We start from the raw sequence: 69,561 nt of genomic DNA on the forward strand, positions 1-69,561 counted from the left end.
GCCCCCTCTTGTAACTTGGAAGGGAATGACCCCTGTCCCTCAAGCTCTAGAAAGCAGCCGGAGACCCCCAAATACGGGAAGACTCAGTAGACTGGAGGAAAGGAGCTGAGGGAGTCACGGGTTCTCAACCCTCGCCAACTGAAATCTGTTCCTTTGCCTTAAAGGTCACCTCCTCTGGGAAGCTTTCTTTGACCTTCCACTGCCACTCTTCAAGGTCAGGGCCCTGGGGTTTGCTCTCCATTGGGCGCAGGGGGCAACTCCTTGGTGAGAGATGTTTGCATTGCACTGACTCCCACTTGCACCTAGAAGTTGATAAGCAATAAATCAGCGACACTTCTTGGGCCATTGACAGGTGATCTACATCCTGGAAATACTCATGGAGAAAGCAAACATGGTAATATTACAGAGTGGAGCAAGAGCTAGAAACCCTCACTAAGATCCTCTCGTGTGCATCTCAACTCTCCAGATTCTTTAGTATACGAACCCTTCCTGCACATTTTACTTTTCTCGCTGTTTCTCTTAGAACTGAAAACTTTACATGTAAAAAAGGTTGTGCAAAGAGAAAAGGTCTGATTATCGTGGCCTAGACAGTGGTCACTGGATCTGGGGCCTGGTTGCATGCTTGGCAGTGCACTCGGGTCCTCTAAGCGACCAGGGGTCTGCCCTCAGTCCCCAGGGCTCTCTGGGCTCTGCTTGCCAGACTCTTGGGAGGCCGGCAGGAGCAGCAGAGTGAAGTCTCCAGTTTCAAGGTCATTAAGCACATTCTGCAGTTAGTTCCTCGGGCCATTCTGGGGCATGAGGCCGCCTGCCCCCCACCTCTGAACTTTGTCTTCTCAGTTCCCGCCTTAGTGCCTTACTGGCCAGGGTGTGGAGAGTGGGCTAGCATGTCCTGCCTGGGGAATGGGTGAGGGCAGGTGGCAGACGGCCTGGTGCCAAGGACTGAACGCACATGAAACAGCTACCCTCCCCCACATGAGTGCAAATAGCAGAGGTGGGTGTGTGCGCAAAGCACCTCCTTTCCAAATATCCAGATGAATCAAGTTTTCAGCTTGCCTGGGTGGGGGAAGGAGTGGTCATTGAAGGTGCCAGGGAAGATAGGAGGGACAGGCGCAAGTGAGCCGGCACAGAGGCATCTCAAGTTAGACCAGTGGCCACACACATCCTGGAGGGAATGTTGCATAATACCTGGCATTGAGTTAGTACTGAATATGTGCTAGTGCTTAAAAGTGCTAGTTGAAGCTAGTCTAACTTGAGAGTCGGAGGACTCTCTGAATGGCCTGCTACAGTGTCCCGCTCGGAAGCAGAACTCCACTGGCAGTGGCCCTACAGGCGGGCACTCAGTCGCACCTTCAGCCGCCCGGGCTTGGAGTCAGAGAGAGAGGTCTGCGAGGTCCAGGAACAACAGAGGCCCCTCCTCCTCTCCAGAATGGGGAGAGTAATTGAGAAAATGTAGACAGAGTGTAACGCAGGGGCTCATACACCAGGTTCTCAATAAATAATTCTCCTCCTCCTTCCTGACAGCACAATCTGCTTTTCTGCTTTTGTGCACTAGAACAGCGGCTAGTGACGCGTAGTCCTAGACCAGCAGCATCGGCATGTCCTGGGGGCTTGTCAGAAATGCAGACTCTCCGTCCTGCCCCAGACCTGCTGAATCGGAAATGCTGGGCATGTGGCTCAGTAATCTGTGTTAATAAACCCTCCAGTGGACCCGGATGCAGCCATAGATTGAGAATCACTGCTCTAGAGCCACAAAGGAAAATGTCTGGCTCCCATTCTATAGAAAGCCAGCCACTGATTATCTGAAGACATTCTTCTTATTCTTCCTAAGTTTTATTGTTCCCACCAGCATCCTCTCCGTTCAGCCATTCCACATTTACCGTGTGTTCCAGACCCTTTGCCACCCTGAAGTCACCATCATGTTGTACTCTGTCAGTGACCCTCTTTAAAAGGGGGCTCCTCACACGACGCTAGGGCTCCCCAGCCGTCTGAGCATCCCATAGTGCAACGGGTTTGCCACCACCTCCTTTCTAGAAACATTAGCAGCTACTTACTGAGTGCCCACTCTGAGTCAAGCACGTGACATACAAACACATTTTGTTCACTTTTTAGTGAGGTCGAACTTACATGTATTAAAGCACAAGTCTTAAGTGAACATGTTGAAGTGTTACATGCGTATGCATCTAGATGAAGATAGATATCTGCAGCACCCACACCAAAACCAGCAGTATGCTTTCTCATGTTAATCTATGAGAGCAGCAGCTTGTTGTTTTTCATCGCTGTATAGTATTCCACAACATGCACGCACCACAGTTCACAGTTTATTTATCCCACTGACTGTTGATGAACGTTCAGGCTGTTTCCAGTTTGGAGCTATTAAAATAAAGCTGCTGTGAACGTTCATCTACTTGTCCTTTGGTGGACTTGTCATTCTCATTCTATTGAGTATACTCCCAGAAGTGAAACTGCTAGGGCATAAGATTGGTTGAGCTTTAGTAGACGCTTCCAAATAGTTATCCAAAGTGGTCGTACCAGCATATACTCCTGCTAGTGTTCCAGTTGTTCCACCTCCTCGCCAATATTTGGCATTGCCAGTTATGTTCATTTTAATCACTGCTGTCATACACTAGTATCAGTGGTTTTAATTTGCGTTTTTCTTGTAACACACACTGTTCAGTATCTTATCATATGCTCACTGGCCACTTGCACATTCTCTTTTGTGAAACGCCCTTCAGGTCTTCTATCTACTTTTAAAATTGGTTTGTCTCTCTTTTTAAATTTTACTTAGGAGCTCTTGATATATTCTGGATATGAGTCCTCTTCAGTTACATTTATTCTAAATACCTTCTCGTCTGCACCTTAATTGTCTTTAATCTTCACAATGATCCTGTGAGATAAGCATCATTAGCCCCATTTTATGAACAAGGAAACTGAGGCTCAGGAAGACAGAGTAACTTGCCCAAAGTCTCACAGCTAGTAAGTATTGAAGCTGAATTCTGAGCCTAGGTCTCCTGATTCCAAAGTCTAGATCCTCCCCTCATGGCTCATGAGGGAATCATCTTAGATGCCCTCCCCTGGTCCCGAGTCTCATTTAATTTTGGTTTGCCCTTCTTGTCCCTGCCAGCTCTATTGGGGGTCCCAGTTCAGCCACACAGCAGAAGGGCTATTCCTACGGCTGTTCCAGAGTAAAGAGGGCACCTTGCATTTATGATGTATGGTTACTAATAGTCATGCAAACCATGCTCTGCCTTCTGTTCCCTGGCTTTGGGGGTTAGGATGAGCTAGTCACTCCACTGGGAGCTCCCCGCCTGCCCAGGGCTGCCCCAGGTACCTGACTTGTGTTCCCTCCATCTCCTCATTACTGCCCCTCTCGTGGCCACCAGCCAGGTGTCTGCAACACAGATCAACTGTCAGCTCCTTGAGGATGAAGGTTGGGTCCCACATTAATCCTTACATCTCAGGGGCATGGCGCAGCCCCTGCCTAGCACCTAGCAGGCATTCAAAAATATCAGCTACACAAGCTACACAGCTATAGTGTGTTTAATTACTATAAGCTTGAACCAACGAAAACTTCTGAGGCAAGAAATAATATTCATAGAGGACTTCACGAGGTACATATAATTTATCTATTTAATCAGTGGTTCTCAGACTTGGCGATACGTTAGAATCATCTCTGAGTTCAGAACAGTCTGATGGTCCGGTGGATGGAGTCCTGCCTGGGTATTTTGCAAAAGCTCCCCAAGGGCCCTGTATGTGCAGCCAAGTTTGGAAACCGTGGCTGCCGAGAGCCTACATTTCGCCATCAGAGACTCACTCATGCAGTCCGCAGCACTTAGGCCCATCATTGACTCGCCTTTATGGAATTATGGGCTTTATGTCTAGTTTGCACACCCCCAGGGTAAGTTGCTGGAGTTACGGTGGGGATGTTGTGGCCACTGGGACCCCTGCACGAGGACACGTAGGAACGATTTGCATTGGGCATCAGCATCAGGAAAAGTTGTGATTCTCCTGAGCAATCAGTTCGTGTTTATCTTAAGGACGCTGGGAATCAGGTAACAACACTGTTTTCCAAGCTCATAGTAGCTGCTGGAAAGCTCATGGCCATGGTCACGGTCCATCTTTTTATCACCTGTGTAGAATTTCATGGTATTCCCATTGTGTACTGACTTGGTTCCTCTTTATTTTCTGTCCTTTTCTTCTCACCCTCCTTTCCTTGTTTTTTAATCTTAATAATGCTTTTTAATTGAGACATAATTTACATACTATAAAATTCACTCTTTAAAAAGATTTTATTATTTACTTTTAGAGAGAGGAGAAGGGAGGGAGGAAGACAGGGAGAGGAATATCAATGTGTGGTTGCCTCCTGTGCACCCCCACCGGGCACCCGGCCTGCAACCCAGGCATGTGCCCTGACAGGGAGTTGAACCAGTGACCCTTTGGTTTGTAGGCCCGAACTCAATCCACTGAGCTGCACCAGCTGGGCCAAAATTCACTCTTTTGAAGAGTATGATTCAGTGGTTTTTAGTAGTCACAAGGTGTGATCATCGCCAACTACCTGACTTCAGAACACTTTCATCCCCCCAAGAGGAAACTCTATACCCATTAGCAGTCACTGTCATTCCCGCCTCCCTCCTGGGGTCTGGTCTGCTCCCTGAGCCTGTGGGTGTGCCTGTTCTGGACTTTTCATATAAACTGGATCACATAGTAAGTAGCCCTTTGTGTCTGGGTTCACTCACTTAGCATAATGTTTTCAAGGTTCATCTGTGTGGTAGCAGGTACCTGTACTTCCTTTTTATGGCTGAATAACATTCTGTGGTATCGATGAACTGCCTTTCGTTTACCCGTTCATCTGTCAATGCACCTCCGGGTCCCCACTTTTCAGCTGTCATGAGTAACGCCCCTCGGAACCGTCCTGTGCGTCTGTGTGAGCACGTTTCCGTTCTCTTGGGTATTGTACCTAACGGGTGGGTTTGTTGGGTTAGGTGGTACCTCTATTTCAGTTTTTGGTAATATTTTCTCATTAAATTTTTTAAAATCTTACTGTAGTGTATGTATGTATCTCTGTAAGCCACTGCAAATCCTTCTTTTTGAAATGAAGCAAAGTATAAATATATAAATAAATCACAAAGCACTCCCAAGCCATCTGTTTAATAATCTGCGCTAGAATTTTGCCAGGATTCTATATCAAGCTGCTTGGTCTATAGTTTCCAAAAATACCTTCTGTCTCTGTGAAAATCAGAACGTCTTCTCTTGTCCAGTGTCCTCATCATTCATCCGGGTTGTTTTCGGTCCCGCCTGCAGGTAGTTGAGGACTCTGGTGCCTTGTTCATTTGCATCCGACCCCCAGAACTCATCAGCTGTCATACAGGCTCTCGCCCTCTACCTTCTTCTCTATCAGGTGACGCACTTCGATTTTTACACCCAAGTAACTTGCCCACATGGTTAAAAATGAAGCCAAACAGAAGCGCCTGCAGTGAACTGTCCTGCCTCCCGCCCCGCCCGCCGCCCCATCTAGTCCTGCTCCCGGGAGACCAGTACCTAGCTCCTTCAGCATCTCATTCTGGGAGGATACTCCTATCTCTCCAAATACTATACTTCTGCTGCTCTTTCTAAATGTCACCACTTCAAACATCCTCTATGGATCTATAACTATGAAAAATGAGGATTTAATGCACATGTCACCCAAACAGCCCTCCCTCCCCTACTCCCAGCAGGGTCGCACAGCTGTCTTCATCTAGTTTCCCCCAAATGGAACAAATCTGCTGACTGCCTGTGTTGCTTTAAGTGACACATGTGTGTCTTTATTCCTCAGCCCTCCAGCTCCCGACCTCTGTTCGACTCACTGTCCTGAAGGGTAAGGATGTCTCGACGCCTCCCCAGCTTCCGGCTCCTGAACACCTACTTTAAATGCTCAGTGTCAATAGTATTTACATTCTCATTTTCTAATCATAGTTAAGTGTCCTGTGTTTCACCTGTGGGTTGGTCCTAAAGGTTTAAATCCGGTCAACAATGTTTACATCTGTGACAGTGTAAACATTGTTTATGGCAGAGCAGCAAAGTCTGATGACATTTCCTTCTTTTATGTTTTAGTTTCTGTAGTTTCAAAGTGCGTCCTTCGTCCCCTCCTTCTCTCTCTTCTCCTTACTTGCCGTGACCATTCCCCCAAGTGTGTTCCCAGCATATCGGAGTACTCTGCCTACGAGGTGTCCCCAGGGACCCCTCGCACAGGGTCTTCTCCCTTGTGCGTTCATCGGAACGTGGCTTTTCTACCAGGTTGTCGTCAGCCTAGGATTTCTTCTTTCGCTGGCGCCCTGGGCTGGTCCCATAGAGTACTCTGTGTTTCCTCCTCCCTCCCTCTTTCTTCTTTGTTTACACTACGATTTTGCTGATCACATGGTCAAGCAATTTCTTAAGAAGGAGTGTGTGGCATGCAGATTTTCTGAGTCCCTCCGTTCAGAAAGTGTCATAGCTCTGTCCTCATACTCGAATGGTGATTCGGGTGGGTATAGACTTCTTAGTTGAAAATCGCTCTTTTTCACAACATGTGGAAGGCATCGTGAAAATCCTGAGGCCGGTCTGACTACTGATTGATTGTGGTATTGTTTTATTTTTTCAAATGAGTTGGTTTAACTGCAGGAGGCACAGAGCTTGGGCCAGAACAGAGACTGAAGGACACACTGGAACAGGAGGCTGGGCTGGGCTCACTCTGACCTCCCCGAGTGAAGACTGAAAGGGCCGAGTGAGAAGAACTAAAGAGATGAGCCACTGCATGATGATGACAGTGATGATGGTGATTTTACAAAAGTTTGTTCTTAAGTGTACGATAGGCTCCAAGACAACACTGCTTTGTAGCTACAGATGACATAAGATGTTGTCACAGGAACCTGGATGTTCAAACAGGGATGGAGTTAAGGATCACCATTGCCCTGGGCACATGCAACAGCTCACTTTTTGCCAGGTTCTTAATTCCATCTGTGGCCGGGGGGCCTTTTGCCTGGCCTTCCAGTCGCCTCTGCTTGCATGCCTCATCTCATCCGTCTCCTTGGCCTGCTGCTGGGGCTGCTTCAGGGGTGCCTTCATGCCACCTTTGCAGCCGGACAAGCCCCTGTGATTATTATATTTTTAGAAGTAAACATTTCTTCCCTCTGAGGATATTTTTGGGGTCTTGTCTTTATCATTGCTGTTCTGAAGTTTCACCCTCGTGGTGCTTTTATTCATTCCTGGTGTTGGATTCTTGGTGTCCCTTTTTCACTTGAAAATTCTGCCCTTCAGCATTGCAAAATTATGTTGTCATTTCATTTGAGAATGTCTTCCCATCCGTTTTTTTTTTGTACTCCCCTCACCCCCACCCCAGACACACTGCTGTCCATGTATCAGAACTGTTCTCTGATTCGCCTGCCTTCTAACACCTTTCACTGACGCTGCAGTTCTGTGGCCCGCCTCCTTCAGCAGCAACCACCCTCTTCTTTGGCTCCCAGCTCCCGTATACTTGCCGGAAATGGTTCTCTGTTGTGGCTCCGGCCTGCTCTCCTTCCCCTTAGGCAAATGTACTTTTCGTTATTGCTTAACTGTCATTTTAGTGGGATCACAGATGGAGAAATGGCAAACACATGTGGCCGATAGTCTCGTCTTTAAAAGGAAATCTTCCATTTCCTCTTCATGTGACTCTGACCTTTTTCAGAATGAAGGTCACTCTCCTTGGTGTAGGAGGATTAACCCAACTAAGAGTTTCAGCCTTATAACCAGCGCCTACAGGTTGGAGAGTGGAGGCCCTGAAGTCCACGGGCTCCTTCCTCTCCAGCTGCTTTCGCTTCGCCCATCCCTCCACTTCAGACACAGCCCCCTCGTCTACGCAGTCGCCCCGCGGGAGACCTTGGCCCTCTCCCGCCCGAGCGCCCGTCGGTGCCTCTGTCCTGTTGGTTCTGCGTCCAGCACTTTCCTGACTGTACGGCCGCAGCCCGCGCACTGCCTCTGTGCGGAGTTCTGACCCGCCGCCTCGTTCTGAGCGGTTTCCTCTGTGCGAGCACAGCGGCCGCCTCACTCCCTGCCCGCCCAACTCTGATCCAGTCTCCTTACACTCCGAATTCAGACCCGAACTTAACCCTCATTTCTGTCGAGAGGGATAATTAAAGCAATTAGTGTCACTCTGGCCAGTGTGGCTCAGTTGGGTTGGGTATTTTCCTGCGAAGCAAAAGGCTGCCAGTTTAATTCCCAATCAGGACATGTGCCTGGGTTGTGGGCCTGGACCCCCCAGTCGGGGTGTGTGCGAGAGGCAGCTGATCAGTGCTTCTCTCCCTCTCTTTCTCTCTCTCTTTCTTTCTCCCTTCCTTCCCCTCTCTCTAAGAATAAATGAATAAAATCTTTTTTAAAATTACTATTATCTCTAGAGAAGGCTGTTTGGCAATGTCCATCAAAACTATAGCCACATCTGCCCTTTGACCTGCAGTTGCGCTTCTAGGAAGTTATCCTGCAGCTGGACTTGAACTTGCACATGATGACGTGTACACAGTGATTTACTACAGCACTTGTACCAGGCAACAGTGTAGAAACCCAACAATCAGAAGAGACTTGCTACGTAAGTCACAATACATACATATAATGAGATGTTATTTAGCCATAAAAAGAGAAAACTATATATTGATAGGACATAGTATGTAAGATATACTAAGTAAAAACTGAAGGATGTAGAATGAGTGGCTACCACTTGTGTAGCACTTGAGTAAAGGGGGAGAAACTAACGTGTTTCTTGTCTGTGCATAAAACTGCCAGAAGGTCGCAGCAACACTCCCTGGGCCCGAGGAGGGAACTGGATGGTAGGGGACGTTTTCGTAATATACACTCTTGTGCCTTCTGAACATGGAGCACATGAATGTGTTGTCTATTAAAAATACATAAATAAATAAAATGTTAACCTCTCCCTTTGTATTATCTCAATTTAGTTTTTTAAAAAAGCACACATATTATGCTAAGTAATTATACAGGGCCAGGCCAAAGTAGGTTTACAGTTGTAATACAAATAAATAATATAGTAATTAATAAATAACACAAGAGTAAACTCTTTCACATACTCACAACTGTAAGCCTACTTTTGCTCATCCCTGTAAAATAACTCGCATAAATGTTAATCTATATATTCTCTGAATGCATAAGTTCTAATATAATATGATCTTTAAATGTGAAAGATGAATTTGCTATGTTAATATGCCTGTACATTACATATTGTATTTGTCATATGCAATCTTTATAAAGGTCTCTTTATAAAAAAGGATCTGAAAGGAAAACAGTGTTCACCGTGGTCATTTCTGGGTAGCTGGCATATGAGTGATTTTGAGTTTCTTTTCTATCCCTCTTTGGTTTCTCCCTCAACTATTTATGATAGGGATTTACGGCTTCTAAAAATCAGGAGAGAGTCCTGTCTGCTGCCTCCTCCGTCTGTCCGTGGGATGTGGCCCAGTCCCTTCAATGTAAGGACTCTGTCTGCGTCCCCTCCTCTCCCATCTTCCCTGCCGCCCCCCACGGGAGGATTTGTGACTCCTGAACAGGACCTCTTGGCTGTTCTTTCCTGGCCTGCAGAAATGGGACCCGGCCTGCACTGTCCGGCTCAAATGTCCCCTCCCAGATAGAATCGATGGCTCCCTCCTTTGTGCCCAGGTAACAGCTTTCTCCCCAGGACTGGATTCCCTTGTGTGTGGCCCTAGTCTTACGAATCACTGAGTTTCCAGGTGTAGCCCAGCCCTGACTCAAGGTGAATGTCGAGACACGTGGGCCCCTCTGTGCTCTGGCTGCTTCCTCCCGCCTCTACGAGTTGGAGCTGCTGACAGTTACTGCTGGCCGAGGTCCTCACTTCACTTGGGTGTCCCCTTTCTGCTTGCGTGAGTTTCTGGGGTGTGACCTCTGTGCTCTGCCTGACCTGGCTGCAGTCCTGTGCCCCTCCTGGCAAGGCCCTCTACCTAGCAGTATTCTGCAGAGCATTACACCTTCCAAACCAGTAAACAGTCCTGGACCAAACCTAATGGTCTAACCTGAGAGGAAAGGGCTCTCCCAGGATGGCCGGTCTGCCTGAGGGAGAAGGGGGGGAGAGGAGGTTCTTTCTTCACGTTGACTGGAGCAAGTGGAGCTGGGAGATGAGGTGACATTTGCCCCAGAGGCTTCCACATCCCCCTCAAGCCCCGCACCCCAGGAGTCTTCAGTCTTCCTGCCTGTTGCATCCAGGGGGCGGGTAGCTGGGAGGGGAGGAGATGGGGCAGGAGGAGTGACTAAAGCAAATCCCACCCTCTGTCTCCCTTGCCTGGAGGGTTCGAGTCTGTTCCTCGCCTTTTCTCAGATTCCTGCAGGAGAGCGGAGCTATCAGAGAATCCCACTCTTCCCTGGGCCTCAGTGGAGACCCAGTGGTTCACGAGCTGCCCTCCGTTCATGTGGAAGCTGCACTTAAAGGAAGTGGCAGAGTGGAGCAGATGCCACAATCTTACCACGTCCATCTAAGTCCTGGCTTAAGAGATACTCGTGCTGTCCCCTCCCTAATCTGGCCTCTGAGGCTCTCATCCTCATCCTTATTCTCAAGGAGATTTACCAGGAGAATAAATCCCTGCCTGGGAACTGGGACACAGCTCCATCCACAGCATCAGGTCTAAGGGAGGGCAGCCAGAGCTGACTCTGAATGTGGTGGGCACACGGCCCTGGACACACACAGGGAGACCTAGGAAGTCAGACGATAAAAAATCTCCCCATGTTCAAAATCCTTGCATCAATAAGCAACGTGGCTAACATTTACTGAGCGTTTAATATGTGCCAGGCGTTTTCGAGGGCTTTCCTCATGTGAAGGAAGTGGGCGTGTTTATTGCATCTGTGTTTCACACATCAGGAAATGGAGGCACAGACAGGTGACACAGGTGGCCCAAGGTTGCTCATCCAGTGAACAGCCTGGCCGAGACTTGAGCCTTCTGGCTCCAAAGCCTGAGCTCTCGACCTTCAGGCTATCCTGCCAGAGGAGAGGCCCGCTCCCAGTCCCACTGCACCTCTCTCTGGTGCCTCGCTGTGAAGTGTGCACGTTCCCGGGGAGGTCCACCTGCTGGGTGTAAGTTGGTTTATCCCCATGAGTGAGCTGGCGATTGGCCTGAGGGTGCCTGTGGGCTTCTTAAGGTGTGGGGTGAAAAGGAGCCTATAAAGAGGGCATGCGGGTCAAGGAAGGAGAGGTCCTCGGGGCCGTCGGGGTGGAGGAAGGAAAGGAGGAAAGCAGGGCTGGTTAGATGCCCCAGCTCAACAGAGGCAACTCCAGGGAACAGGGTGGGAAACAGCGAGGGCAGGTTGGGGGAGGCCCCAGAGCTGACCCAGCAGAGCCCCTGCTTTGGTGTGGCCTTCTGGAGTGAAGTCGAGGGTCTTGGGTGTGGATGGACAGGGGGGTAACGAGGGAGAAGCAGCCCTCCAGACCTGAGCCTCAGGCCTCAGCCTGACCCCTGGCCCTCAGAGGGGGTCCCAGGCCACTCCATCTAGTCCAGAGTCCTGATTCTGAGCTGTCACCCCCATGCCCAACCAGCCTTTGGATTCCCAGCACAGCAACGTGGGTCAGCGCTCGCTGGGGGTTGCTGGGAGCCCTCTGTTGGTGTCACCTCAAGACACTGAATAAGCTCCTTTCACCACATACCTGGCGCTGGCTGAGCAGTGCCTACTGCGCGCTCACTCGGTCTTCCCTGCCACGTGGTAGTATGGACCAGATTATCCTCTTTAGGCCCTGTAAGGAATTGAGCTCAGGGAGGTGGTCGTGTGCCCAGGACCACAGAGTGGCCAAGCAAGGCTTTAAGCTCAGAATCCCACACACCAAGAGTGGCACACCTCCCACTGACCCACAGCTGCACCCCGGTTCTCCTGCCAACGACGCAGCTCTAGTGCTTGGGCCTCAGGAGTTCCTTCTCTTCCAGAACTGAAAACCTCTACTTGCCTCCGAATTGCCTGGGGAGGGCACTTAATGCAGATTCCCCGTAGAGTTTTTGACCATGGAGGTGGGGCCCAGGACTCTGCCGTCTTAGCAACCCCCAAGTAATTCTGAAGCAAGAGGTTCCGACGCACCCAGCTCGGAGAAGCCCGCTCCACTCAGCACCTCCAGATCTCAGAGGTGTCGCCCAAGCCTCTTCCCATGGCGGCGGTCCATAAACACCTGAGGGGTGAAATGAGGGCTCCTTGATCCCCGATTTGTTTGCTCAGGTTCCCCTCTTGTGGGTTAAAAATGCTAAGAGGACAATGGGAGACTTTTCCAGGCTGTGGACTGGTTCTTTGTCTTCAGAGGTTCCAGGCTGCTTCTCCTGGGTTCCACTCACTGATCCATTCCAAGGGATGGATGAGGGGACAGGGCCACCTCTTGAGATCTTGGTAGGGGCCTGAAGCTCCCCCTGTGTTTTCAGACCTGGATACTGCTCTTTGGGCTTAAGTCATAGAACAGAGCCAGCCCCCAAGACAGTGTTCCTCAACCATGGCCCACTGCTTCTGAGTCAGCTGTTATTTGTCCCCACCCTGATTTACTGAACTAAAATAGAACAGAGGGGACATGGCCCAGAGATCTGCATTCTCAGCCAGCACCCCAACCAATGCTGATGCAGGAGAACATCTGAGGAATCCTGCAGGACGGCAGGGACTTTGCAGTGTCACAGACCCGGGCTCAAATCTCGGACCTGCCACAAAATTAACTGTATGGTCTGGAGGCCCAGTGTCCTCATCTGTAACAAACGGGGGGTTATACCTGCCTGTTGGTCTTGCTGTGGGCATTAAACGAGACCAGGAGAAAACTGATGCACGTGGCACCTGGGAACCGCTCTGGAGGCCCGCCCAGCTGGCAGTCAGGAGCGCACGTGAAAACACACCTTCCCTGGGAAGGGACAGCTGTGAGCTGAGAACTGGAGCATCGCTCACCTCGAGGCAAACACTGAACTGCTTTAGAACAATGCTGACCTTGCATTTCCTCTGGGCAGAGCTCCGTGGAGCTTTTCGAAGGTAACTACGTTCATTCCCATCCTTAGGTGCGCGCCACTTCAAGCTGGGGTCAGAGGTTGTAAACAAAATACCGATTTTGGCTCAATGCCGCTAGCCAAGCCCTTCATCCACCAGCCCTTTCCCGCTCCCACGCCCCATTTCCCCTCCACTTTGCCTTCCCAAACCCCTCATGCCGAAGCGAAAGGCCTCTTAGCAAGCCACTGATCTGCCAAGGTCCCCGGGACCCTTAGCCCTGTAGCTGCTGCCAGAAGTGGGCCGTCTCTGAGCCCTTCCTTTCCTTGACTCCCCCATCTGGCTGATCCAGGGGAATGCCAAAGCTTTGGAAAAGCTTCAGCCATTCATAACAGGTCAGCTCCCTCCGGAAATGTTCCCCCGCTCCGATGAAAGCCTGCCAGGCGGCTCGGTGACGTCCAGCTCTCAGCCCACACAATGGGAAGGGCAGAACAATGCTGAGTAGGAAAAACATCCCACCCACCCAGGGGCTCACATCCTCTTGGGACCCCACCCGGCCCCCACCCCGAGGGTCCCCGGGCTGGAGGTAGTGTGGAGAGCAGCTGTGGGAGCAGGGGAGAAGTGGGAACGTGACCAAATTGCCCCAGCTTGGCTATAACTGAACCAGCTGGGTGACTCAGATTAGAAGTCAGATCTGCTTATTTTGGCTCAGCTGCTGGCCCGGGACCACTGCTCAACAGCCCCGACACTGGAACAAATTAAAATCTGAGCTGGCAAACAAAGCAGTTCAGAGTGCAGCGAGGCAGGCAGGCGGGTCTGGTGGGACGCCCGGCGCTGTCACTCTGCTGCCCACGTGCAAAGGTGTTCAGTCTCCTAGGGCCTCAGTGTCCATATGCATGAACTGTGTATTTGTACCAGCCCGGTCGACCTCACAGGATGTTTTCAGAACAAAATGGGCTACTGTGCCTGAAAGTGCCTCAACATTAATAAAGGAATCACTGGGTCAACAACTGGTGTCATTACTAACAAAGCAAGTGGGGGATGGGGCGGCCCACCTCAGGGAGCTCACACCCAGAAGAGCAGATACTCTTCAGCCCAGGCGGCTCCCAGCCCCCACCAGGAAAGACAGACGGTGCGAAACTTGAATGTGGACCATAGACTGTAAGAGTTTATAGCTTGTCAGGCTTGAGAGGAGGGCTGGGGTGGGCAGTATTAGAGGTCTCACCTAGAACTCAGACTTCTTACTTAGGCTGTGTCTGTTTGGGCGATGGAGGTTATGAGGTGCTAAGGCCTTCATGAGCCTCTTGCATCCATATCCGTGTGGGCCTACTTTGTGCCAATAGAACCGAGCCCATAGTGTTCATGCAGTTGATCAAGAAAGGCTTCTTGAAGGAGGAGAGTTTGAGACATGCTTCAAAGAAGAGAGGGAAATGGCTTCTACAAAATGCTGAAGTGGGAACAGACCAGTTTATGTAAAACTGGGAGCAGGGAGGACACTCTAAGGTCATCTGCAGCCCCCATCCATGGCAGGGACAGCAGCCCTGGGCCCCAGCAAGGAAAAGGAACCTGGCCAAGGCTCAATGAGCCTGACTGAGCTGGGGCTGCGGAGGGAACGTGCATGGGTGGAGGTGCACAGGCTTGAGGAGGAAGCACCTTCAGGGAAAGGTGGGACTTTGGTCTAGTGGAAGGGTGGAGAGTGTGCAGTGGGTTGTCGGACCCGGAGCTGCAGGGAGGGACAGTCGGGGCTGGGCACAAAGGCCCTGGGCACCTTGCGTGGGAGAGCATTGCCCCTTAGAGACAGCAGCGGGATGGTCAGTGAGATGTGTAGAAGCTCCTTGCAGCTTGCGGCCACATTCTTTTGCATATTCTGGGGGTCGGAGGGAGAAAGAGGAGTGGATAGTTAGGGTTCGGAAACACCTAGAAAGAAGACCATGTGGCTGTAAAGGGTACTCCCTTCCAAAGAGGTCTGAGCTGGAGGAGGCAGAGGGAATAAGAAGGAAGGGGCTGGGGAAGGGTGGGTTCCAGCAGGTTCCTACCATATGTTTCATTTTGAGGCTAATTCATGCCACTCACAACTGGGAACTGAGTCTACAGGAGGGAGGTCCCACTCACTCTCCACGGCCTGCCGGACCAACGGCCTGCAGAGGCTGAGGAAGGGAGGGAGGGTGGCAGAAAGGAGCGGCCCCAGGCCGGCTGCTCGCACCCGCTGGGATTATCACTGGGCATCTGCAGAACACAGATAAAGGAGCCCACTTCGAAGCCATATTGTTATTATTTCTGAATGGACTTATCTGGCCCTGAGCAGACTCTGAGTTCCTTGTGCAGAGAGCACTCTTTAATTATTTTTGAATTTTTAGTGTTTCACAGAGTGGTTTGGGCCAAGGAGATTTTTTTTTTAATGTCTGAATTTTTTAAAAACTTAGATAACGTTTGTTCAGCTCACAGTCCTTTGTCTAACACATACATCCGTTAGGGTAAGAGACATGAAAATTCTGAAATCTGGGGGCAGTTGGGAGGATGGGTGGCCCCCCGCAGACAGAAGGGCTTTGACTCACCCCTGGGCCCCATGCAGCCCTCTCCCTGTCCAGTGAGTGAGGCCTGCTTCTTCCTGGGGGACCGGCGACGTAACAGCCAATGCCTACGTGGTGTGTTCTAGGTGGCCATAGATTCTGGGAGCTCTCCACCCGTGAACTCCATCTCCACACTAATTCTATGATAACCTCATTTCGCACGAGGGAAACTGAGGCACGTGGCCCCATAACTAGGAGGCGGTGGAGCCAGGATTCAAGCTGAGGCAATCGAGTTTCGACCCTGCACTGCACTGCCTCTCGCGCTTAAGGACCCCAACCCTCCCCGATCTTCTGGCGCCATGAAGCTGAGCAGCCAGTTCCATTGCCAAGTACAGCACTTGCCTAGAAGTATAGGTCACAGGTGGCTGAGGGCAACCTTGTGTCTGCCCAAGGCGGGACACAGAACTGGGCCCATCCCCTCTTCCCCGCAGTAGCCGTCCCTCCCTCATCAGCTTTGGCTTTAGGGATCCCAGGTTAGTTCGTTGCCACACCCTAGTCAGGCCCAGGTCTTCAAAGGCCAAGGAAGTCTAGCCTCCGAGTGAGTGGCCAGAGCAGGAAGAGGCCAAGGCACCTGGAAATCCAAGGGGAGGGTGCTCGCCAGCCCAGGAGCCCCATCTCTCTCGGCTTCTCTGGGTAGTGCTTCTCACCGGCTGGTTATACCTTGCTGCCCTCTTGGCAGAGCAGAGACCCAAGGCACATGGTCAGACCAAGTGCAGACCAGGCCGACCTCAAGTGGGCCCCTTCCTCCCAAACCTGGGAAGGCTTCCCGGTGGCAGGGCATGCCCCTGGAGTTCCCATCAAGCGGCCTCCCAGCCCCTGCCTGGATGTCCCTCGGGACAGAGAGGTCACTGTCTCAGAAGGCAACTGGTCCGCTTTGAGTGACACCTGCGACCCGATGCTTTTTACCGTCCACTCTTCGAACGTCCATTTCGCCAGCTGCAGGTGAAACTCTCTGGAAACAAAACTTGGGGCAGAGGTCCTCTTCTTAAAGCCTCACAGAATCGTTTAGTTAGAATACGCTTAATACATTCTTGTAATGGAGATCTTATCAAGGGTGAAGAAAGCAAGAAAAGCAAAAGTATGACCTAATTTTAGTGCCAGGACTGGGACCCCTGGCGAAGCTGGAGTTTCAGTGGTGGAGGAGGGGGTGGGTGTGTGCAGGGCGGTGTGAATGCTACCACTCACTGGGCACTCTGTGGTGGGAACCCTTACTACCCTGTGAAAAAGGAGTTGTCACTATCATTTTTAAAAGGAAACCATGGCACGGAGAGGTTAAGTTACGCGCCGGAGGTGACACAGCTTTCAAGCAGCAGAGCCAGGATTTGAACCTAGGTCTGTGTACTGTGGAGCCTGGGATGCGAGTGACCCCTCCCCAGGAGCCCAGCGCCCAGCCAGTCCCTCCTCCTGGGAAGGCACGATGGCATGGAGAGTTTTTGTTGTATCCGAGAGTTTTTTCAAAGAATTGGTAAGTTTTAAACGAATGACTGATGGTTGATTCCCTCTCCCCCAGGTGACTGTGCCCTCACAGGAGGAAGCAAAGACCACATCCCGGGGACTTTGGGGCGCCGAGCACCTGCGAGGAGGGCCTGAGTCAGTCCCGTGTGCACCGCGGGCCCTGGAACCGCCCGGCGTGGAGTCGGGACCCTCAGACCAGTGAGGAGAGGGAGGAAAGGTGCTCGGGAGGAGATGGGAAGGTGAGGGGCCGGCCCAGAAGCTTTGGGCAAAGGGCAGAGCCATGTGCTTGCCACACAGCCATGGCCACGGGCCTCCGTGCCTGTGCCGGCGTCCCAGGACATGGGCCAGCGGGCAGGGGAGGGATGAGGCTGGACATCAGGAAACTCTTCTGGGGAGTGAGGCTGGGGCAGACAGTGAGAGGCCGCAGCCTTCTTCCTGGGGGAAGAGGCCAGGTGAGAGGATTGCTCTCTGGGTGTCAGCGTGACCAGGGCCACCCCCAGAAGAGGAAGGAGGGGGCAGGAAAAGCCAGTAACAGTGGGAGAGGGGGACAGGTAGAAGGAGAGAGGGAGGGCAGGAGGGAGAGGCGGGAAGGACGATGAGCACGGAACGCAGTGGACAAAGGGCATCTGCCCCGCCTGTCCTGTCTGGGGACAGTTGGGACAAGTTCACTGGAGCTGGAAAAACTGAGGTCAGTGGCTTCCCGTCTCAGAAAGAAATCCAGAACCCCTCCCGTGCCCCACAAGACCCCACCTGAGGGATTCTCACCTCTGGCCACACATTAGGGGTATCTGGGGACCTTTTCAAAAACTACTGATGCCTGGTTTCACCAGCAGAAAGTCTGGGCCAGTGGGTCTTCGCTGGACCTCCCGGCAGAACCGCCGCCCTCGGTGAGGCAGGAGCCAGCCTACCTGCCACTCTGCCTCGGCTGTGTGAATCCTCTGCCCCCGGGGGGCCACAGGGCTCACCCTGAATTTAACAGAGAAGCCCCTCACCCTGTGCCATCGAGTCTCCCTGACCTGGCTTCATTTTGCTTCATCCCACTCAACCCCTCGATGGACCGTGTGTTCATCTGCGTGGTGTCTTTCTAAGCTCCAAGAGTGAGGATATGGTCTCGCTTACTGCCCCATTCTCGGTGCCTCACAGTGCCTGGCACACGGTGCGTGCTTGGTGAAAATCTGCTGTGAGAGAGGCCGTTCCCACCAGCAGGTCTGCTGCTGGGAGGCGAGGCGGGAGCCATACATCTCAGTGTCCTGACGCCCAGCACAGGGCCTGGCCGTGACCATTTCATGGTGCCGACCACTTGCTTCGGAGACAGAGGTGCTCATGGGGTGCTGCGGAGTGTCGAGGCTGGAAGCAGGGGTCAGGACAAAGATGGGCCAAAGGGGCTGAGGTGCTTCGAGAAGGGAGGGAGGAAGTCCGGCAACAGTGTCCAGCACTTGGCTGGCCCAGGCAGCCTAGCAGGACAAAGCAAACGGTTGGGCATCAGCCCCGATCACAGGACTGAGACCAGACCACAGGGACAGGGCGACCGGGAGCCTGCAGGCAGCGGGGAAGGAGGGGCAGAAGAGAGCCGGGCCCAGGGCCCATCTGTGTGGGAGCTGATGTGGGTCAGGGCCCAGTGTGTGATCTGGCACCACTGCCCGCCCTGCAGACAGGACCTTCCCTCAGGCACTGGAGGCTCCTGCCAGTGGGCATGTGAAGGGAAGGGCCAGTCGGGCCTGGGCATCCCTGGCCCGGGCCATCAGCTGCCGGCAACAGTGAGGCCGGAGGGGGAAATGACTCGCCAAAGGGGACTTTAGCCCCAGACCCCCGCCGAATGGGGCAGGCCCCGTTTATAAGAGCCACCGGGAGGCAGGAGGTGATGTGGGGTGGGGGGTGTACCCCAGAAACAGAGGGCTTCAGGCCACAGGCCCTGTGTTGTGGCCGTCTGGCCGCTGGAACACCCGCTGGCCGCCCTCACGGTTCTGCCCTGGTGGGTGGTAACCAGCTGCCCGCACCCTCCAGTTTCCTTCTCTGAAACCTTCATTTTCCCACTGAAGGCTTTTGAGCACTAACTACATAGTACGAGCCTGTCCAGCTGAGCCCCCCAGGCTTCTAGGGCAGAAACTCAAAAGAGTGCTTCTTAAGTCCCCCAACCCACGTGAGCCTCAGCAAAGGCCTGAAGCTGAGACAGCAAGATCAGTGGCCTCCAAGGAAGACTCTTAAAAGGGCAGGGGCCTCTGCGAACTGGTGGCTGGCTACTGCCTATAACTCAGTGGTGGTCTTGCAAAGCAGGGTCTTCCCTGGATCCTACCCTGGTTGCCCAGGTTCCTAGGATTCCATGCTGTACCTGCCCCCCCCCCCCCCCCCATCCCTCCCTGAGGACCAAGGGCTGGGATGGCAGACAGACCTGGGATTCTGATTTACTACGTCACCCCAGACATGTCTTTTAAGGCTGGGAACCTCACTGTTCTCACCTGTGAAGGGGGGAGAAATGGGACCATTGTGAGGCTCAGGAGACGCCTCTACACATGGACTGGTACATTGCACGGAGTTTCATGAACATCAGGTCCCATCCATTCTCCTTCCAGACTCAGCTTATAAGGCCTGGCTCTGACTCCCACCCTTGTGTCTCTTGGCCCCTGCCCTCTCATGGAGCACAGAGTGTCCTACAGTTTGGAGACTGCCTGTCTTCAAAAGGATGGGGAGGTCTAGGCTGATGACCTGGTGGCCTGAGCACCAAGTCCTTGTCCGCTCCTTCCTTCTAGGGCCTTGGGAGACATCGCCCACCTCTCAGTACTAGCTTCCTCCTCCACAAAGCAGCCACCCCAGATGAGCTCACTGAACAGGGAGGTCAGGAGTGGCTCAGGAGCCTCCCATTCTCTGGGTGGTCTCGGGAGAACACACCCAGACACGGAGCTGGGGACTGAGCAGGGTGCCGAGGACTGTGGGAGATGTGTGTGAGAGGAGGCTGAGGGCAGACTCGGGGTAAGAGGTGGTCTGGGCAGCCCTGGGGACATGGAGTCCAGATGGCCCAGAATCACTGTGAGGTTTAGACCTAGTTTTGCTGCCCTGGCCTTGGCCATCCACTATGTCAACCCTCTTGAATCTTCCTCCCTCCCAAGAAGTCAGGGAGCCACTTGGATGGGGAAGAACAAGGGCTGGTTACAGCAGACAGAACTGCAGACCCCTCCCCGGACTCCGTCTTCACCATCCTGGCCTCAGGCACCACCTGGGCCAAGGCCGGATGCAGGCCTCCTCCTCGCCCACCCACAACACCCAGAGTCGACTTCCTGTCCTAAACGGAGCAGCATCCAAAATACAGTAGGGGGTGGAGGGCACCCCTCCCACAGCCCAGGTAGGTTCAGAGACACACACAAATCTAACTCTCTCTGCACTTTATACACACACATACACACACACACACACACAAGCCTACCCGCATCCTAAGACCCGGAGAAGGCCTCCATCTTTGGCATTAATCTGTCAAATTCAGCTTTTCTGCATGCGAATGCCTGCTCCTTTCAGTACATAAATTAAATATGTCACCTGTCTTTGGCTGAGTCACAGGACATTCACAGTACCCTGAATGAGAAGTGGAGGGACACAAAGGCCAAGACCCTCCGGGGCTGCTCCTCGGGCTGAGGGGTGGGGCTGGGCCGACTGGTACGGACGGGTCGGGCCTGGCCCCCGCCCGGCCTGGCTGTTCAAGACTCAGCCAAGTGTGGAGGCGCCCTGGGGGCACAACAGGCTCCGAAGGGGTGCCAAGGAGTGCCTTCTTCAGGGGCCAAAGCCCCTCACACTCCTAGCCCCCTGGGGCAGGGCTCTCAGGACCCAAGCCTGTCTGTCCCATCCCACTTTCCTCTACGTCACTGTGGCATTTACACCTGCCTTCTCGTGACCACCCTTCGGGGAGGCTGGTGCCAGGACTGGGTGCGGCAAGGACAGGGCCACATGGGCTGGAAAGGAGGGGACAGGGGAGGCTGTGCGGGCCCTAAAGAGCCGAGGCCAGGCTGGCACCAATGTCAGGGTGACCCTGCCTATCTGGGTGCTGTCCTCAGGACCCCGGCCCAGGGCTGGCTTATCAGCACTCGGGCGTGATAAGCAGGAGCCGCTCTCGGGAAGGGTGGACAGGCAGGAGCCGGGGCCAGAGCTCCAAGGGCAGCGAGTGCTCTCCACCCACCACCTTCAGGCAGCCCCATTCAGGCCAGGGAGACGGGCAGGGCGGCGGAGGTGCAGGAGTGCAGCTGGCCGAACCAGCCACCTCCGGGCTCGGCTGGGAACCCGGCAGCATGGGGGGGCTCCAGCAAGGGGTGGGGAGCGTGAACAGGACGGGGTGATGACTGGGAGTGGGGGGGGCTGCCGTTCCCCTGTTGTTCCAGGGATACCAGCTCCTCAGGCGGGGGGCGGGCTTTGGCACACACACTGGTACCAAGGATTCCAAGGTTCTGGAAAAGGTGCCACATTGCTTCCTGCTCTCAGAGGGGAAGAAGGTGAAAGGTGTGTGGGCTCCGAGGTTCCCATAAGGGGCTCGACCAAACTGGTGAGACAGGGGGGCCCCTGAGGGAGGCGTGGTGGTGCCCGTGTCCAGGGCACAGTGCTCAGCCCGGCAGCTGGGTTCTCCTGTGCCTGTGGATCCCATGCAGATGACGAGGACTTCAGGGTGGGAAAGAGTCCAAGGTCCCTCTCTCCCCCCCTCACCTCCTCCCAGGGCAGGTCATGGAGAGGTTGCTGTCCAGGCAAAGGCCCGCTGGGGAGTCATGTGGGAAGCAGGGTCAGGACACAGCTGTGGCCAGCAAGACATCTTCTGGGCCGGCCTTAGCCCTCATTTCTGGGTCCTCTGAGGGCCATGGAAGCCCCCTCCTGCCTGCAATTGTGGTTGGCGAGACCTCTCATCCCGCGAGCCGCAGTCGGGTGGGCACAGCTCAGAAGATGCTTTGTCGCCGGTTCTTCCCTCGACCTGGAGAAAAGAGGGGACGAGAGGGACTGCAGGGAGGAGGCTGGGCCTGGGGGAGGGCATGCTCCAGGGCTGCGGCTGGAGTGAGCACGAGCACGTGCCCGGAAGCTGGTCAGTCCTGGATTCCGGCCCTGGCTCGGCTACTTAGGAGCTGCATGAAGTCGTGTCTTAACCACGCACAGCCTCAGCTTCACTGGCTGGGGAACACTAACAGTACCAACTTCAAGGGGTCCTAAGGATTCAGTGAGACGATGCGTGGAAACTGCCTGACACTTCCAAGGCCATCAGCTGGTTATGTGCACAGTACAGTTCCTGCAGGGTGCAGGCTACTCAGAGAGCTCAGGACTTGCAGAGAACACACCAGAGCATGTACCTTCATCAGGGCTTTGTCGGATGCAGCCCGGTTCTGTCTATGGTGGGGGTTGAGGAGGGAGACACTAGAGGAGGAAGCCTGAGCCAGAGATAGGGAAACCCGCCCCTTCCCTGCTCCCCACGAGCCCCCGGAAGGAAGGCCATGCTGATCTCTCATCACACGAGGGGCCGCTGGGCCCCATCTCTGTTCCTCTGTCTGTCCTGGCCTTCTGTAACAAGGGGCAGTGGTGGAGGCACAAGGCCCTACCTGGCTGCTGAAAGGCCAGGCCCCGGTAGCCTGGGTCCTTCTGGAGCTGGATCTCCTTCAGGGAGAAGATGGAGGCGGCTACAGTGAGAGAGGAAGAAGGCAGGGAGAGAACTGAGTGGAGCCGGCCCTGCTCCTCGGGCCTGTGGCCCCCCATGGCTGGGGAACCCCTTCAGTTAGGACTAGCCAGGAGCAGCTAACTAGGCTTTTCAGGCAGAAACTCAGAGCCACAGTTTGGCCTCTTAATCACAAATGAGAACCCAAGGAGGGGAAGCCCTGTGCCCAAGGCTGCAACAGCTGGACCAAGGGCCTCTGGCCTTTTTGCTACAGTTCTTCCACTCACACCTGCTGCCACCTTTCCTGGTTCTGGGGTGGCCTTGCTCCCTCCCCCAACCTCCCCGATACTCACTGTCTTCGAGCTGGTGCACCTGCTCTCCCAGAGACTGGAAGTAGGGGTGATTCAGGGCTGCCTCTGCTGATATGCGACTCTTCGATTCATACTGAAAAGCACAGGGGTCTGTTGGGTCCCGGCTAGGGGGCTGCAGGGACCTTTATGGGAAGCGCTACTGCTATGCTAAGTTAAATGGCCAATATGGAGGGGCCCGAGTCTAAGCCGAGAAGCCCCTGGGGTCCACTGTGCCTGCTCCCACCAGGAGAAAACTAGACACGGGGCTTCAGAAGAGTAACCTCCTATCGAGACAGAAATGCAGATGCTAAAGCAACCACAGCCATACCGTGAATAACAGTAATACCACTATGGGAGACCAACAGGCATCCTCTGTGGTGTGCTTCCACCACACCATGCCCCATATGAAGTGTGTTCTACAACCTCAATTTAGCCTCGCTGCCATCTTATAAAATATGGATGATTAATTCCACTTGGCCATCGAGGACCCTGAAGCACAGAAAAGTTCTGTAGCTTTGCCCAAGCTAGTGAGTGGGTTTGAACGGCGGTTCGAATTCAGAGTGTATCCACTCCAAATCTGGGGAGACTGGCGCTCCTCTGGGCCTGGGTGGGGGTGGGGTGGAGGATAAGGAGTGGGGGGCAGTTCGGACTTGTGAGCATGAGCACAGAGGTGGGCAGAAGGCCAGAGTGGGGTATGAGGGCCTCAGCGGTCTTTGGTGCCCGTTCCTGGATCCAGCTGAGGGCGCACTCACCAGGAGAAGGCTGGTCAGGAGGTTGATGCCATCAGAGTCCAACCTGCAGGAGGAAGGAGCTGGCACAGGCCTGGCCTGGGCGGGGTGGGGAGGGTGTGGTGGGTGGCCACTTTGCAGGAAAGGTGTGGGGAGGCAGGCTACCTGGGAGCGTGGCTGATGAGTGGCTGGGGGAGGTACCGGGGGAAGTTATAGGCACGGAACTCGGACAGGCCCATCACGCCAGGCCATGTCTCTTCTACAGGGGTCCCTGGGGAGACAGAAGGGGGTGGGGAGGTATGGTAAGGAGCCAGGGCCAAGAGCGACTGGGAGGCTACTGGGAGGCTACTGGGAGGCGTGCAGTGTGAGGCAGAAAATGGCCAAGGCCACAGGTGCAGCTGCTCTTCCCAGTCCCTTTATGCACCAGGGCTAGACGGAGTTCTGACGCCCCTGGTGGCCATTTTGGGGGAGCGCAGGAGACTGACCCAGGAGTCGAAAGATGAGGTGCAGCTCCTCCTTGACTGTGGAGCCCGGGAAGAGGGGCCTCCCTGTGGCCATCTCGTAGTGAATGCAGCCCACGCCCCTGCGGGGAGCAAGGGGCAGGGGCGCGTCAGGCTGGGCCTCCTTGCGCCCTCCCTTCTGAGGGCTGCTCCACTGCGACGCCCCGCCCCACGGCGGCTCCAACAAGTCCTGGCACCGGGGTGGGGGCCCAGGACAGCAGGGGCTCCTAGCACAGCCAAGCCCCCCACTGAAGCCCCTCTCTGGGGGGCATCTCTGGGCTCTAGGACGCTCTGACCGCTCCCCTTTCACTCTGTGACAGGTCTCTAAGCAGCCTGGCCCAGGGCGCAGGGGCCCCTCATCGGAACCTGTGCCTCAGTTTTAAAACTCATCCTACAACAATAAACAATGCCCATTTTCGCTTTCCAAAACTTTCAGTAGGACCGATGCTTGGGGAAGGGCCGTCATATTCACTGTGGAGGCCTCCTGTGCCCTTCCGTAACCCCATGGGGCATATTTCACAAGCACACCTTGGGGGGTCTATTTAGAGACAGGAGACCCCAGTGTGGTTCAGACTTCATCCTCCAACAGCCAGTCCCACAGGCTGCGCATCGCTTCTGGTCACAGGAGGCGAGGCTGCCCTTCACAGGGGGACTCGGGCAGCGGCGGGGAGTCTGGGGTGTGGAAGGTCCCCCTGCCCCGGGCCCCGTGACGCTCACTCACCACATGTCGATGGGGGTGGAGTACTCTGTGGAGCCCAGCAGCACGTCGGGGGGCCTGTACCACAGAGTCACCACCTCGTTGGAGTAGGTCTTCGTGGGGACTGACTTGGCCCGGGCCAAGCCTAGGGACAGACAGGGCACTGAACCTCTCCTCACAGCAGCACCCCATTCTGAGGAGACCGTCCAACCCCCACCGGGCCCCGGGGGCTCCGGTCCTCACCAAAGTCAGCCAGCTTCAGCTCCCCCCTCTCGTTGATGAGCAGGTTCTGGGGTTTCAGGTCCCTGTGCAGTATCTTGCGGCGGTGGCAGTAGGCAAGGCCCCGGAGCAGCTGAAACATGAAAATCTGAGGCAGGAGGAAAGAGAAAGGGGAGCAGTGTAAGGTGGGAACATGTCCCATCTGGGAGACCCTGCCCCTCTGCCCCACGGCTGGGACTCGGATGAGGACAGGGACTGGGCAGGGGTGAGGTACCTAGAGAGCTGCCTTGCCCACACTGCAGCCCCATCAGCCCAGGGAGCCCCGTCCAGAGGGGAGGGCACCAGGTGTGCAGAGGAGGTGAGAAGGACGGGGGAGAACAGCCGGTTGTCTAGCCGGGGAGCTGAGGGCCACGAACGGCAGGGGAGACCACCCCGAGGCGGTGCGTGTGCTGGACTCTGGGGCACGCCAGAGACCATTCATCCTCCTGAGCTTCCCCAAAGGCCTGCCTCATCCCAGCAGGTAACTGAGGCTCTCATGTGACAGATGGGAAAGCTGATGCTCAGAGTTGGGGGGTTATATTGCATCCACAGCTAGGGGGTGGCTGGGGGTACATGTCTGTGTGGCAGGGTAAGGCCGGGCCTGGCCCTCTCTGGACGGCACCCTCCTTCCCTCCGTCCGGCATGGAAGGTCTAAGCAACTGCAGCAGCGGGTCCCTGGTGGTGAGAGTGAGTTCCCACACTGGACTTGAGAACAGGTGGGTGCTGAGATAGACAGGGGCCTAAATGTGTGGGGTCCCTCACCCTGACGTTGTGCATGCTCATGAGGTTTCCACAGTGGTCCAGATACTGCTTCAGGTCGCTGTCCTGGAACACAGAGCCCAGCTCAGCCATGGCCTGTGCTGACCCCTGGCGGCAAGCCCCTCCCTGGGTACGGCCCAAGCCCAGGGATGGGACAGGTCCCTGGCTCCAAGCTGCCCCTAGGCCTGGGGCTGGGCCCACTCCTATTGGGAAATATCTGAGAACCTGACTTTAGAGCACGGCCTGGGGCACCCCCCACCTCCCTCGCCCTTGCCACCCCACCACCACCACAAGGGGAAGAAGGTCCCAACTCACCAGGTACTCAAACACCAGGGTGAGCGACCGCTCCGTGTGGATGAGGTCATGCAGGGTGACGATATTGGCGTGCTTCAGGTTCTTCAATAGAGACACTGTGGGGAGACAGGCCCGCTGGGTTCCCGGGGCCCCACGTGCCCCTCGTGCCCTCTCTTCCTGAGGTCGGCCCCTGACCCGACTCCTACAGTGGCCTCCACCCCGGGCTCCCACTGGGGCTCCAGCCAATGAGCCCCTCCTCCCAGGGGTGCTCAGGAGTTGGGGACCCTAGGGTGCTGTACCCTCGCGGATTGCTGTGCATGGTGCCCCCTCCTCGTGCTCCAGCCGGATCTCCTTTAGGGCCACGAGGTTCTCCGTCAGCTTGCTGCGCCCTTTGAAGACTGTGGCGTAGGTGCCCTGGGAAAGCAGCCGGAGCCCCAGCCACACTCAGGTCCAGCTCTCCTCTGTCCAGCGCTTTGTGCCTCTGCTGCGACTGTGACTTCAGTTGGAGGGCCCTTCCCCCTTCTCTTCCCTTTATTTCTCTGTGAAGCTGTCCCTAACTCCTCCCAGGCCAGCTGCCCCTCTGTTATAATGCCAGTTGGTTCTTCCTGTGGTTGATGTTTATGTGTAGGGAAAGGGCCTTCTTCCTCCCCTCTGTATACCTTTGCCCACCCCCACCTCCGGCAGAAAGCCTGAAGCAGTGACTACAGATGCTAACAGTACTGAACTACACCCAGGCACTAAGTGTTTGCTGTACAAAAGCTTATTACAGGAACCTCTTCAATCCACATAACTCTTAAGGGGGAACAGATACGAGCTCCATTTGACAAAGGCAGGCAGGCAGGTGCAGAGAGGTGACATCATGTGCCCAAGGTCACCAAGCTAGGAAATAGTAGAGCTGGGATTCGAACTCAGACAAGAAATACTTGTGGGGAAAAAAGCCTGGATCCTGCCCAGGACCCACGGACAACTCCATTCTCATACCCTGCCAGGACCTGGGCCCACCTCAGCACCCGCCAAAGACTGAGCCCGGCCGGACAGCCACGATCGGCACCCCTGTGGGGCAGGCGCCGGGAGGGGTGGGGGAGACCCGTCCTCCTCCTAGCCAGCCTGCCTGGCCACCCTGAGAAGACCAAACCCAGCCTCTTACCTCCCCCAGTTTGTCCAGTTTCACGTACGTTTCCAGTTTCCCAAAGCCAATATCTGACTGAGAGAGGAAGAGACAGGGTCCTGTGAGCTTGAAGCCCCAGCAGCCCTGAGACTCCAGATTCCGAGAGGACAGGAATTGAGGCCGCCCCAGGAAGAAGGAACAACTGAGGCTGGCAGGGGTGAGGACAGCCACACGTCCTTCCTCTTCTCCTCCCCCTCGTCCCTGTGGTGCAGGAGGAAGCCCTTGCAGGTGGGAGTTGCTTCCTGCCCTGGCAGCAGCAGGGAGGGTGGAGCCCAGGGCCCTAGCGCCTGGGGAGGCCTCAGCACACCTCCCCTGGTCTGTCTCCATCTTGTTCAGGCTACTAGCTCCAGGAACTGTCTTTTCTCTCGATGTCCAGTTCAGAACCCACCACCCCAATAGCCTCTCTCATCAGCGTACCTCCTCTAGCTCAGCGACACCCAACCCTTAACAATACGGATTCCTGGGCCCTACCACCCAGAGAGTCTGACATAGTGGGTATCTGGAATGGGGACTGGAGTCTGTGTTTTGGAAGATGTTCCCAAGGAACCTGACAGGCAGCCAGGAATGGGCAGCATGTACCAGCTGGTCTATTGATCTCACCCTGCTGGAGACCCCGGGGCACAGAGGAGCCTTAGGGGTCAGCCCCAGCCCTGGTGAGATCCATCTATGGAGTGGATGTTGACCAAGGACACAGGTCTATGTGGATCTGCTGTGACCAGCAGGTGGCACCAGACACTCAGGAACTTCCCAGAACCCGCTGCAGGGCTGATACGTGTTCATCCTGGGACTCACCAGGGATGCTCGGCGGGACCTGCGGCTGAGCGGTTTGGGAAGGTCTGGGCTCTCCAGCTGTAGCTTCTGCAGGAATTCTTGGGGCAAGCGGATGTCCATGGGCAAAGAGAGCCTCTTACTGACGTCCTGCAGTGGTCGGGGTGAGACGTGGACACCAGTGTTTGCTCCAGGGTAGCTAGTGCTGCGGGGACCCTGGCCTCTCACCCTCTCACCCTCTCACTTTCCCTGTAGAGCCACCCGGCAGGGCTCAGCCATATGCTCACAGCCTCACAATGATGTGCTCAAAGACATACATGAACACCTGGTGGGCTGGGTGCTGTGTGACCTTTGGAGGCCCCGCCCCCTTTCTGGGCCAGCAGTATCACCATCTGCAGACTGATGCCTGCAGACAGCATGATTCTGGAAGCACACCTTTCACATACTTGGGTGCACACATATGGGTCATAAGAACAACGGTCACGTTGTCCAGCCCTTGCTATGCAGCAGGAATGTTCCAGGCACTTGGCATATATTAATCCACTTAACCTTCACAATGACCATTTTAACACAAGGAGACTCTGGTATACAGAGGTTGAAAACCTTTCCTCAAGGTCACAGAGATAATCAATGGCTGAGCTGGAACCTGAACCCATGAAGTCTGGTTCCCAGGCCACCACCCTTCTGGGCACACAGTAGGGGGTGCGTACTGCCACATCCACAGGATGGAGCCCAAGCCCTCACCTCCATGGAGAAGCGGCGCTGGTTCTGCCTCCGGCAGTGCATTCCAGGGGACGGCTGCCCGGTCTCCTCCCCGCTGTCCGTGGGAGAGAAGGGGCTGGGGTCTGGCTGGGGGTCTCTGCCAAGAGGACCGAGCTGCAGGTCTGTGAGGGAGAGGCATCAGCTCCCCACCCTGCCCCCCTGCCCCAAGGGGAGGGGAGATCTGTGTCCTCCCTCCATCCTCCCACAAGACCACAGTGAAGGTGTGGTGGAGGAGGGCGAGGAGGGGCTTTGGGGCGATGCCGTGGTTGGAGGCCCCAGCCCTCACCCTCATTGCGCTGGTTGTGCAGCTGGGTGAACTGCTCTGTGAACTCAGTCAAGGACTCCTCAATGGTCTCGGTGCGGGGCACGGACAGGGAGAAGCGGCGCTTAAAGTTCTTCACCTTATTCATGATCAGCAGGGACCAGGCAGAGGGCCCTGAGAAGGGAGAAGTGAGAAGAGCCAGCCATGAGAACAAGACAATGGGGGGCCAGTCAACCCCAAAAGTGAATTCCAGACCTTAGACTCCATCTTCCCAGCAAGCTCTGCCACCCCGCACTGAGCAGCCAGAGTCTGAGCTCCCGGAGGGGAGGTCCCAACCCTCTGCCACACTGGGAGTGCCCCCAGGACTCCCTGCCCCAGGGAAATACTCCACATGGATGGGCCAAACCCACAAAGGATTGCTCATAATAGCAGCATGAAGTGACAAGGAAGCCTGCGTGGCAGGGAGGGCACCAGAACCAGGTGGCCCTCTGGCCAGCAGCTCTTTACCAAGTTGGGTGCACGAGCTTGGACATGTCAGCAGCCAGTAAGCCTCACTAATTGAGGCCTAGAAGCTAAGCATCAGTGGGACAGAGAGTGGTCCAAACCCCATCTCATCTACTACCAATACCCGGAGGTCCCTCTCCGGCTTGTCCTGGGTCACCAGGAAACAGAAATAAGAGGAAAAGGACGAGGGAGGAGGGGTGTGCATTTGAGCTGGCCCAGCCTCATCTCTCCAGCTGAAATTTGGGAGGTCAGGGTCAGCTGAAGGTCTCCGGGGAAACATAGAAGTTGGCTGGAAACAGAGGGACTGGGAGAAAACAGTGGGGGAAGGGCAGGCCTCTCTGCTCACCCTCTGGGCTCTTCCCCAGCCAAAAGGGGTTCTCTCCCTTCAGCTCCTCAACCCTCTTGCCCTCTGAGGGGACACCCCGCTGGCCTCCCAATGAGACTTGTGCATCCCAGTCTTCTCACGGACCCTTCCTTCTCCGTCCTGCCCTGAAAACCCAGACCAGGGCTGTCCCTCCTCCCCTCTATCATTTCCTAAGCTCCCACTGCAGCTGCCTTCTCATCCTGCTCTGCCCACCCCCCCACCCACCCATCTACAGTGGGGCTGGGTCCCAGAGGTCCCACAAGGGCCCCACCCTCACCTGCCAAGAAGGCACCAGGGCCATTTCTGTGATGGGAAGGGCCACCCTGTACTCTCTCCCAGCTTTTACCCACGCACCAGCTACAGCCTATTCCAGAAGATGCTCTCAGCACTGTCACTGGCCACTGCCCAGTTGCCAAGGCAACCAGGCACCTCCTGAATCCTCTGGTTTAAGGGATTATGGGTCAGTAACATGTTTGCTTTGCTTAATGATCACATCCTCTGTCCTCAGCCAGAAAGGACCCTGAATGTTCCTGGCTGCCCCCAAAGCACCTAAGTTTGGACCCAGTTCCTGAGCCCTGAGACCGGACACTTGCGACCTCAGGATTGCACCTCTCAGAATGCAGGCTTTGGCTCTGCCCTGCCAGCTAAGCCTCCCTGTCAGTGGGCCCTGAAGTCTCACTCAGTTTGGCTCTGCAAACAAGGACCGAGGACCTACCATGGGCCAGGCACTGTGTTAGGCACTGTGGTTGCAGTGGTGAGTGAAGCGTGGTCCCTGTTCGAGGAGCTCAGGGCTCGCAAAGCCTCTTCAGGTGGGAAGGTGCACTTCCCCGACGCCCCACCTGGGAGCTCATTCCTGCAGCAGCCTTCCCTCTCGAACTCTGTGTGTGGCCAACCCAGGGTGGGGGGCACCGTAATAGAGGGGTCACACGAGTTCCAGTGACAAGGGACACAGACACGCCCTCCCTGTGGAACCACACCTCCCAGTGTCACAGGACGGTGGAGGTGTCCCCTGTACATGGGTCAACTGTTTACAATGTTGGCGGAACATCAGCAGCACCAGCATGTTTTGTAAAAAATTCAGGTTCCTGGGTCTCACCCTCAGACTCTAGAACTGAGGCTCTGAGGATGGCAACTGGGAAAATGCAGGTTTTAAAACAATCCCCAGCCCGGGCCACTGTGGTTCGGTTGGTTGGGGCATCGTCCTGCAAACCACAAAATCATGGGTTTGATTCCTGGTCAGTAAACAGGCCTGGGCTGCAGGCCTGGTGTCCAGGGCACGTGCAGGAGGCCACTGACCGATGTTCCCGCTCTCCCTCTCTCCAAAATCAGTAAGCGTGTCCTCGGGTGAAGGTTAAAAGACATACACAAAACACAAAAACTAAAAAGCGTCCCCAACGATATGGACAGGGAGCCACAGTAGGGAAGCATCTGAGGTCCAGGTAAGGGAGAGGGATCTGTCCAGGTTTCTGGGCTGCCACACTTGCTGAGATGGGGACTCCTCGGAGCTGGGGAGGTGCAGGAGAGCCCCCAAGAAGGGAAGGAAATGTCTGCCTGGCACAAACTGACAGCCGAGGCTCAATCAGGATGATCCATGGGGGGGTGGGCGGAGCCAGGCCCTAGGCTCCCTGAGCTCTGAGCTCTACTAAGAGGGGTCAGCCATGCCCGCTTCTAACAACAGGAGCCCCCCGTAAAGCTGTCCTGCAGCCTGAGATTTAGGGGATGGAGCGATGGGCCTGTGACTCAGCAATCCACCAGTAGCCACCATCAATCTCATGCCCTTGCTCTTGCCCGTGTAGGAGGGTCGGGGGAGCTCATTGAAAGCCTTTTGGGGGAGAGGCCTCCAATTCCTGCAGGCACAAGGAGACCTAGCCCGTACCTGCTGTCTTCATGTTCAGTTAGAAGCAAGGAGCCACCAGCTGGGTTGGGCAGGGCAGGGGATGGTGAGACAGGGAGCCAGAAGGAGGGTGAAACCGGGGACAGCTGACTCAAGCGGGAATGTGGGGCTGGGCAGTACAGAGGGCTGGGGACCAGCTGGTCTCCACTGGCCTGAGGAGAGACCAGGAGGAAGTGGCTGTCAGTGGTGTAGGCCCGATGGAGGTCCGGTGTGGGGACAGACTTCCGGCTGGTGACAGGAGGCAAGTGGCAGGGGTGGTGACCACAGCCAAGAGTAGCTGCCTCTCTCTGCAGGGGACAATCAGGGCATTGAGCCCAGCGGGGCCTTGGGTGTGACAGGGCAGCCGGGGCAGTGAATGGCCTGTTGTCCCAGAGCTCAAGACACAGATGCCTCTGTCACTTTGCCCTTGGGAGAGTCAGCTCCTCAGATTAGGGGGTCAAGGGGGAAGGGAGATGGGAAAATGACCTGTCACCTTGTGCCGTCTGCCCCCACCCCCATATGGGGACAGAAGGGCTCAGTGTGACCCAGCCTGAAGCCACCCCAGGGCTGGGCACAGTGTGGCCTTTGTCCCCAGGCCAGAGAGCCATCTGGGGCTGTCCCCGTGCAACTGGTGCCAGGGGAAGAGGGAGATGGACGTCCGGGGCTGCCGGCCTGGTCGGGTGGTGTGGGTGTGGGGCGGTGCGGCCCTCTCCGGAGCTGTGGGTGGCCAGGCAGACTGCTCAGTGGGCCTTCTTCCTGCCCCTTGCCCAGGTAAGTCCAAAAAGTCCTCAGCCTGCCTCCTGTCACCTCCTCCCAGGCACACACTGGCCCACCCAGAACTTCCTGCTGGCACCAGAGAAGTGGATGGCACAGGAGGAAGGAGGACTCAGGCCAGGAGGAAACTGCCACTTGCCCAGAGGCCACTGTGCCCCCAGCAAGAACGGGCTGGACTCCTGGAACCTTAGCTTACAGATCCCCACTCCAGCCCCTCGCTGGCCCTCGGGGACGCTGAGGCTCGGAGAGGGGAGCTGACTTGCTCAGAATCACACAGCAATTTCCTGGAGTGGCTCTGCGCAGACTCAGAGACCACCTCACTCCTTTCTTCTCCTAGCTGGAAAGGCCCCCACCTGCCCCTCCCGGTGGCCGGGGCTGTAAGCGCTCCGTTCTCCTCCAGGTTCGCTCCACCCTCACTCCGAATTAGAAGCCAGACAAACCCAGGTTTAGATTCTGGTGCTGCCACTAGCAGGCTCTCTGATGGTGAGGAAGTTCTGTAATCTCTTCACTTTGGCTCCGGTCATTCATTTGACAATTATTTATTGAACAGCTACTATGTACCAAGAAGCATTACTGACCCTGAGAGTCTTGTGAACAGAACGGATGGTTCATTCCTGCCTTCACAGTACTTGCGTTTTAACAAGGTGGGGAGGGGCAGCATGGACAACCAAGTTCATAAAATATGCAGTGTTGGGTGGTGGCAAGTGCAGTGGAGGAAATAAAGCACGGAGGGGGGAGGGGGATGGTAATGTTAAACAGGATAGTTAGGAAGGCCTCCCCGAGGAGGTGACGTCTTCTTGGAAAAGTCCCAAGTAGGCCTGGGGAGGAAGCTGGTCATGGGGAATCCGGGGAAGCAGGTCAGCAGGGGAGCAGCAGGAGCAGAGGCCCTGAGGCAGAAGTGAGAACTGGAGAGAAGTGCCTGTGTGGCTGGAAAGGAGGCACCAAGCACAACAGACCACACTGGGGCCCCTTGGGACTTGGGTGGGTTCAAGCAGATGAGTGATGTGATACCGCAGATTTTAAACGGCTCCCTCTGGCTGCGGTGTTGAGAACTGACTGTGTGGGCAGAGGCTACGCAGAGGTTCCGAGAGAGGTGGTGGTATCTCAGCCTGCGTGGGAGCAGTGGGGGTGGGAAGTGGTGGGGTTCTGGAGGAGTCTGCCTAGGGGACCTGCGGAAGGACTGCCTCCGGACTGCGAGGCGGGAGCTGAGCAGGACCCTGAGGGTTTGGGCCCGAGCAACAGGAAGAATGGAGCTGAGAGCAGAGGCTGCTGTGGGTTCGGGGGGAGGAGCAGGGTTTGGAGCAAGTGTCTCGTGCCCAGCAGACGTCCGGGTGGACGTGCTGTGTGTGCCGACAGGACACAGCACAAGCACAAGGGAGATGCCCAGCGACTGTCAGCTCTTTCCTCCACTTTTCTTCTCTCAAGCGTCTGCTCAGATGTGACCTGCCAGAAAAGAGGCTGCGCACACAGCTCATCAGCCACGTCCCCCAGAGCCGCCCACACAGCCCTACAGTCAGTGCTTTGAGATCCCAGCATGGAAGAGGGGTGGGAAGCAGGGAACATGGTCCGCCGTTGGCAGCCGGAGCCACCAGAAGGGAAGGCCAGGCAGGCAGGGCTCCCCAACTCAGACTGAGGTGTGCGCAGGCCGGGGGACCCAGCTTCCTGGTGGACAGATCTCACCCTGCCCTTGGAGGGGAGACGTCTCCCCAGAGCAGGCCCCGCAGGGACATTGTCCAGGATGACCTTTGCCAGGCTCCAGACCTAACACCTGCACTAGGGTTGGGACCCCTGCGGGTTCCTGACCAAGAGATCACGAGGCCAAGAAGGAGGTTGGCAGATTATCCAGGGAAGCTGGCAGCAGCCCCCACCTCGCAGAAGCTTGGCTGCACCCTGGTGAGGGGTGGGGGTGACTTTCACTTCTTAACCTCTGCAGAGCAGGCCTGGAGATCCCCCAGCGAACCCTCGCGCAGAGCCCCCTTTACCTTCCTCCTGGATGAAGCCCCACTTCCCAGCCTGCGCTCAAGGTCCTTCAAGATCTGGGCGCCCTCCTCTCTGGCTCTGCTCTCCGACCCCCCACCACTCTAGCTCTGTGCCAGGCCACACCCCTGCATGCAGGTCAGGCTTCAGATCTTCAGATGCTCCCCTGAACCCCCAGGACCACTGGGTGCCCCCCAAAGTGCACGAACTCACAGGACCTCCTTGATCCCCCGCCTCGCACCGGTGACACAGCAGGCACGGCCGCCTGCTTCACAGCCCATGGAGCACGCGCTGTGTTCCAGGTACATGTCAGATGCTTCCTCAACTCCTCTTTTTATTTTCTTTTAGATCTCAGTCTCTGCGGGTCCAGAGGCAGGGGCTGAAGGATGTAATTTCCAACTGCCCCCTTTCTGAAGCCCAGGGGGTCTGATCCGTAGTCCCAAAGGCTGACCACCAGGCAGGATACTTGTAATATCCTCTGCTGCCCACTCCCTGCCCTTGCCTCAGTCACTCAGCCACGTGGGGCTTTGAGCAGGTTTCAGAAGAACTAGAGGCCATGGCTGACTAAGTCTGCAGACGTCATGAGCTGAGACTTCAGACACTCCCCCCTCCCTGGGAGAACCGTGCCTGCAGGGAGTCTGCAGATAGCATCGCTTCCTTCACCCTCTAACTGACCCTGCCCTGCAGGGAGCTGGAGGCTGCAGTTTCCCGAGCTCGTGAACCTCAGGGGAAGCCAGTCACCCCAGGGCTGCCCAAAGCCGGAGGCAAGGGCAGAAGCAGAAGCCGTGGGCCCTCACTGCTGACCTCGCTCCACCCCAGCTCCAGCCTGATGAGAGAGGCTGCCAGCCTGTGGCCTTCTGGGTGGCAACAATCTAGGCAAACAGCTAGGCCTGCAGCCATCCTGCCAATGAACAGAAGCCGTGCACAGAGTGATGGACCTCAGAGACGATCCCCACAGCCTCTGTGTGAAATGTGGGAAGCCGGCGGGGAAGGCCTCCAAGAGGAAGCTAGGCTAACTCACAGGGAGAATGGTCAGGAGACGAGGCATCTGGGACACAGGGCCACCCCTGTAGCAAGCCCCCCCCATGGAATGACCTACAGTGAGGGCCACCTGCCATCCAGGCCTGCTCTCCAAGACTCTTCGTAAGTCTGGAGTCACAGAAGAAACCTCAGCTCTGCCACTTGCAGCCTGGGCGGTCACCTGCACCTCGGTGTCCTCGTCTGCTGAACGGGGATAATCCCTAACAATTCCTAACCTCCCGTCCCACTGCTACCCGGCTGCGGGCCTTCACTTCCTCAGCGGCTCTCTGGCAAAGCCACTCCCCTGCTCACAGCCCTTCAGTACAATACTGCCCTCGGGAAAAGTCCAAACTTTCAGGCCCAGCAGACCAGGCCTTGTGCGCTGTGACCCTGCCTCCTGCCGAACCCCTCACCCGTCCTGGAGGGTCCGGTTCTGTGGGGCGTGCTGGACGTTCGCAGAGGAGACTGCGCTTGCGCCCCAGAGCCCTGCTCGTGCTGTTTCTTGGCCTGGCCTTCCTTGGGAAAACCACTTCCAAACTCGGTTCAAGTGTCATTCCCCTGAGAAGCTGTATGTGACGCCACCTGCTTCCTCTACGTGAAGCAAGACGCTCCCTCCTGTGGTTCCAGAGCAGCCAGCGCACACTCGAAACTAGACTGTGACGTCCTTCAGGGCAAGAGCGGTCAACTTCATCCCGCCAGTGTCGGGAACCTCCCTGCTGCTCGGTCGTGTTTGTGGCCCAAGTGAACCAATGGCTGCATTAGACCTTGGCCATATCATAGCGACCTGTTACAGACTCTTTCCTCTACAGATGTATAAACATTGGGCCCACTGAGGACAGACCTTCAATCGCCTGAACCTCCAGGACACTGCGTACAGTAAATGCAGGTTCCCTTCCTTGCACTTCTGGCCTACCAGGGACCTGTGTCTCAGTTTACCTGCTGGTCAGGCCAGCGCCACTCTTTGTAGCTAGCACCCCCGGGGCGGGCCCGGCTCTGCCCACTTTCTGCACACACTGAAGCAAGCCAACCAGCCCCGGACTCCCGGGGGGGGTGTGGCTCCACCTTGGCTGTCCCGACTCTGGGCAGGACACCAAGGTGGCGAGCCAGGGACTAGGGAAAAGCCAGTAAAGTGCTCACATCTTCAAGGCTCGACCAATCCGGGCACAACACCTCTCTCCCTAAACCCCTGCGGTGCTGCCCTCCTGTTTTCTGCAGCCAGCCAGCCCCCCGCTGTGCTCCCATAGAGCTTGGACAGGCCTAAGCGGAGCCCTTGGCTCCCGGTCCTGTTCACTCGTCCATTCCCCTGGTTCGCCTGCGAGCTCGTGCAGGGCAAGGACTGGGCCTCGCGCAGGGCCTGGCACTGAGCGAACCCTCGCATGTTCAGTGAGCGAATACTCGAAAGCTGTGAATTCCTGGGTCCAGGAGCTGTTTGGAGGCAAGAGGAGCGAGAGGAGGCCATCAGATGCCCACTGGACTTGAAGCCTCTGCCATGCCCTAACCCTTCTTGCCCAGCCAGCTCTGGGCTCCAATGGTAGTGGGGCAATGGTGCACTGGGGCAGAGGGAGCAGCTTCTTGCTTGGCAGCAACTTCCTAAATGAGGCCCACAGAAGTGTCAGGCTGGCAGGTGCCACACCGCAGTGGCGGATGGACCAGAGGTGGGAAAAACCCTAATGAGAGAGTCCAACCAGAGTACATCAAGTAGAGGCCTCCAGGGCTGGTGGGGAGGGAGGCTGGCAGGCCCCTGGGGCCCTCCTCAGGGACTCCCATCCATCAGGGGTGATTCCCAGAAACTCACGGGTCAAGTACACTACCTAAGCTCAGACTTTGGCCTTGACCCCTGAAGATGACCCCCCCCCCCTCACTCTCTGACTGCCTGGTCTCCAGCCCCTCTTGTGGGCCCTCCTGATACTCTGTTACTCTCTTAGGCTTCCTAAGGCTCAAGAAATACAGGCACGCTGATCGTCTTCTGGTATTTTCTTTTTGACCTTTTTTGGAAGCCCAGCTAAAGCTGGCCTGCAATCTTCGGGGAGGCTCTGGATTTCCCAGTGGTAAGATGGAAGCATGCGCCCTTCTGTCTGCTGGGGTCCCGGACGCACAGAACCTCCCAGACCAGAGCGGAAGCACACCCTCCGCCCCCACGTCTTCCTGCTTCCGGGCAAGGCCCACCTCACCTCCTGGGCACCGGAGACCCTTCCCTACTCCTCTTACCAGCTCTTATTAAAGACCCCCAATAGGCCCCTCACCTACCACTCAGGGCTTTGAAAGTTCCAAAGTTCAGAAACTTTTCTTAGGTCTTCCTTAAACCCCAGAGGAAAGCGCTCACATCTTTTCCTCCCTGTCTGCAAGCACAGACGCCCATGCTCACCATCTTTTACAAATGAGTAGAGGGAGAAATCAAAAGCACAAGTGCACCCACTCTTTGGCCTTCCCTCTTCCAGATACGAGGACCTGTCATGGGGCCCTTGTTAACATCTGTCTGGCCTTCTTTCCATGCCCAACTTTAGCAACAGAACTTCAGGGGCCTTCGAACTCTGGTGTCCCTGGGGACCCCTCAGTCTCAGGCACAGGGAGGGCCAAGGGAAGGGTTTCCCAGCATCTCTGGCCACATTCCTATTTATACTCCACTGCCCCATGCCCACACTGGCCCGCACTGGCCGCACAGCCCACCCTGCCCGCACTCCGACAGAACCCTCTGGCCAACACTGTGCAAGCCGCCTCCTCACACTGGCTGGTCTCCCCGGCACCGGGCTGAGCCCGGGCGACTGCTTCAGCCTGGACCACCTCCCTGCTCCTTTCTGCCTCTAAGGCACACTCCAGGAAGCCTCTGGACATCTCCAGTTTGCCAACTGTCCTCTAACTGCCCCCATCAGTGGCACTTATCGCCTGTAGCTTCGGCTTCATTTTTTACTTATTTATTTTTTAGAGAGAGGAGAAGAGGGAGAGAAACAATGATGTAAGAGAAACAGCATCAATCAGTTGCCCCTTGTATACACCCCAACCGGAACAGAACCCCACAACCCAAACATGTGGCCTGACTGGGAATCGAACCAGTGATCTTTCACTTTGCAGGAGTGAAGCCGGGCAGGAGCTCAGGCTTCTTGAAGGAGGTGCTGGTTTCTTCTAGTCACTTTCTAATTTCCCAATTAGCTGCTTGGAGGCAGGCGCTGTCCTGGGCTCCACACCTTGTCCTCCCTTCGCTTGGCCTTCGCTTCTCCTCCTACTCTGTGCTCCCTCGGCGTCCGGTGGACTCACTTCCTCTCCCTGTCCCCGAGTGTCGGCACTGCCCAGAGTTCCCGCTTTGGCCCTTTGTTCCTCCACCTCCACACACGGCTCCTGGTGACCTCATGTTCCCCGGTGGTGGAAACCACCACCCATGTGCTCATGACTCTGGCCCCACCAAGCCCGAGTCTCACGGAGGCAGGGCCGACTGCCGGCCTGGCACTTCTCTCTGCAACACCCACTGGGCCCGGGACAGTCAGGGGTTGCAAACCGTTTGAGATGGCTTTTTAAAAAAGATTTTACTTTTTTATTTATTGTTAGAAAGAGAGAGAGAGGGAGGGAGAAAGAGAGGGAGAGAAGCATCAATGTGTGGTTGCTGCTCATGTGGCCTCCATTGGGACCTGGCCTGCAACCCAGTCATGTACCCTGACTGGGAATCGAACTGGCGACCCTTTGGTTTGCAGCTCGCACTCAGTCTACTGAGCTACACCAGCCAGGGCTGAGATGCATCTGTAGGTAAAAAGGACAGATGTATACAACTTGTAAAAGCTGTTATGTGTTCTAAATATACACAAGTGTCATACATGTAACAGATACATACAAACTCTGTCTATAATCAAGAAAGACAGATGCTGGGTTGCCAACGGTAGTTATCCCTGGCACAGAATTATCGGTGATGTTAAGACCTTCCTTTTGCTTATGTGCATCATCTAATTAGTGCCATCACAAACATTCCCTACGTGTGTTAAAAGAAGTAACACTGCTTTTTAAGTGAAAAGAAAGTATTTTTAGATTGAGACCCCAAAACTGCTCTGTGCAAGCCATGGGAGAAGCACGGTTATCTGGAGCAGGGTGGGTGCCCACCCCCAGTCCGGGCCAGGCGGCAGCACTCAGGCGTTGGGGCCACTCGCTCCCCACAGCCATCACAGTTCGCTCCGGTGGCCGCGGCCCACAGCCCGCGGGGAGCAGCTAGTGCGGCTGTGTCCCGGAAGGTCTTTCCTTGTGGGCACGAAAATTGGAATCTTATATAATTTTCAAGTGTCACAAAGTATTACTTTCTTCTATGAAGATTTTTCCCAGCCACTTAACACTGTACAAAACATTCTTAGCTCATGGCCCATACTAAAATAGGCTGGATTTGGGCCCTGACTAGGTAGCTCAGTTGGTTAGAGCATTGTCCTGATACGCCAAGGCTGTGGGTTTGATTCCTGTCAGGGCACATACAGAAGTCAGCTGGTAAATGCATAAATAAGTGGAACAACAAACTGGTGTTTCTCTCTCTCCCTCCCCCTCTCTAAAAGTGAATAAATAAACTTTTTTTTAAGTAAGATATAGATAGATAGATAGATAGATAGATAGATAAAAACAGGCTGGCTGTGGTCCAGGCCACAGCTTCACCAAGCCTGGCCCGAGCCTCTGGCACCTGTACAGCATCAGCATCTAGCACCCACCTGTTTGGCAGGTGCTTTTTCTCCTCCTGTCTGACTGGCAGGAGACCTTCCAGGGTTTCCTTGCCCATCAGAGGAACCGGCTACCCAGGCCTCAGTGGAGGGAAGCCCCTGTGCTCCAGCGTTTGGAGGGATAGAAGGCAGAGACCCTCTCCGGACCTCAGCACGCAGCCCCCCTCATTGGTGGGACCAGCAGAAGCCGGAACCACACCCCAGCAGTCTTGGGTGGGGCTTTAGGAATCCTCTGGTCTGCGCCCTCATTTTTCAGGTGAAGAAGGCAAGACTCAGAAAGGGGAAGTGACCTGCCCACGGCCACTTGGGTTGGAAGGGCAGAGGTGAGACTAGAACCAAGGGCTTGTAACTTCGAGTTCAGTGCCCTTCCTGCCTCCCCGGGGTTGGAGGGAACCGCACCTGCCCTGACATGGCATTCTGCCCACCAGCTGCTGCCACCAGGGGAGTCTGCAGCCCTCAAGGGCTGCCTTGCACAGAGAAGGTGCCAGGTCAGGTCCGGTGTCAGCTCAGAATGTGGCACCCAGCCCTGCCACGGCAGGGGCTCCACACCAGGAACGGGAAGCAGCTGTGGGACCCCTTCCCCGGCCTCATCCTGTGCCCTGCCGGCACAGGCAGCCGTGGAAGGGCGGCCACGCCCCTCCTGGGTCCGGTGAACCTACAGGGGCCTCCTTTGCTGGAGGTTAGGGTCTGAGGAGAGAAGTGGTCCTGGTTCCTGAGGAGATGCCCAGAGGCAACAAACGGGGCTTCTTTACCGAAGGGGTGAGGACAGCTCACTGGGGGCTTTGTCAGGACGCCTCACGGCAAGGATGACATGCAGGGGGCGCTCCGGGTGAGGGAGGGTGACAGGGTTGAAGAACGGAGGTTCTTCCCAGGCTGGGGCAGGAGCCCTGCTTTCTGCAGGGCCACGCACCCAGGCTATGAGAACGTGGGACGTGGCTGCCAGCGACAGCAGGCCGGACGGGAAGCCAGGCGCTTGCGGGTGTTACCTCACAGGATCTTCGCAGCCATGCAAAGTGACACTGCAACTCTCCTCATTGTCCAAACGCGGAGAGAACATGGGGCAGCAAGTTCCCTCATCCAGGCGACTGCTCGCTGAATGTCAGTGGCGGCACTTGAACTGACCCCAAAGTCCAGACCCCGCCTCCTCCCGCAGCTGGCGGGGGATGCTTGCTCAGCAAGTAAAGAGGACCGCCTGCACCAGCCTCATGGGCGCAGAGTGGCCTTGTCTACCCCGCCCCTCTGTTTCCAGGGACGGCTTTAAGGTGGGTCGGGTGAGGCAGAAGCACGAGATGAGACTATCATCTCGTTCCAAGACGGGGGCGGGAGTCAGCACTGTCCCTTCAAAAGTTCTGTCCAGTGTCTCTGAGACCAGGGTGTCCCTTCTCACCAGGGCCACTCAAGGGATCAGAGAGCACGAGAGGCCTTTAACAGCTCAGAGCCAAGCCTCCCGATCCTTCCTCCTCTGCAGACGGAACCACCATGGAGATCTCCGGAGCAGACAGCTCACCTTCAAAGAGCAAGTCTGGCTGAGCTGTGCCACGGCTCTCCCCTTCCTGACCTGCTGATTTGCCACCGACCGCCTCCTGCCAGGCCCGGCCACCGGCTCTGCCGTGACACTGGGTTTGAGACCCTCCACCTGGTCCACTGTGAACCCAACCTTCCAGTGGGGACTGTGTGTGTGTCCACAGCTGGGGGGACCAGGACAAGACTAGACTACCCTTGGTCTGCTCCCACCCCTGGACAAGGGAAGGTGTCCCCTCAGCAGCTAATGCCAAGAGGGCGGAGGTGAAGGGTCCAGGGTGGGGGAGGGAAGGGCTGTGACAGGGACTGCAATTAATTAAGTACTGGGGGAGGGAGGTCTTCTTACCCCAGGGGGAGGAAGTCCTGCCAGAGGCCCCTCGGAGGAGGAAGCTGTAGGTTTTGCAGCTCCCAGTGCAGACCTCACTCATCCTGGAAGCTGGAGGGCAGAGTCCCCACAGCACAGATTCCTGGTTCCCTCTTGCAGGTTTCCATCCAACCTGTACGCCGCCCCCCATTCTCTTGTACAGAATCCCACTCCCCAACTGGAAGAACAGGAAAGACACTGTTGAGGAGCCTGGCCTGATGGGATTAGGGAAGCCTGCCTTGGTCTCTCCCCCAGAGCCAGGCACAGGGCCATAGCTAGGGAATCAAGGTCCAAGTAGCCACCAACAGCACGGCCACTGGTGACTTAGCATCTGCTACATGCCAGGCACTATGTATTCTTTCATTTAATTCACATAACAACCCTCCCTATTATGAGCCCCACTTCACAGATGAGGAAACTGAGGCTCGGAGAAGCTCAGGAGTCTGCTGCAGAGACAGGAATCACAGCTAGCGTGCGCTGGAGCTGGATCCCATCAGGTCCTGCCCTTTAGGCCTGAAACTCAGGGTAGGAAAGAAGGAATCGAGGGAGGGATAGATAGAGATGCTGAACAAAAGTCCAAAATGGGGTGTCCCCAGGGAAAGGAGAAGCACGGTTGGGGTCAGAGACGGGAGGAGCCAAGCCAGGCTCCACACCGCAGCATGGGGCGTGTACCTGGGCACAGGCAGAGGACAGTCTGGCTCTGCAGAGAAAACAAGTGCAGCCATAAAGGCAGCTTCATGTCCTTGAGGCCCAGGGGAGGCTTCCAAATGAGGCAAGCAGATCCCAGGAGATCTCAGAGAAGGAACCTACTGGTCCCACAGATCTGGTGCCCTCTCTCCTGTGACCCCTGGAGAGGCTGGCTCAGCCTGGCGCAGAACACATGGAGGCCTCTCACTTGGAGCACCGTCCCCATCCTTCCTTCTCCTGAGGCCTGAGGTGGAACCAGAGGACTGCGGGGTATGCTGGGATCTCCTGTAGTGGAGCAAGGACTGAGAGCGGGGGGGCTGGGCCCCACCTCTGTGCGACTTTGGGAAAGCTGGTCTCCCGGAGCATCTATCTGTCCCCTCGCCTGTACTATGGGGATAAAAACACTTAGTTCAGAAAGCTGAGTGATACTTGGTAAATGGCAGCTGCTAAGGCATTCAGAAATTGGATGTGACTTACTGAAGCCTACTCTGGCTCTGGAAACCCCAGGAAGTTTGGGAAGAATAAAGGCTCCATTCTCCTGCAGGGGCGTGGGCAGTGGGCGGGAAGACTCCCAGGAACCTAATGGGCAGTGAGGTTGCAGGGTGGGGGGGGGTCAGCCCCACAGCCTCACCAGCTACACAGGAGGTGGCTGGGGCAGGGTGGCTCTAGACAGTGGCTCAGCTGCAGCAAGGCGACTCTGTCTTCAGCAGGCCTTCCAGATGCAGACCCAAACCCAGGAGCCAGCCTCACCTGCAGTCGTGCTCACAGTCCCCTACCCCTGAGCCACTGTTGTCTCAGCCCCTGCCAGGGCCAGGCTCCAGGCGGGGACCTCTGAGGACCAGGACACCTGTGGGCCGATCCCAGGCATTCTCGAGGCTTCTGCCCTTTCAGGCCATGTCCAGAAATGTGCTGTGTGCCCAGCCCCAGCGGAAAATGCCACGCGAGCATTCAGAACCTCACAGGACGCTGACACAGGAGGGGCAAGCCGGTGGTGTTAGTGAGTCAGCCAGGGCCCGGGCCACAGTTGGGGAACCACTGAGGGCTGGGCTGAGGGTAGGGATAAGGTTCTAAGGAGCTGATACACGCTGCCCACTGCCCCAGCCCCAGAGCTCCCACCCCTGCCTCAGGGAGGGGCTCAGAGAGAATTAGAAAGACCCCACTGGTGCCCAGCAGGATGTCGACCCCAGAGCCCAGAAAATCAGTCACTGACTCAACAGCCCCACTCTGTCCACCACGAGGTCTGTGCCGTCCTCCACACCTAGGCACCTCTGGCCTGCAGCAGATCCTCAAGCCTCATCTCCTTAGCCCAACAGGCAGCCCACCCTTTCCCGTGGCTGCATTCACCCTTTGCCAGTGGCTGCCACGGGGTGGGGGCCACAGGCCCTCCGGGTCCCTGGGTGGGCAGAGAGAGAAGGGGCAGCAATTCCCACATGCCAGCCCTCAGCCTCCCTGCAGCCACCACCAGCTCCTAGTGCTGGAACCCACGGGGATTCCTGGGTGTCCTTCCACCTTCACCCCAGGGCTCCGGCCTCCAGCCCCTAGTCTGGAGCTCGGGAAAGTTCACCGGAGCCTGCAAGCCCCTGGAGGTGGCGATCTGGCCCCACCCTCGCGGGTGGAAGCTCCCAGTGCAGACCTCACCGCACACTCCTGACCCTTGCCCTTCCCAGAAGGAGGGGCGCTTAGAAAGCGCCAGGCTCACGGATAGGTGGAAAACTTTGCTTCCCAGGGTTCAGACCAGAGCCCGGGGGCCCAAAGGAGTCCCGATGGAAACTCCCTGGGGGGCGCGGGGCTCTGAGAATGCAAAGTCGCCCTCCTCCCTAAGCACCTGGGACTTGTGAGTGGCCCTGCAGGGGCATCATCCTCCCCCTCTGCTGCCACCCCCTGCACGCCTCGCGATCCCCTGTCTTCCTCACCGTTCAGGCAGTCTCTAACAACCCCTTGCCCCCCACCCCAGCAAACGCAACGGCGCCTTTAAGAGCCGCAGGCTTACCTTTGCTCCGTTTTGCCGGCGCCACGGTGCCCCCGGCTCCGACCGCCCCCCACCTCGGTCCCCAGCCAGCGGGACTCACCGCGCGCGTTCAGGGGCCGCGGTGCCGGGCGCTGTGCCCTGCTCCCCGCTGGGGTCCCTGCCGGGCTCGGAGCTGCTTGCCCTGTTCTCGAAAGGTGAGCGGCTCCCCGGAGAAGCTGCAACCTGAGCTGGAGTAGGTGGAGAAGGTGGTGGAGGAGGAGGAGGAGGAGGAGGGAGAAGGGGAGGGGTGGAGGAAGGTAGGGGAGAGGACAGAGGGGGGAGGGGGAGGGGGAGGAGGAAGGGGAAAGCCCGGCCCGCTGGAGTTTTTCACGTGTGCAAGTTGACTCCTCCCCATCCCTCCCGAGCTGCCCACAGCTGCTGCCAATCTCCGAGGCTGCCTCTGCCTGGGTGCCCACCCCTTTCTCCCACTCTGAGAGCCCTGGCCCAAGCACCACTTCCGGTGTTGGTCCCAGGGCTGGCCCTGAGGACCTTGACTAAGTAGGCTGAGACTGTCCGGACTGGAGTTCCCCAGGACCGGGGCTAGTGAGCTGGGGCGATTTGCTGAGAGGGCGTGTCTCCAAGGTACCTCTCCCACCTTCCGAGTCTGCCGCTGATCCCAGCAGCCGATGTGCACCGACAGGTCCTGTTGGCCATGTTCATTTGTAGAGTTCTTGAAAACAGTAGCTTTTACAGCTTGTCCTCTGCCCTGTGCATGGGTCTTGTCATCTACCTTCAGGTACAAAGCTCCCACCTGGTTGGTCGCACCCCTCCGGGGCCTGAATGAGCCCCCACTCTTGCCCTGAAGGCTACATCAGTGTGTCCTAGCATTAGACCCTGCAGGCCAACCAGGGACGCCCAAGAATACTCACAGACTAGCTGAGCCCAGACAGGAGGCTGAACTGGCCCAAAACCCCGCAGGAGTTAGTGACAAGCTGCAATTAGGACTGAGGCCGGCACCCACACTGCCCACACCACTGGACTCAGGGGTCGGAGGCAACTGGGATGGGGTGGCAGTGGCACAGTGGCCCCGTGTGGGCCCCTCCCAGCCTTGCTGTTCCCTGAAGGCTGTGAGGAGAGGGGCTGGTGCCTCAAGTGTGATGGGCACCAAAACAGGGAGGTCCGCGTGCTCCTCCCTGCCAGTGGGCGTGGCCTCTTTAGTTTGGGGGCCCTGGCGGTGGGGGAGTCTCTTGAGGAGGGTGGTACACAGTGTGGACATGTTCCTGCCTGAACCCTTTCCTAGGGCTGATCTGAAGTGACCGACAGCCTTTAGGTCCGAGCCTTGGAGCCTGGGGCCTTTCCCTGGAGAAGGAGTTGTTGCGAGTAGAACAATTTCCTTTCCAGAAGATGTGGGCCTGAGGTCAATCACTCAGGCCTGCACCTGCCCTCCAACGTCAGCCTGCGGCATAAGGTCTCTGTAGACTACCCGGGGGATGGGCGCGGCAGGTCGAAGGGAGCAACTGCGCGGAGCAGGGGGGTCCTGCGTGTTGTCCACAGGGGCACCCTTCGAGGGGCCTTCCAGCTCCTTGCTGCCTCTGTAGTCTCTGCCAGGCGTGTGGATTTCCTGGGCACACAGCCCTTTATCAGATAAAACTGCTGAGGTTGAAGGGTGCAGGGAGGGCTAGATCCAGAACTTCCAGGCTTTGGGAAGAGAAAGCAGTCCACCTGGTTCCGTAACCCATGTCTATGATGAGCATGCTGGGAGTCAGGCAAGCTGTGCAAAGGCAGGGACGGGATCAGAAGGGCACAGAGAGGGACTATGGCAAAGGAACTGTGTTTTAGACAATCAGAGAGAATGGAACCAAAGGGTAGAGTTTCAAGGAACCAGGAAGATGGAGAGGTCAAGAGATTTCTGAACATCTCGCATGTGCCAAATAATAGGCAAGTCTCTGGGTACAAAGTTTCTGGAAGCTCCCCGTCTGATAGGGCAGCTAAGTAAACAGCTGTGCTGCTGCAGGACTGGAGTTGGACCGCCTGCGGGGGCTGTTCTGCTGCTCGAGCTGAGGATTATGGGCTGAGAGAACTATGGAGGGTTTTTGGTTTTGTTATGTTTTGTTTTTCCAGGAGGGCTAACACCATGTGCAAAGTGCAGGGATGAGAGAATAAGGTCTCACAGTTCTCTGAGTCTAGAGCTTAGAGTTAGGTGGGGCTGGAGGTGATGCCATAAAGAGGGGAGAGTGCTGGGTTCTGAAGACCCTTCTACTTTTACTGAAAACCTGAGAGCACATGGCAACATGGAGCATTTCAGAGGGAAGAGGCATCACCAATCTGCGATCTAGGACGAGCTCTCTGGCAGCCAAGTGATGGGTTGATGCTGTGGGCAAATCTGGAGATGAGAACCCCAGTTTGGAGACGAATCCTGGTGAAAAATAAATTCTAGCAGTGGCAGGAAGGGGAGGAGGGAACTTACATGATAGATAGGAAACAGGGCCACAGAACTTTGTGCCTACCTGAGACTAGACTGTAAGGTAGTGACAAATATCAAGGTTGGAACTAGTAGTCACTAATATGACAGGCCAGGCTGGGAGCTCCTTAGGGACTCCTTGACTCCCAGAGCCTCCTTGTATCGGCTGTGTGGCATGGGGCAAGTGACTTACCCTTTCTAAACCTAGTTGTGCCACTTGTAAAACAAAGATACTAAAAGCAATCTCGTGTAGTTGTTGTACACATTAAAAACAATGCACCAAAGCATGAGGCTTGGCTCATGATAGGAAGTCGATAAATAACAGACACAGTTACCATCGTTCGCCCATTCAGCAAACATTCATTGAGCACCTACTGTGTGCTGGGGACTGTGCTGGATCCTTGAGGCAGAGGGATGATTCTAAGCCTCGATCCCTATTCTCAGGCAGGTCGCCATCCCGTGGAGAGGGACATGCACAGGGACAGCCGCATACAAAGGTATACGGGCTGGGGCAGAGGAAGAATCCCTTACTGCACCCAGGAGAGTCAGAGACAGTTTCACAGAGGAGAGGTGTGTCGATGTAGGGCCCACCACTTGCTCAGAGACTGTCACCTCTCCCCCTGCCCTTGACATGGGATTGTTTCGGAATCTCCAAAATCTTCCATTTTGAAGGCATCACCTTGCTTTTTGCTCCTGCTGAGGGGAATGGACTGCAGAATGCAGTCTTTTGGGGGCTCAGAAAGTGACAGGTGAAACTTCAGCAGGCCCAGGCATGAACGCGGATGGGCAGGTGGAAAGAAGAACCAGGTGAGTGACTCTGGACAGGTGGGCGGAGTTTACTAGCTGGACAGGGAACCTATCCGTGTGCACTGTTTGAGCCATCCTATTTTTTCTGCTCCCCGTCTGTGCCCTTGGGAAAATTCCCTCTGAAGCCTGTGGTGTCCCTGCCTCCTCCCATGGCGGTGTTACCCCTACACTGCTGTCAATGAGCCCAGCTCAGCAGACGCCGCACCACCTGGCTCTCCCACTGAGAAGGGACTCCCGTCCTGCTGCCCCACAGGCAAGACTATGGGCTTTAAAGCCATGTGTGCTGTGACCTTGGGCACTCACTCAGCTCCGGTTCCCCATCTGCACCACAGAGGTGGTGTTAGTCCTGCTCTCATGCGGCCATTGTGAGCTTTCAGTGAGATGTTCACTCTGCACCCGATCCACGTTCTTTCTTTCTCTGTAGCCCAGTTATTGCCACCCGTCAGGGTCAGACAGGAAACTCTTGCCTGGAGGTTCCCCTGGAGCCCTGGCTCCTAGGGCGCCTCCCTTCTGCTAGTCTAAGGGTGTGTGGTGTCCTGGGAGTCCTTGGTTCCCTAGTAGCAGGATGTTGGCCGGCCTGAGCCTTGTGACAACAGGGGCCAGGAGCAGTCCAGGCCACTTCCACACTTTGATCTTGCCTCTCCTGCCTGCTGCCAGAGACATGCCACTGCCCTGCAGACAGGACATATGGCCCTGCGTGCCTGAGGGCTGAGTGGGGAAGCTGGAAAGAGCCCTCGCTCACAGGCCATGTGGGTAGTGTATTGGCATGGCTTCTGGAAAACTGAAGCCCAAGCCTGCCCCATGTTCCCCTGGGAAGCTCGGCATCCAGACCAGAGAGTTCATCAAATAGAGATGGCTCCGCCGCCCCAGGCGCTCCTCCTTTTTGGCCCCGCCCTGCAGAGACACTGGGAAGGCCCCAGGCCTGACTCTGCCCCTAAGGGCCTCAGTTTATCTGGGCCTCTGTTTTCCTCCTCTGCAAAATGGGAATAATGTGAACCCTGTCCCCTCAGGAGGGTTAAATGACAGTATAACTGTGCAAGTGCTTTATGAATTGTGAAAACATCTGCAAGTCTTTGCGGTCCTTAGTGTTCAGCCAAAGGCCCTTCGTAGGGTTCTAGGAGACACGTAAAGGCAGGAGAATGGGAAACTAAGTAAGAGCAGAGTGACACTCTCCCCAGGGCAGGTACATCCTTGGCAGAGGGGAGGGAGGATGGCAGCTGAGATCTGAGCCAGGGACTGACCTGTGGGCTGGCTCCCTAGGGTGTAACGGTCAGTAGGGTCAACAGGACTTGGCTGGACTCGGCCAGTTCTTACTTCTCTTCTGAGTAAACCCAGGCCGTTGTTTTCCAGTAACGTATCACTGCACCAAGCATCATATCCCCTTCTCACTGTCATGCACACCATGCACAGCCACTCCAGACTGCAGAGGGGGCATGGCTGCATCCCCGGTGGGTTCTGGGACAGGGCAGACATATAAACAGAGTCAGCCAATCACAGCCCTGTTGACCCTAGCAACAACCAAACCAATTAGAACCCCACGCCCAAAGCAGCACTGTCTCCCAAATGTACCACAATCCTTCAGGTTTGCTGCATTGCCGCAAAAGGGAAACCACCGCACAAAGTAGAGAAAAGGGGAGAGTGGCCCTTAGCAACAAGCCTGGGCCAGGCATTGGGGTGAGGATGCAGGCAACACTGGCCAGGGGTGGGTCACAGAGAGGGACCCCACGCAGGCTGGGGGAGAACAGAGAGAGAGCTGGTTCACCCGGGCTTCCTAAGTCCATTTTCTAGCCCTGGGCCTCAGTTTGCTCACCCACAGGTGGGGTCAGAGACTCCCGTTTGTATTATAGGATGTGCTCAGAGTATGCAATTCCTCTCCAACTAGTAAGTAAGGCTAGGAACTGTAGATTTTCTTTTCAGAAAACCTTAAGAATTTCAAGACTTCTGGGCAAAGGAGAGTTGATTGCTCCCCAGACAGATCTAAAATCAAAGCCCGAAATCCGGTTCCTGAGCACATACAGGGTGTTGGCAGAGGCAGGTGTGCGGTTGTTCACATGGAAATGATACGATCATTAGTCAACAATGCCAGGAGGAGAACCTCCGTCCCGAGCACTCACGGCCGTAACCCTCCGTGTGCTCCGCCTCGCAGAGATGGGCCTCCGCTGCATTGGAAACCATTCGCTGTGCACCTGGCATGTGCCAGGCACAGGCGCTGACTTCAGCTGCGGCCAGGTCGGGACTTTGAGGGGCCTGTAGAACATGTCGGTAGTGGTGTCTGGAGTTGCCAGGAGGCCTGTGGGACAGGCCTGGAGGCTGGTGTCTTAGGTAGGGATGGCAGACTGCCCCTGGAGGACTTTACTCAGGGCCAGGGAAGAGGGCTGAAGCTTGAACCTTGCGGGCCTCTGTAAACCAGCTTCTAGCTTCCAGCTTCCAGACCTCCTCAACCTCCCTTAGGTCAGCTACCAGAGAGATCGTAATTAGAAATGAAAACCTGGCAACTGGGCTCTGCAGCCAGCTGCTTCTGGTAGCTCTCCGACAGCGGGCCTTTGGGCCCCAAGACCTCCTTCAGAATCTGAGCAAATCTAAGGAACTCACTCAGCAGTATCAAAAATACATGCACATTTCCCATTCATTTTCAGGACTTAGGGACCTGTTGAAGCCCACTCACGGACTCACCTGTGGAGCCCTCGCACACGAGGCCCTTGTCAGTCTGTGTCTGCCTTTCTTGTTGGCCACGTCCAACTACGTGTACTTTCCTCGTCCGCACTGCTGGATTGCACTGCTTCAGGCCTTTGCGCATGTTCTTCCCACCAGCTGAAGACCCTTCCTCCCTCACCTGGTATCCAGTAAACTCCTATTCGCTCTCCAAAGCCCAGCTCAGGAGTTGCCACCTCCTTGTCAGAGCCCTCGATGCTACACAGAAGCGCTTGACTGCTCCACCGTCAGAACAGTGCTGTTCCCTACGTGCTCCTCTCACTGTGTCTCCCAATGGGCTCTGAGTCTCCTGAGGCCAGACACCACGTCTTTAGCCTTGTAGCCCCAGTACCCAGCAAGGAATAGGTCTGGAGAACCAAAATGGCAGAACTTAATTGGCAGAGGAAAGAGCTGACAAAGACGAAGGTCCGTGAGCAAACTGGAGGACAGGACAGGAGCCGGGGGAAGGGAGGGTGTCAAGCAGGAAGGAGGCTCCAGCAGGAGCCTAGAGGTCAAGATGAAAGGCACAACTGAATTCTACCACTAGGAGGCCATTGGCAGAGTGACCAACTGTCCAGGTTTTCTGGGGACTGTCGGATCTAGAATTGAAATGCCTAGGCGAAGAGAGATGGTGGGGCACCTGAGACTGGAGAACCTGATAGGGCAGTCCTGGAGGTGGGGGTGGGGGCAACGCTGAGCGCTGCTGAGCCCTAGGCTCTGCCAGGAACAGGCAGAGCAGGCGGGAGCCTGGGGGCCGTGCCAGCCTCCCAGCCCAGCTCTCCTGCCCCCGCCGCCCCGGAGAGAAAGCAAACAGAGCTGGCATCAGGAATAGCATGCTCACCTTGGTGACATTCCCGCAGCACCCCAAGCCTGCCACCTCTGTCACCGGCCTCCCTCCCCCTGCCCCAATCCCTGCATAGTGGGTCCCACTTGGATGAGCAGTGGCTCTTCTCTTCTTTGCAGCTGTTATTGAGAAGTCTTTATCTTTGCATATCTGGTCCAAGTAATTAGATTCTGAACTTCTTGAAGGCAGGGATCAGGCCCTCCCTCCCTCCCAGCCGCCCTCTCCCTCCCTTCCCCATTTCTTCCTTCAGCAAACACTAGCGCACCCAGCGGTCACCATGGCCCGGTTCCTGCCCTCAGGTCTCTCACAGTGCGGATCTGGGGCCCCTGGACATGGGGTTTCTACCTCTGAGCAGGAGGAGGGCTCTGGTGAGCCTGTTAAAACCTGTAACATCGTATGCTCATATAGGCTTGCACGCCCATGTGTGTGTACGTGAGAGAGAGACTGCAAGTTTCTAAAGAGAGAGTCTCTACGAATGACCATGTTCAAGGTGAGTCAGCCTTCCGGACCGAAGCTCTGTCTGGATGACATGAACAGATCGGTTACCACTCTGCACCTCTAAGTTTCCTAATTTCTGAAATGGGGATAATATAGCTCCTTTTCATGGGGTCGGGGTGAGGATTAAATACATGTAAATAACTTAGTACAGTCCCTGGAACAGAACCAGAGGACAATTACCTCTAAGTATTATTCTTTTTGAAAGAGAGCGCTACAAAGATGTATGAGCTTTTGTGAGCCCCCCAGAGGGTTCTGTGATCCAGAGAAGATGCGGACCCAGGGGCCCAGGGGTTGAGACCAGCCGGCCTGCTGCCGTGGCAGTGTGCTGCGGCGGCACTGTCGGGGTCACAGTCAGAGGTGCAGTCAGGGCGCCGTGAACTTCCTCTCTGCAGCTCCCAAGCACCTTGTGGACCAGGATCCTGCTCCAAAGAAGCCACTGGAGAGTAATGAATGTCTGAATGGACCCAGGATGCCACCGAGTAGCACACCTAGGTTGGAACAGCATGTTAGGAGAGAACAGCATGGAGAGACCCTTTCCATTTCTCCTAGTTGGATGGATTTAAAAAAAAAAAGAAGAAGGGGGGGAAGAGGGGGAAGGGAGGAGGAGAGGAAAAGACAGATTTTGCTCCTGATCACATTAAAAAACAACAGCCTCCACAGCCACTAGGCAGCCGTGAATGACAGAGCCCGCCTCCGTCAGCTGGCCCTTCACCATCTCATTAGCTGGGGTGCTGAGAGACATCGTGCACCCTCCGGGGAGCTGCCTTGTCGCCAAGTGCCTGCTCCATAATTAAACACAAAATCCCAGTCTTTTCAAGGCACCCGCCTACCCTCTTTGGGGGACAAGGATGTGGTAGGGAGGGTCACAGCAAGGATGAGGCCTTGCTCTGGGCCCCGCTGGGGACAGAGGGCAGGGTGGGGGAGGGGAAACTGGACAGATGTCAGTTGTGAGTGAGGTGCCCCACGGTCCTCCCTTGACCTTGGAGGGAGATTTGGGAAAGGAAGTGAAAGGTCAGGGAACCGGAGGAGGGACCCTGCCTTCCCCCTGCTGGACACCCAGGGAGCAAACAGGCCAAATTGGCTTCTGCAGGAGGTTCTGAGCCGGACTTCAGGAAGTGAGGTCCAGAAAGAGGCAGGTTGAAGTCCTTGCTCCAGATTTGTGTGAGAACATCTAAGCACTCCACCCGCCAACACACCACTGGTTTGCAGCCAGGTGGGAACTATGGGGATGGATGCCGGGTGGGGTTGGGGGACAAGAGAGCCCGCAGAGGCCCCATAGCCACAGCTGGAGTAAGCGGAAATACATGTACGGAGATGTATGTGGGAGAGATCATTTGACAATACCTTAGGGGAGAGGTGAGCTCCCCTCATGGTCAAGACTGCTCTAGTGACAAGACGGTTGACTAAATAGCAGCAAAGCTTTTGCTTTGCCGAGTGGGGAACACAAACCAATTGGGAAGGCAAGAGGAGCCAAGGCCAGCCCCAGCAGTGCTTCTCCGTGCGTCTCCACAAAGCCCTTGGCCACTCTGCCGAATCCACGTTAAACAAATATGTTGAAAAGTTATCCTGCTGAAGAATTGCAAATGATTAGCCAGCTCTGGATGCTGATGTCTGCGGCCAACCATGACCACCAGCCACAGGATAGAGAAGATGCTCTTGGGCTTCTGTCTCCTACCTCATGCTGCTGCCCAGGGCCCAGGGTGAGGACGGAGGAGGAAGACAGGGGAGATTGCAGGGATGGCAGCTGCCTGGGGCCTGGGGAGGTGCACAAAGGGGTCAAGAGGAGGTATAAGAACAAAATCTCCTATAGAAGTCCTATCCCCTTCCACAGTGCTCTGCTACCCCCCGTCCCTGGCCTGAGTGGCTTGCGCCTGGATAATGCAATGCTCTGATCTTGCGCTCCAGCAGCTGGATCCTGATGGAGGGCAGAGCCATGGAGAAAATCATTCAGTGCAGACGAGAAGGCAAGTTTGTTGGGGGCAGAAAGAGGGAGACCCGAGGGCAGAGCCTCTAAAACCAGGGCGTGGATAGAAGACGTGGATGCTGTCTGGCGTCCATTTCCAAGGCACTTCATGTTTGAACTGAGCAGCTGGATCAGTGGCCAGCTAGAACCCAGGGAACTAACTGCTGACAGTCAGGAAAGTGCACGGAAAGTCCTTGGGCCGGCCCCTGTCCCTCTGGGTTATCCTGGCTCTGAGAGGCTTCAGGCCAGTACTGCTACCCCTGCAGGTTCCCCCTATAAGGAAGGAGGCAGAGAGGAGAACACCCTGGCAGTGGCGACTCACAGTGCTGGTCCCTGAGGTCAGCACTCCCCGGACACATGCCTGTGCAGGCTCTGCTCCTCTCACCCTCTCTCAAAACCCCAGCTTTTCAGTAGCCCTTAGCCAAGCTTGGGGGCGCGTGTCCAGGGCAGGGGGAAAGCAGCTGCCTCTCCCAGACCTCAGCCTGGAGCATGCAAGTTTCTGGGCCCAGATCTATGGCCTTTGCTACCACACCCTGTGAGCCCAGCTCTGGGGATCACACTTCCCTGGAGTCACAGCTAAGTTCCCTGGAGGCTCCTCCTGGACCAGCTTCTGCTTTTCCTGCAGCCTGGGAGCGGCTGGGGCCCCAGTGCAGCCAGGTGTGGCCTGAGGGGTGAAAGTGGGGCCTCGCGGGGGGATGGGTCAGGAACCAGAAGCAATCTGGATCCCAGGCACATCTGGAGGAGTGAGGAAGAAGCAGGGGTTCGTATTCACGATCCCTTTTTCTCCGGAGTGGGCCCGGGCCCAGAGCAGGGTGGGTTACCCAGGCCTCCCAGGAGCATACCCGTCTGAATGATGGCGCAGATACTGGACCTGTTCAGTCCAGACACACCTGAGTGGTCCACGAGGTTCAGCGGCCCTGCCCCTGAGCGAGCAGGTGTGTCCAACTGAAATACATCTGAATGTGTCAGGTGCTGCCAGGCGAAATGTACTCGTGTCCTGGCAGTAGTGCTAGGTCTGTGCAGGTGGGGCCAGGTACGATTCCTGAATACACCGGACCGCCCCAAATGAGACTATCTCACCAAATGCCCTGGCAAGGAAAACACTTTCCAGGGGACAAGCTGCTCCAGGAGGCAGCCCAGGCTCCCAGGTTTGTGTCTGGCGGAGGCCGGTGCCACTAGAGGAAGGAAAGGAGCCGAGCCCGGACCCCAGCTGTACCGCTTGCGAGGGGGGCTTGCGCAGGGTCCCTCTGGGGCACTAATGCTGTTCAGCATTTCTTTCCTAGGGTCTTGGCCTTTTATGACCCCAAAACTTTGCTCTTAGTGGAACAGCTGGTGACTGAACCTGATCCAATATTTACTCCTGGAGAGAGGGCAAAGGGGCAGGCGTCACCCGGGCAGCCTGAGGCTGCAGTTGACTGGGTTCTGGGGGAGGGAGGAGAAGGGGGAATTTGCTCTTTTCTCAGACACCAGAGGATTTCTCAGACCTTAGTTATCCCTCCACCGAACCATCTACCTCCGCTCCCAGCCTGGGCCCGGAGGGACTGGGAGGGGACTTTGTCCCTAGGGAACTCTTTCTGAATCTGAGAGGGGTGAAAGTCGAGTGGAGGGAGCTCCGTCGGGAGTGGTCAGAAACCCACAGGTTCTCCCTTGAGATAAGAAGGCACCAGGTCCTACCGGCCGCCCCAGTGGGAGGCTTCCAAGGGCCGGAGGCCTTCTTGCAGGGAGGGCTGAGCCTGCTCTTCTCTGAAAGGGAAGAGGAAAGCGCTGAGACCCGCTGAGGAGTGAAAGCAGGCAGGCCGTGAACCTCAGGGAGGATTCAGACCCGCCGAGACTCTGGAGAATCAAGAAACTTGGTGATTTCCCCATATTTGGCATTTTAATTCTCCCTGGAGGGATTAACAATAAACTTTGAAACCCAGTGTACCCTGCCAAGTTATTTAAAAAAGAGGCTGCCGGGCTGATGCGGGCCTGGCTCAGTTGCTCGGGTGTTGTCCTGCAAAGTGAATGGTCCCTGGTCTGGTTCCGGTCGGGGTGCAGGCCTGGGCTGCGGACCTGGTCCCCAGCTGGGGCTCGCGTGAAAGGCAACCGATCAGCATTTCTCTTACACATCGTTGTTTCTCCCCCTCTCTTTCTCCCTCCCTTCCCCTCTCTCTAAAAATAGATAAATAAAATCTTTAAGAAAAATAAAAGAGAAGCTGCTACGGGAGCTCCCTCACCAGCCTGCAGGAGAAGAAGCTCTTGGGAGACAGTGAACTTGGGCTGCTTCAAAGAAGGGCAGAGAGCGGGTGGAGAGTGGGGTTTGCCAACGAGAGGGACCATGTGGGGCGGGACTGGGGGCCAGTGTGTTTTTCTTATGAGAACGGACTCTACTGGGTACCTATTCTGTGTCAGGAACTTTATGTAGATCATGGTTAATCTTCATGATAACAGAAAGTAGATATCGTTATCCCATTTTACAGAGGAGAAAACTGAGGATTAATGAGGTCAAATGACTTTCCCAGTCACTTGGTGAGAGGCAGAGCTGAACACAAATCCAGGTCCACCCGAGTCTAGAGCACCCCTGCTTTCTGCAGCACCTGGGCGCTCAGACTGCAGCAGCCCCCTCCCCATGCCCAAGGCCCACCATGGGGCAGGTCAAACTTGGGGGGAGTCTCTGCCACAACCTCAGAGTGTCCACGCTCAGATGCCGTGCTTCCTGGCAGCCCCCAGAGACTGTAACAGAGGCTGCAGGAGAGGAACACAGGCCTTGGCCCAGAAGAATGCATCCTGATAGCACTAACTAGCACATGTGACCTTGGGCAGGTGGTTTAACTGCTCAAGGTTTCCTCATCCAGAAAGAGACCCTAATCATGCCTACTTCATAGAGTTGTTTGAAAATTAAATGAGATTATGCACCCACAAGTGACATGTCTAGCACATAGTAGGTACTTAATAAATACCTGCTTTCAGTGGGGCTGCCTTCACGGGCAGCTGATCATGCAGGTTCGTGGGACACCATGCTCAGAAGGACCCCATATTCAGAGAACCTGTGCTTAGTTTAATGCTTTATTGTTGTCTTCTTGAAATTCCGAGTCCTTTTTCTAACAGGAGTCTTGTGTTCTCGCTTTGCATTGGGTCACAGATTATCTTGCCAATCCTGCTTATTGGTTCTGGTTCAGTTCCCTGACCAGAAAGGACTAACTGTGCCCACGCTCTGGAACAAGACACCATTTCATTGTTTCATGATTTTCTCTGCCCATCCACCCTGCACCTTGCTCTTGCAGGCGAGGAATCAGAGAGTGGGCAGACAGAACCACCTCTCTAACCAGCACCCCAGGTGGCAGGAGAAGGTCGAACTCCTGCTCATTCTGAGGAGAGGCATTTGGGGCAGAACCGAGCTCTGGCTCCTGGCAGTTGAGGGTGGCCTCCCTGAGGCCACCAGGCCCAGGCCCATCGGCGTTAACGGCCCACCTCCTGCCTCTCCCTTCACTCCGCCATGGAGCCCAGCAGCGGTGACTTCCCTGCCCACCGCTAGGAAACGAGCTACTCCAGATGGGGGCTGGGGTGAGAGCAGAGACAGGGCTCTGAGCAATGAAGTCTGGGAACGGTGGCCAGGGCAGGCACTCCAGACGCCACATGTCCCGGGTCGGAACAGAGGTGGGCTGCACTCGGGCCCCGCCCCCCTTCCGCAGGCTGCTCCCAGGCATCTGACCTCTACAGCTCTGCCCCTTCGATGCTTTTAGACTCTAGTTCCCAGGGGCCTGGTCGGCAGTCTGGGCCCACCTCCTGAACCCAGAGGTGCATCCTACAGGGAAATGCAAACTGACAGGCTGGGAGGCCGGCTGTCTTCTCTCATCCTCTCTCAGAAGACGGCAGCCCACTGCTAGGTCCAGGAGCCTTTTACAAGGAAGCTGGGGTGCGGGGGGAGGATGGGGGAGAAGGCAGAGGAAGAGGGGGCTGAGGTGGAGCTGCGGGACTGGCAGAGGGGAAGCACGAGCCCACCCCAGACCAGGCAGCATCAGAGTCTGAAGGGACCTTGTAGGTCAGAGACGGAAATAAGTCGCTCAGTGTCACGGCCAGTACCGGAATGTGAGTCACCTGATGCCAAGCCCCGGGGGCTTTCCGTCTCATCATCTGAGGGCAGGATCAGAGACAGACTTGGGTGGTGGGGGCAGGAGAGAGCCCCCAAATCCTCCCTACTTCTGCACACGCAAACACACGTCTGTCTGGCTCTAGTTCCTGCTGGATTTAGAGGAGCTAGACCCCAGTCAGTTAAAAAGGGTCTCAGGGTAAGGAGGTGTGTGCCCTCCACCCCAGCGTAGCGGGGCCTCTGCGACCTGAGGCTCGGGGGGTGGCACGCCGTGCCGCCCTCCCTCCAGGACCCTTTTCCCAGTGGCTGATCTAACGTGGCAGCTGCCTCTCTGAGTCATCAGGCTGAGATCTTGGGGCCTCTTCATGGGAAGGAGTGACCTGGGGGATTTCCCATTCAGTGCGGGATCTTAAAGATAATAGAATTGCTAATATTTATTAAGCACTTTCTACTTGCTAAGCACTGTTGTACGAGCTTTTCACATATTTGTTAATCTATTATGACATAACCCTATGGAGATAGATACTATCATTGTCCCTATTCTATAGTTAAGAAACTGAAACACAGACAGGTTAAGGAACTTGTTCAAGGTCACACAGCTAGTAAACAGTAGAGATGGGATTTGAACCGAGGCGTCCTGAGAATAGGTAACCTGCGTTGCTCCAATTTTCTCCAAATAAGAGCTACTACTTGGGCTCCTAGTTCTGTGCTCCTGGAAATATAACACCTGCCTGATGCCCTCCCAGGGAGTTTTAGTTGGAAAAAGCTACATATGCTTCTGTGTGTGTATGTACACATGTGTACACATATAAGGTCTGTCCAGAAGGTATCCAGCCATGTAATATGAAACACAGAGACATTTACTGAAGATACAGAATACAAGAAACATTGTACATGGGACAGTGATGCCTCAGTCCCCTTCAGAGTAGGCACCTTGGGACCTCACACAGTTCTCTCAGTTGCCATCAGCTGTCCTGTCATATTTTTTTGAATCTCATCAACGGTCTGAAATCTCTTCTTTTTCATAGGTGATTTTAATTTGGGGAAAAGCCAGAAGTTGCAGAGTGCCAAATCTAGGCTGTAGGGAGGCTGAGTTACCTGGGTGATTTGGTGTTTTGCCCAAAAATTCTGCACAAGACATGATGCATGAGCAGGTGTATTGTGGTGATGAAGCTGCCAATCACCAGTTGCCCATAGCCGTGGCCTTCTGAGTCATCTGAATAGTTTCCATGGAGGAATGTTCAAGCTTAATGCAAAATTTGATGTAGATTCGTTGCTCTACTCAGTCATTTTGGATGCAGCGGCCACACAGTACACATACTCAACAGAGTCTATTGCCCCCACTGACTAGTACAGTGAAGACGTCATTGTTCACACATGCGCATTCCAGTCCACTCTCCTTGGCCACCTAGTTACATCGATGTTGCGCAAACTGTTCTTGTTATAATGAGGCTAGATATCTTCTGGACAGCCCTCGTATATATACATGTATGTACACACATGTATATACTCATATACCCTCTGATTCAGCTCCCTCTCCCTCCCACACTCAGTGCCAAGTACTGTTACCCAAGCAGAAAGTTATTTAAAGTTTGGGGAGCCTACCTCTCTCTCCTGAGCACCTCTTTCCTGCCCATCAGAACACCCCTTAGTGGCCTATGCTGCCACCTCCTGGCCACCGAGGGTTAAGACTGACCCTGGAGGTATTTTTTTCAGGATTCTTCTTCAATTTTACTTTTCATTTCCTCTCAGCGACAGTACCCTCCCAGGGCTATGTGACCTGCTACATGCTGTTGATTCCAATATACAGATTGTGTGTTATTCCAGGTTTTTTCCAGAGTTATGTAGATGTAGTTGATATGTAACATTGTGTGAGTTTAAGGTATGCTATGTGATGATTTGAAATATGCACGTGTGAAATGATCACAATCGGTTCAGTTAACACATTCGTTACCTCGCATAGCTGGGACTCTGTGGGGAACGGGCAGGAGTCTCTGTCTGAATCTCCCTCTATTCTGAGAGCTGGTCTGTGTGTTCCAATGCAAATGGCTCTCCCAGCCCCTGTGACTCCGGAGAGTTCGGAGCTGCAACCAGAGCCCCGGTGTCCTGGCTCCTAACCATTCTCACGTCAAGCATCGCTGCTTCTCTGGTAACATAGCATAAGACGTGGACCAAATGAATGCCCTGAGACAGGTAAGAAAGAAATCACCTGCTGGCTGGTGCCACGCTCAGGATTTAGAGCCGAGTCAGAGCGGCAGCTGCCCCAGTGGGCTTTCTGGAGAGTGTCCCTCCTGGGCTTTGGAGAAGAGAAATGGCTCTCAAAGCACACAGGTAAGGGAGTGTAGCACTGGCTGGAGGCTGGCGAGCTGTCTGGGGCGGCCGAGGAGTGGTGGGCTGTGAGCGCGTGCTGGGACCCCCAGCACCACACTGGGGACGCTGCAGGAGTGAGCACATGGGAAAGAAGCTGAGAGAACAGGTGCTGAGGGTGGGACCTCGGGTTCTGGCTGCGCAGAGAGAATTGGAAGATGAACTAGAATGAGGGACAGAGTAAGAGCTGCGGGACTGGGGAGCTGAATTCTGTGAAGACACCTACATCTTAGAGGAAGGGCTGGGACGTGCAGCCCACCGCCTGCTTCCTTTTGTACTGCCTGAAGCTCAGCATGTTTTTTTACATTTTTTTGTTAAATATTTTATTGTTTGTGTTGTTACAATTTTCCCAAATTTCTCCCCTTTGCCCCCCTCCACCCAGCCTGCCCCCCCCATTCCCATGGTTTTTACACTTTTAAATCATTGAAAAATTCAAAAGAAGAATAATATTTTATGATGTTTGAATATTATGTGAAATTTAAATCTCGACATCTATAAATAAAGTTTGATTGGAACACAGCGATGCTCATTTGCTTATACGTTGTCTAGGGCTGATTCCTGCCACAATGGCAGAGTCCAGTCGTTGCAACAGAGACCATAGGGCCCAAAAGCTTGAAGTATTTGATGTTTAGCCCTTTGCAGAGAAGTCTGCAGACCCCATCTTAGGGGGAAGGGCCCTGGGCCCCAGGATCCCCCGCCCCCCTGCCTGTGTTGGAGGGAAAGCAGCCAGAGCAGCAGCGAGAGGGGCTGGATTCTCCAGCCTTTGCCAAAGCCGGCTGCCTGGTTCCCTTGACGAAGCTCTCCCAACAATGAACCCGCATCTTCCCGGCCCTGAGCTCCGTAGGAGGGTTCTAAGGGGAGCTAGACCCTGCACACACCTCTGGCCTGGGAGTCCCAGCTCCACCACTGTAAACAGTGGGAGCTTGTATAATTCCATAACCTCTAAAGCGGAGGATCCCCATCTATAATATGGGGTGGGGAGGTGCTATCACAGATCTGGAAGGACTGTAGAGAATTCTATGATGGGGGCTTGGGGGAGGGGAAAAAAAAGAATTCTATGATGGGACAAAAGTTCATAGGTGCCAGGTGGCATTCTGAAATCCGCAGACCTTGTTGCCGTTACGAAGTGGGTGCACATCTTAATTGTGCCCACTAGAGGGCAGAAAGGCCCTGCTGGCAGCCACCAGGATATCACCTTGGCTCCCCACCCAGGGAGAGGAGCAGTGGGCTGTTCTCAACCCCCGCCTTTGATCAGCTCCTGTTCCCCCTCAGGCCTGCTGAGGGCGAGACTGATGCAGAGCTTCCCGCTGGAGCAGGGCCAGGCTTGCTTCTCACCCTTTGTCCCTGAGAGGCAGACCAGACAGGTTCCAGGTCACTGGGCACACACTCCTTCTCCAGTCTATTTGCGCATCACCTCAAGTCATCCTCCAGTGAGTGGCCCTGGGTACAGAGCAGAGCAGGCAGCATAATGCCCCTCATCCAGGCGAGAGGACCAGAGCTCAGAGAGGGTAAGCCACCTGCCCTAGGTCTCACGGCTGGTTAGCAGGGTGCCTGGGATTGTAGCTCACATACTATCTTCTGATGCCAGGCGTGGGTCTCTCCTGTTAGAGGCTGTCCATACTGTCCTTGACGACCCATCTCGCTGAGGGTCCACCTTTGGCTTCTTTCAGCATTCCTGTCTCTGTCCTCCTGGCTGGTGAAATATGAACCCTCCCCTCTCTTCCCAAGTGCTTCCACACACATGAGCTCGTTTCTACCAAGAACAGGCTCTTCCGGGTATCTGAGGGCAGAGACTGTTGTGTCCATGGGCTTTTGATGCAGTTGTAACCCACTTCAGTAACTCAAGGGCAGATGGGCACATACATACTCTTATACACATATGTGACAGGGACCGGGAGGCTGCTAGAGATGGCCTTCGGGAAGCGCAGGGAGGAGAGTGAAGAGGCAGAAATGCTTATGGGTTTTCAGGGTCAGTCTGTAAAACCAGGCAGGGTCTGCAACAGACAGCAGAGTAGAGAGAAAAATGGGAGCCCGTCAAGTTAGAGGAGGCTCCTTCACAAGGAGCCTCGAATGCCAGGCTCAGGGAGGAGGGTTTAATCATGTGGGCAATGGGGAGACGTCAAAGGCTTTGGGGGAGGGGTGCAGCATGAAACAGTGGTGTCTCAGCATGTCCTCAGACAGGCCGGTGTGAGAGTGAGGAGGTACAGGGGACAGAGTCAATGACATTGAGATGACTGGATATGGGGTCGCGTGGGTGCTCGGAGCAGCAGGCGACCACTCTGTGGAGGGCGTGGCTTTCTGGCCACTTTACAGTGCATCTGAAATGGGCACAAATGCTGTCAAATATAAACTGTGTTTAAAATACTTTTTAAATGTATATATAAAAATGCTATATTTGCAACACACACACAAAGTAGTGAGGAAACAAGGCACGTTGGGGAGGACGCAGGGGAGGATGTCGCTGTGGTCTGGGCTTAGGGGGACTGTAGGCGCGATGCCGCGGCGCAGGCTCTGGCAAGCGTCGGGACTGCTGGGCTGTGGTAGGTGGAGGAGAAGCACTAGTCCAAACCGGGACTAACTGAAGAGTTCAGCAGTGTGCATCTGTGTGTGAGGGGTAATGTTAGGAGAAAGATGACTATTCTTTTTATATAAGGACGAATTTAAGGACATCAGATAGAAATGCTCTGTGAATACAGCAGGAGGCAGGGTGGGGCGTTGGGAGAGAGTCGGGGCTCGAGGCGTAAAAACGGAGGGACTGGGCCATGAGAGGGAGTGAAGGTGCCAGGGAGGCAGTGTGGAGAGAGGCCGAGGCGGCACGGGGCGGGGACTAGACGGGTAGGGTCCAGGGGAAGGGTGTGTACAGGAGCCTCCCCGCTAGTCAATCCCCTTTGCCACCCAGTGACTCCCAGGTGGAGTACGTGACGCCCCCAGCAACAAGGATCGGTTCAGGGGGACGTTTTGAAACCAGAAAAGTCAATGTTCCTGCTGCCTGTCACTAACAACACCAGTAAGTCCAGACAAGGACTGAGTCTTCATGGGCACTTTATTCAGATGCCAGCAATCTGAGAAGACTGCACATCATTATGTGCCCTCAAATCCATCTTAACATCTCATCTCAAGAAAAGGGTATAGGTAAGGGGGTTGGAAAAGGTTAATCAGGTAAGAGTTGTAGTCCAGCAGTGATTTTTCCAGTACTTCTTTTTCTACTGATCAACAATTCTTTATCTGTATCACAGATGTTCCCTCCCTGGAACACAGTGGCTCAGAGACAGACCATCTGGACTGATTGCTCAATCACTTGCAGACCCCCTGGGCCACAAAGACGGGACTGCTTGTCGACCTCCTGGAGTCGGGTAGTCGTGTATTCCAGTTCCTGGAACAACAGCTTTCCACATCCGTTAATCACTCAAGCCTCTCGACTATAACAAAGCTGAAATCTTTAACTCTTGAGTTCCCCTATCAATTTGTCTTGAGTCAGGCCCATGAGAATTATAGCCCTTATGATGGCCACGCTGGGAAAAAGAAACTCTTTCCATCAGCCTGTGAACACAGAGGCAGGCAGGGCCGAGAGCCCCTGATGCCCACCTGGGACCCCATGGGGGGCCGGCCTGAGGCTGAGGAAGGCAGAGCAGGAGATGGAGAGACCTTGGCCCTTGGTGACATCAAAGCTGGTTCATCGATCCTTGCCTGAATCATGGGTGAACAAATAGATGTCCTTTATAGTTTTAAGGCAGTTAGGTAGGGCTTTCTGCTTCCTGCGAATGGAAAATCCTAACTCATCCTCAGGAAAAAGGAGTTCTTGAAGAATGCCACTTTTTGGTAATAAGGGAGGAGAAGATTTCAAAACAGGGAAAGGAGAAGAGTATCAAATGCTGAGAGTGTGAGGTCGAAGATGTTTCACTGACCAAAAACGTGTGATGGAAGAGGAAACAGTATGTCAGAGTGGTTCGCATAACCAGACAGCCCCACCCCCAGGACTTAGCACCCAAATTCATCACCTCAAGGGGGAAAGGAAAGCTGTGTCTTGGAGACTCTCACCCATGGCTTTGGTGTAGTCCTCCCCCCTCAGTCCCCACTCAACTCCATTCCAGAGAGTCCTGGAGGTTAAATGCCCTCATGCCAAATCTCCACTCATCTGACTGATACAAAGAGATCTGATCAGATCCCCGGGGAGGACCAGGGAGGGACCAGAGGGGGAGCTTGCCTGGGGCCAAGGTAAACAGTCTAGCACGGGATTGGCTGAGACGCTGAATGCCTCCTGAGCACGTGGACTTTCTGAAATTAAAGAAGGGCTCTCGGGCTCTTGGGCTGGTTCACTTGCTCCCTCTTCCTTGAGGATGCCAGGATGATCCTGCTGCAGCCGCTCACGTGTTCCAATGGACTGTATTTTAGATGAGGAGGAACTCCTGGTGCAGCCTAGGGCTGGGCTGGGCTGGCAGAGCGTGGCAGGGCTATTCTCCTTTGGGTGCTAGAGAGGGTGCTCTGAGGCAGAAGCCTGATATTGTTCCAAAATTGTGTAGCTTTGGTATCTTATGTTTTAGTTTGTAAACTAACCCTATAGAAGTAAGATAATAAAAAACTAATGGGGAATGATGAGAGAACTCGGGTGTTAGAGTTTAGCCTTAATTCACAGGTTTAAGTGATTAAAGCTGTAACTAAAGAGTTAAAGAGTTTAGCCTTAATTGATAGGTTTAGGTGACTAATGCCTGTGGAAAGCTGTTATTCCAAATATTGTGAAGCTTTTGAATAAAGACGCTTTCCTTTGTCACCAAACCTTCGCCTCCAGAATTTTCCTTAGCGGGTGGCAGTGCGCAGCAGGGTCCTACTTGCAGTTCAGTAGCATCACTTCTTCTACCTCAGACAAGGAAATATTTTTAAAAAATATTTAATATTTAAAAGCTCTTCAGACAGAGAGAGATCACATTCCTCCTTAGGCAGCCACCCAACACTGGACATTTTTTCTGGTATCCAACTAGATTCCTTCCGGTTGAGAGAGGCCCATTAACCCTCCCACAGACTGGTGCTGGCTGGTGGACCTGCAGTGGACCTAAAGGTGACACCCTGGGGCAGGGGGGGAGAGGGAGGCAGGCAGGGGCCCTGCCAAACACGGCCCCCCAGGCTGAGGCAGGGCCACGCTCTTCCTGAGGAGATTACTGTTGTGGTCCAAGAAGCAGAAGCTGCCGAGAATTCTGCTGTAGCAAGAGGCTTGCCAACGCAGACACCCAGCCCTGGCGTGTCCCGGCACACAGACGGGAGTGAGCAGAGCCAGCTCCCCACGATGCACCACTCTGCTGTCCTGCCCGCTGCCGAAACACCTCGCTGAGTCTTCTGCCAAATGCACCTTCCTCTTCCAGAGCTCACTCCATGTCCCCGTGGGTGCCCCCCTCTCCTCGAGCTGCCACCAGGAGGGCGAGAGCCGAAGGGTGCAGCCGAAGGTTGTGGTCCAGCGACGAAGGTCACAGAGGAGACCTGCTCGAGGGAGCCAGTTGCCCAAGGTCACATGGCAAGTCAGTAGCAGGGCCACTAGCACTTCAGTCCCCTCACCCCAGTGAGAGGTCACTCCTGTGCAGCTTGGGTCCCCTCCCATCCCACGAGTCCTCCCTGTCTCCCACCACAGACCTGGGGCTGCCCTCTGAGAACCCTGATGGGTGACTGGCAGTGTCTGGGCTTGGACCGGCACGGGGTCTTTCTTCAATTTGGCTCTGGTTCCCTGATTGGGAGTAGAGTTACAGGTCATGTTGTCACCGGAAAGGGACCAGGCCTGGAGCAGGTCTGCTGGACAGCCAGAGGTGTACGGTTTCTTCACTTCACACAGTAAAGATTTCACAACATGAGTCCAGGTGATTTTGAGAGTATGTTTATTAAGGCTGGGGACAGTGACACAAAGGGAGGGCTTGGGGTAGAAGAGGCAACAGCAGAGAGCCCAGGCGGGGCCCGCTTTGGCTCCCGAGAGACGTTACAGGAAAGGAGGGAGCCAAGGTGGGGCTGCTGTTAACTCACAGAAAAGTCTGAGGGAAGGGGCCCTGGAGACAGGTTCAGGGGCTTAGCCTGGGACGATCTGCCACTGCCCGATGCTCCCCTGGTTGCAAGTCTCATGGGGACCCTTAGAGTTCAGGAGAGAAAAGTAAAGGTGCACCCCTGCGAGGGAAGAAAGGCCTGGGCATGTTCCTGAGACTGCCTGAGCTGGTCTTCGACTTGAGGGTTCTTACCTGTTTTCTAAAGGTGGGAATTGTAGGGGAGGATCTTCATAGAATATTCATCAACTTTATGCTGATGCACCAAAATGAGATTTATTCTCCTGACTTCATCCCTCCTTGGGTGTGGCTGGCGAAAATGGCACTAATTGGATTTTTGTTATCTACCCTCCAGAGTAGGGCGGTTTCAGCTATTTACCTTGTGGCTGGGGAGAAATGTAAACCCTTTACTCTTGAGTATGCTTGGTCAGGGAAGGTAGGATTTTGCGATTTACTAGATGGTTGTAAACCGCTTGGCCGTGTAAATATCCGTTTCCCTATTCCACTTACTGGCCCGACTCAATGTCACGTCCTCATGTCGCAAAGAGGGAGCTAACATTCCCACATCGGGCAGGGAAAACCAGAGTTCAAAAGTCCCATCCCTCCCCAACCCTCCCCGAGGGCAGGCAGGAAATGGGGAGGGTCTGCGCCCACCCATCCACCCGCAGCAGGGGGATTTTCCACAGGCTGATGGCTTGGGTGACCGTGGAACGAGGGCCGGGGCTAGGCAGGGGTGTGCTCAGGCGAGGGAAGGGGGGCAAGAGCAAGCGGGACCTTGAGAGAGCAGGGCTGTGGGGCTCTTTATGGAACTGCCGCAACTCTGCACCCGGGTGTCCCCTAGCACCTCAGAGGCCACATGTCCCAACCCGCACTCATTGTCACTCCCCACAACGTTCCTCCCTGGTCCTGTATCATGGCTGGTAAAGAACCCACCCCCAAGCTCTTAGCCAGAAATCCCCCCTTCTCACCCCCTCTTTCCAACTCTCATTTCCTGAGTCAGCACATTTTGCCAAGTTTACCTTCTCAATATTTCTCAAACTCCACCCTGTCCTCTCCAACCAGCTCCCTCGGCCCTCCTCTCCCCTGGGTCCCAGTGAGGGCCCCCAGACAAATCTCCTCGCCTTGCCCCTAAAGCCCACCCTCCACCGGTCCTTCTGGGTCGGTCCAAGCAGCGGGCTCTCCTGTTTCAATCATCAGGGCCTCCCCGTGCCGGTGGGATCACCTCGGGCTCCTCAGCACGACCCAGGCGGCGGCTATGGGTTGGCCCCTGCTCGCCGAGGCACTGCAGCATGTGGTCAGAAGCGCGGATGCTGCGGCCTGCCATTCGGGTTCGGATCCTGCCTGCTACATTCTTGCTGTGTGGCCAGGGGCAACTGTGCTTCTCTGTGACAAGCTTCCTCATCTGTACCTTTAGGAGTACCTGCCTCATGCACTTGAGACAATTAAATGAGTGTTTGTGCAAAGCGGTGAGAACCGAGATGGTTACTACCTCCTCCTCCTTCTTCCTCTCCTGCCCCTCCCTGCCTCACACCTTTGCTTCAGCAGCTTGGCCTTTCTTTGGACGCCCCCTGCCCCACAAATCGTGCTGTTTCTCACCTCAGGGGCTGGGACCCCAAAGAGGTAACTTCCTCTGCTCCTCAACTAGACCGAGAGCCCCTTGAGGGCAGGCCTGAGTGCTTGGTGCCTAGACCTCTGCATGGTCCACAGCACTCCCTCTGTAATAACTGGTGAATGAACAAAGAATGAACGAGCGAGTGTTGGGTTTGGGTCTCCACTGCAGCGGGGGTGCTCATGAGGGAGGACACTGTGGGTGTCACTATGTTCCCAGGGACACACGTTAATGTCTGTGTCCCTTCCCCAGACACATGTCCAGTCCCCTATAAGAAGCGTCAAGCACATGATGGTGACCAGGCCAGGGGTTGATAGATGCGCTGCTGCAGGGGACCAGCCGCAGGAAGAGGCAACGAGGAAGGAAAATGGGACTTGGGCGGTGAGAAGCCTCCTGTCCCCTACCTTTCCTTGGGTCTTCAGCGATTCTTGTGGCCCTGGGGCTCTGCCCCTAGTGCGACCCAACAAGGCCCTGGGGTCAAAGCCCCCTAGCCAGGCCATGCCACAGCCCTGAGCCCCTAGGTGGGGACGGCAACACTTCTGCTGTCTTCCCGGGGGACTGGAAGGACCAGATTCATCCACACGCCCACCGGTCACCCACCCATCCATTTACTCAATAACTTTAGCACCTTTCGGGTCAGCACGGCCCTACTTGCAGGGGGCGTGGCCTTGGTTAAGACACATGTAACCCCTGCTCCCAGGGGACTTGGAAAGATGGACAGACAGACAATGACGCTGTGAGGCTGAAGTGTGGTGAGTCATGACGGAGAAAGTGTGGAGTGTAGCTGGAAAGAATGACGAGAAGGGGAGACGGGCCTCGCTGGGGCTCCCAGACCGCCCTCGCTCATGCGGTAGCGCTGGTGCCAAAGACACGGTGTCTAGCGGTCCCTCCTGGTCACAGATTCCTGGCACCACGGCCCCACTCCCCAACCCCCAGCCAGCGACCCACAGTCCTTCAGCACATGAGAGGGCTTCGACCATTAAGGACTTAATATTGTGAGCCATGAAGTCCTCTGCCAACCCTTGTGTTTAGAGCAGAGTTGAAGGTAGTTCAGTGTCCGGAAGAGCAGGTAGAGGATCCAGCAGCCCCTCCCTGCCCCTCCGGGTGGTAGAGATGCCCTGGACCCTGCATTCCTCTCTCTTGCACTCACCTGGAAGCAATCTAGAATTCCCCCCTCACCCCTGTTACTAGCTGGGTGACCTTGGACTCATTACCTGACCTCTCTGAGCCTCAGCTTCTGTGTTTGTAATATCCCCACTATGGGGTTCCTGTGAAATTACATGACTTAACTGAACTAAAGTGCCAGAAGCAGTAATTGCACAAACCAAGCAAACACACAGTGACTGCACACGGTGAGCTCTGTGTTTTATGAGCACTGCCCTTTTGTTTTTTATCGGGACGTGTTACATGTTGCTTGT

General features: G+C 55.4%; 1 protein-coding gene across 4 annotated transcripts; it reads right to left on the reverse strand.

The window, feature by feature from the left end:
* Positions 1-19,326: 19,326 nt before the first annotated feature.
* Positions 19,327-45,164, reverse strand: CDK18 (cyclin dependent kinase 18). Of its 4 annotated transcripts, none has more exons than XM_037155392.2 (16): positions 44,942-45,164; positions 29,134-29,283; positions 28,830-28,969; positions 28,110-28,235; positions 27,297-27,353; positions 26,449-26,563; positions 26,171-26,265; positions 25,859-25,921; positions 25,082-25,205; positions 24,863-24,983; positions 24,127-24,224; positions 23,807-23,912; positions 23,666-23,708; positions 22,917-23,007; positions 22,511-22,588; positions 19,327-21,894 (listed from the first exon to the last, which is right to left on the reverse strand). In XM_037155392.2, the coding sequence occupies exons 2-16, from the start codon at positions 29,255-29,257 to the stop codon at positions 21,860-21,862; spliced, it is 1,416 nt and encodes a 471-aa protein (XP_037011287.2). In that variant the 5' UTR covers positions 29,258-29,283; positions 44,942-45,164; the 3' UTR covers positions 19,327-21,859. The 4 variants fall into 4 exon arrangements, with proteins under 4 accessions (XP_037011287.2, XP_037011284.2, XP_037011285.2 ...); XM_037155389.2 differs by lacking the exon at positions 44,942-45,164 and adding an exon at positions 44,863-44,893; XM_037155390.2 differs by lacking the exon at positions 44,942-45,164 and having other exon boundaries at positions 28,830-28,961; positions 29,134-29,221.
* Positions 45,165-69,561: the final 24,397 nt, after the last annotated feature.

Source organism: Artibeus jamaicensis, unplaced genomic scaffold (assembly GCF_021234435.1).
Source record: "Artibeus jamaicensis isolate MK-2021 breed Jamaican fruit bat unplaced genomic scaffold, CSHL_Jam_final contig_475, whole genome shotgun sequence".
NCBI lineage: Eukaryota > Metazoa > Chordata > Mammalia > Chiroptera > Phyllostomidae > Artibeus > Artibeus jamaicensis.

What these genes read in the sequence shown, in the direction of transcription:
- CDK18 (XM_037155392.2), bottom strand. Translation starts at nt 29,257, where the DNA reads ATGAATAAGGTGAAGAACTTTAAGCGCCGCTTCTCCCTGTCCGTGCCC. An exon ending in GCACAACCAGCGCAATGAGG is followed by an intron (nt 28,970 to 29,133) that starts GTGAGGGCTGGG and finishes TCTCCCTCACAG; the next exon opens with ACCTGCAGCTCGGTCCTCTT. An exon ending in ATGCACAGCAATCCGCGAGG is followed by an intron (nt 26,266 to 26,448) that starts GTACAGCACCCT and finishes GTCTCCCCACAG; the next exon opens with TGTCTCTATTGAAGAACCTG.